The sequence below is a fragment of the Chaetodon auriga genome, chromosome 2, assembly GCF_051107435.1.
Source record: "Chaetodon auriga isolate fChaAug3 chromosome 2, fChaAug3.hap1, whole genome shotgun sequence".
NCBI lineage: Eukaryota > Metazoa > Chordata > Actinopteri > Chaetodontiformes > Chaetodontidae > Chaetodon > Chaetodon auriga.
Genome location: NC_135075.1, coordinates 27,949,269 through 28,021,357, shown reverse-complemented (window position 1 = coordinate 28,021,357; position 72,089 = coordinate 27,949,269). Strand labels below are relative to the sequence as shown.

Genomic DNA, 72,089 nt, shown 5'->3' with positions numbered 1-72,089 from the left:
TTGTAGGTTGCCTCGGATTAGGCGACAAAACTGCTTATTTAGGTTTAAGAAAAGATCATAGATTAAAATGTTATATGCACAGGACATAACTAATAAGCATGTTAAAGGTCAACAGTGACTTTCACGTGGGACATGAACAGAATGCCTCAGCTGCTTTAATGCAATCCATAGACATTTTTTGCAAAAAAAAAACCAAAACAAAACAAAAAAAAACCAAACATATTTATATCTTGTGTTTTTTTTGGTTTTGTTTTTTTTTTGTGTGTGTGTGTGTGTGTTCATAAGGTCTAATTAATGGCTTGTGTTCATCTGAAAACTACATGGTTCACATCGATATCTTCAGAAATCTTCAGATTTTCCGTCTTGTGCTCCTCACATGATTAAAGCAGCAAGACGTTCACACCTCTGATCAGCACATTGGTTTTATTTCCTTATTTGACTTCTTGTTTTTTATTTCAGCTCCCCGTTTTTGTTCTCTAATTTTGTTTACGGCCGTCTTTCTGTCTCCTGTGTGACAACACGGACATGGTCAACAGTTTAAACAGTTTGTCACTCGTTCATGTTAAGGTACTAAGTTGCTTTACGATATTAGTCGATGCAGAGTGATGGTTTACAGATTTCACTGTTTTTGTGTCGCTTTCACCAGAATGACAGCAAAAGTACAACGAGCATTATCTTTGGCTTTATATTAAGGTTATAGTATGGTTTGTAATAATAACGCCAGTGCTGCTGTAGCCTCGGCATAACCAGGTCACGATGGGAGTACCATCTTACTTTGTGATTGATTTTGACAGGAAGTTTGCTGACTAGCTTTATCAGACATGGGGGTCTATGGGGATGGACCTGCTTTTGGAGGCAGCCTCAAGTAGCCCTTCGAGGAACTGCAGTTTTTGGTACTTCCACATTGAGTTTATTTTTCAGGCCCAGAGGTTGCTGCTGACACACACACACACTCCTTTTTTGCCCCAAATTTGGTGAAAGCTTGAGCTGAAGCAACAGGCCGCATTTCCCACCATGCCGTGCTGGACTAAGTAGCTACTTTCTATTCCAAAATCCAATACTAGTATTTGTATAATAGTGTAATGTGCCTGGTAAGTTATTTTTTTACTGTCTTCTAGTTTTAACCAGCTGTATTTAACTACAGTGTTTCACGGAGAGCTGCGAATTGCCATTGGTCAGGTGTCTCCTCATATAGAACTTTATTTATATTTATATTTAATTATATTACCAAAATATTATTTGTAACGCTGTAACACAATATCAATCAGTACTGTACTGCATCACTCTTGTAATATGTTACCCCCAGCACTGGTAGTCATGGAGAAAGTGGCTTTAACTTTGAGGCGTACTGGTTGTATGTGTGCCACAGATGAAGTTCCTTGAAGTCAAGGTTGTCTCTTGCTGCATTTTTATTTATGTCCTGAGCAGCTGTGAAACACACAGAACCCACTGTGTGCTCAACAATGATGCACGCTGCATGAAAGAAATGTATAACAACGTTGACAAAGCTGTGGTATGTTCAGGGTTTATTTCACACAGAGGGTACAGAAAGGCGCACGGCGTCTTTCATAAATGAGAACCGAAAACGAGCTGAAAAAGTTACACCATTAGATTTTCACGTGTGAACAGCTCTGCTTCCACACTGAAAACAACGGTAAAACACCTCATCTGACTTTTTTGTGACTGTTTGATAAAAGTTGCTATAAAATTCCAGGTCAACATCATCCATTGTCACGAGTTAATTTCTCTGTGTGTGCAAACGTCGGCGTATCCTCAGCACACTTTCCGTGACAGCAGCAGTGAAGACAGTTTTTTCTGGCACTGCTCAGAGCAACATGCGGATGGAAAAAAATGCAACGCTGGAACTGAATCTGAGACACGGTGGCATTCTCGGCTAGATTTGTCTCTGGCACCACGCAGAGAGCATGCCAAGCATCCAGCACACAGTGACACACAGTGGGGAGTGACAGGTTGGGGCGGAGGGGGGCAGATTTATGGTCAGGGTCCAGCTTTCCCCCCTCCTAACCCCCTTCAACACTGACATGCAGCGTATCTCTGATTACACCCAGATATGATTTACAATAACACTACAGGCTCAAATGAGCTTGCAGCTTTCGTGTCTAAATCAAACATCCTTTTGATTTGTAAAACAAATATCAGACCAAATCACAGTCATGTTAATGTTATTTATTTATTTATTTATTTTATAATATTCATGTCTTCACTCAAAAAGTCTTCTCCTAATCCAGATCTACAACCCCTGATTCCAGAAAAGAAATTCTAAAAAGCTGCAACAGGATAAAATCAAAGCTCAACATAATCCATTGTCATGTTTTGGACCTTTAAATGACGATATGTGTTCAGTGCACGGCTGGTGACAGCAGCTGTGAGGGAGGCATGAAGAGAAACAAATGCACAGGCTGGAATTACACCTGCGGCAAAACAGCATTCTTAGCTAAATTCTCTCTTGAAGTTCCTTGAGGGGGTCCCTGCCCTTAGGTTAGTTACCGCTGTCCTACCTTCTCCTGCACTGCAGAATATCTCAGCGTTCAGTCACTTTTGTATTTGTGTTCTCTGTTTCTTTCTTTAAACAAGTGAAGTAACAATATTTGAGACTGTCCCCCGAAGACAAACGGCTGCATCAGCCTTTTCAGCAAATGGCCTATAATGTATGTTGATGTTCAAGTGACAGCTCAGAAAGTTCAACCTGCTTCAAGAGCTCCTGATCCAGTTCTGCTCTTCAAGCATCCACTTTGTCCTCTGTACATCAATCACTGTGTGTCTCTGGAAGTGTGAAAACGCCATGAGTCGCACTTTTGTTTTCTTCAAACGAGTCTCATCATGACTTCCAGTCTCAGCAATAAAAACACCATGTCTGCACCCTTGCCTGGAACTTTAACTCCCCATTAAACTGGTTTCCGTACAGTAATATTCACTCCTTTCTTTCAACACTTATACCCAACCACACCCGACTGATCCCGACAACACCCTCTATATTTCCCTCCTTCCTCCACTCTTTCCTTTCCTTCCCATCTCTTCCCTCCTCATCTGACTCCCTAACTCCCCCCCCCCCCCCTTCCTTCCTAACATTTTTTCCATCTCCCCTACCAACCTCTCTCAGTCCTTTATGTCCTCTACTCTCTTCTCTCCTTTCCTCTGTCTTTCCTTCACTCCTTTCCATTCTCCTGGACAGTGGAGAAGTGAGGAATACTGTGATCTTGCATCAGTTTCAGGTTCGGACTTTGGATTTCTATGACATGATGGTGGAGCCATTACGAAATACAACCCTGAAAATTTGGGATTCTGTGTAGAATGTAAATACAAACAATGCAATAATTTGGTTTTACGAAGTGCCCCTGAGCTCAGTAGTAATATCGTTTATCCAATCATGTGTTCACAAAGTGGTGAACTTCGTTCCATCCTCGCTTGTGAACGACTGAGCCTTTCCAGGATGCCCCTTTCATACCCAATCATGATACTATCACCTGTTACCAATGAACCTGTTCACCTGTGGAATGATCCAAACAGGTGTTTTTTGGAGCATTCCACATCTTTCCCAGTCTTTAGTTGCTCCTGTCTCCTTGTTTGTGCTGTTGAGAATATCAGTACAACTCAAACTTTCCTGGAAGCAAAACCCACATTCGGCTGCCATTACGCCACCGTGTCCTTCCACCATGACTCAGCAGTAAATACGTATCGTACCTACAAACACTTGTTGGAAAGTCTACACTCAAAGGCTAACTTTTAAAAAGTTCTTTATTAGTTTATTTAGACGAAGCAGCCCATTAGCTCTGCCTGTACTTTGGAATGCAAACATTAATCATTTATGTTTTAAAGACAAATATAATTCTTATAAGCCCACCGAAATATAAGCAGTTTATGAGATTTCCCATTGAGCCTCCTCTGCCACACTGTCCCTACTGTAAAGCTGAGGACACACACACACACACACACACACACACACACCCAGATTCTCCTTCTCTCTACTGTAAGGGCTCTTGTGTGCATCTGCCTCTTTCTGCTTCTCCATCTATCTATAGTTGAAGGCCATCCTCCAATCTGTGACTCAGCCTCTATTAATGGGACAGTGGGGTGGAAAGCTGAGCTGTGTCATGGCAATTTTGCAATCCCACTGACGAGAAACGAGACAGACATCTCACAGACTTCATACTCAGAGCATGGTGCACGAGACAAAGCTTATTTTGTAATTTGCACATTGGTAGGAAGCCGTTCTCTCTCGTTATGCCTTGGCTCGGTCTTCCCCCTCTGATTGAGGTTGCTTGTTTCATTTAGCAACCTGAATGCCTTCATTCTCAAGATGGAGGGCTCGTAAGCCAAAGGTTAGGACCCTCTGATGACATCCAGGTGGGCAATAAAGCTTGGAGGCAAGCGTGGAGGCAATAAGGCCAAGGTTTGTTTGATCAATGGTTACACTGTGCAGGATTCAGCCTAATCCAACATAAGGGAAACTAACATCATTATATGTGCATGATCAAATGGAATTTCCCTCACAGCTGCCTGGATGACTTAAGAGCTTACAGTTACAGTTAGATATACTGGTCATGCTGGCTGCCATCCACTGGGGCCAGAAAACCCCTGACACACACACTCACTGGGCACTCAAAGCAAACTCAAACTGAAAGAACAATCGAAACCTAGCACATCCACTCGTGAATAAACGGTCCCTGTCTGGGTTTTCCTGATTGAACTTTAAACAAAATGGTGGTTTAACTGGACTTGCGTCCTCTACTTGACGTATGCTGTTTTTACTGCTATTCATTTTCATTTATTCAGCTACTCAGAAATGTAATCATTTAACATGTGAGGTGTTTCATACATGTTCAAGGATACTTGAAATGAGAGGCCTTAACATGATAGAAAGCATAGAAAAGTATAAAAAACAGCCTAATTTCTCAAACAAAACTTACAAGGATTTGTTAAATGCACTTGATGAGATTTAGAATGAGTTGTTGGAAACACTAGCATTTAATGGAAATGTTGATCCATGATGCCCAATTCCAGATGCTTCAATCATAAAATAAAAGTCAAGACTTTATGATGAAATCATAAAGTAAATAACACACAGCAGTTAATATTACAGACCTAACTCTAAATGAATGCAAAAGGTGAAAGGTATAACTTGCTTGTGTGATTTTTTTTTTTCACAATTACTTCAAAGCGAAAAGTTGTTTTTGAATCACCTTTATGTGTTAATGAGGTCAAACAGAACAAACTTGACTGCATTGGACTGTGGAGTGTGTAAAGATGGACATGCAGACATCTTATGAGGCGCGTCCTTGAGCACAGAGGGTCCTTATTAGCATAGAGATTGAGTTCCAGTGGTAGAGCCATCAAAAACCATGATGCATGTGTATTTCCATAATGGAATGATCATAATGCAGTTTCTTGTGTACTTGTTTTGTAGCAGTGATAGCGAGCGGTGATGGTGGCAGTACAGTTGTAGTGCAGGCTGTAGCACTAAACATTAATGAATAGGTGATTCTAATGAAAGCACAACTTGGTAAGCCTGTGATTGTTTTGCTTGTATGCTATATGGAAATGAATACTGTCACGGTATTAAATAGAATAATCATTAATGTAGGTATTATTTAGATGTATTATGTGCACTGCCTACTCAGTGTGTTATTATGCAAATGCAATACCTTCAAATAGTCTAAGACTTGATATAGGGCTTCACAGGTCTCCAATATATCTGAGCAATTCTCCTATGGAGAAGTCCAAGTGACATGTGCCTCACCCAGTCACCCAACGGAGACATGGCAAGCGTTCATGGCACTGTGATTGTCAGATCTGACATGGGGAACATCAAAATCGTGTAGTCTCAGGAAGCAAGAGGAGAGGCAACAGGTTTTACAGGCATAAGATTATCAAAGACCATCTGAACTACAGAAGCATCACACATTGAGTGACTCAACTTGGGCAACAAACATCCCTTAACTCTCCAGTCACAAGCTTGCTTTACTATTACTTTGGCTACATCTTCCATAAACATCAATTAACCCAATGATGCTTTAATTTAGTCATAGTAAGTGACGTCGTTTGTCTTCACATAGTTGACTGCACACTTTGGAACGATGTGTTTTACAGAAAAGATCACAAACACAGAGCAAAACATACTAAAGACAGCAGGACATCCAGCATCAACATTGTGCTCTGTCTCTCATCCCATCTGCATGTCAGCATTATCCCGGCTGTCAGCCCAGAGACCTTATCTGTCAGGAGTAGGATGCAGAGTCTCCCTTGGCTCCAAAGATGCCTTGTTTCCATGCCAACCATCTGTTAACTCATATCCTTCAGCTCGCCCTCACATTCCTCCTTTCTGGAAAATCACATCTGATCTGAAGGAGACGTCGCTCCTGAAAAGAGTCTCTGCTGCTGTGTGACGTTACTGTTGTGAAGCTAAATTCAGTTCATGGCGTCTTTCCATAGTTTGTGTTATTGAAAATAACAGCTGACTTTTTGGCTCCAGTCAAAACGCCTTCTGGGCTCAATGAAAAAGTCATCTCATTTTAGACAAGGCAAATAACATGAAGCAATATCAGCTCTGCTTTTAAAAGAAAACAACCGTGAAACAGCAAGCATCCTGCTCGGCCGATATAGTCTTGTAGTGAGATACAAGCTTGTAATTTGGCATCTGCAGCCGGTGCAATAAGATGATACCTTTAGTCAGTAGTAAGCACTAGACAAGTAGATCTGAGAGAGCACAACACAAACCTGATAATAAATAACATCAGTCCCCAAACCCAACCAGGACCAACCAGAGTCAAGCCTGCCATCAGACTAAGCACACAGGCAGTAAATTTGGCTTCTGCCTCAAAGTACCAACCACAGGGATATAGAGCTAAAACTGAAGCGTAACCAAAAACTGTAGGCACAGCTGCAGAAGATGAAGCGATCAGGAAAACACACTCGCTGGTGCGTGAAATGAGAATTCATGGCTGAAAGAGACAAATATAACATTACAAATGTACTAGCACAAAGCAAGTCATCTTGCACAAGAATATCAATATCAGTATCTTGTCAAACATGATAACTAATAAGAATAGCATTAGCATGAATGTGTTTCAACGTGAAATGCAATCTTGGCAAAAACTCAGGAAGACAATTTTTTATATCCAAGCTCTATCCATATTAGGGACCAATCCAAACCTGATACCAGTTGTCTGACAAACTGGGTGTCTATCCAAGTGCATCTCAAATTTTAAATGAATTTTAAGAAAATCAGCAAAGAAAATGCAAATGAATGCTTGTTTCCATCCACTAGCGTTATCTCGTTGAGATAAGCAGTAGGTAGCACTAATTCTCCCGTCAGAAAACCATAATACCATCGACGAAACAATTAAAGGAGCATCAGTCAAACCTCAAACAGTGAAAAAAAAACAGTAGAAAACACGGTGGAAATATCACATCTCTGAATGTTTCGTGTATTCATGTAAGGAGAGTTAAGTCAAATCGACGTGGAGACGTTTTCTTTGTCTTCTTCAAACAGTTGATAAGAAAATCACATTGTTGCGCTTCATATCGACAGTGACTAAGAAACAGTATTTAATCCTGATCAGTCGGATCTGGCTGACAAAATTTAGCATGATGTTGATGCCAATGTATCAACTGATCGTCAACTGACCATCCTGCATGATTTCTCAGCCAACATGCTAAGTTCCTGCATCACCATCTCAATCAGCTAGTCATGTTAGCATTCCGATGTTAGCATTCTACTGTAAAAGGCTAAAATTCGGAACTTTAGGCTGAACCGTGATGTGTTTATGTTAACATGCTAATGGTTGCATGATAAGCAGCCGTGGTCATGTTAACATCAAAACTGTATTGTTTTTACTGAGAATCTCATATTTTTCTGAAAACTGACTTTATTACTTAATATTCAATAGAATGTTTATTTGTTCTCTTGGGCCATAAGTACACCATTAACATTTCAAGGTTAAGGGTTCACTTCCCAGTGGTTTTATCAAAAGAACTGAATGCACCCATGGCACATTTACGCTGCTGGATAAAAGCTTCCACCAAATGGCATCAGAGTGATATTAATGCTTCTGTGAGAGAGTGAGGAAAGCTTCCAGGAACACGGACAGAGAAAACATTACACAACATTACCAGTTAACTGTCCATCAATACCAGCCTGAACATGACGTCTCTCTCTAGTTCGATACTGCAACAACAGGAAGACAGACGGCGCACTCACGCTGTTATTCTACCTATACTGTGAGTGTGTGTGTGTGTGTGTGTGTGCGCGCACATCCCACTCTCACTGCATTAATCCTTATCACTGTCTGTCCATCTATATTAGTTCAGATGCTGTCATTCGCAAACAGACTGTGTTTACCAACAACCGTCTTACGAACTGATCCGAAGCCCATGTAGTAATATCCTTCATAAAATGGTCATCTATGGGGATTGACTGGTTTTTGGAGCTAGCCTCAAGTGGCCATTCAAGGAACTGCAGTTTTTGGCTCTTCCAGACTATCTTCATTTTTCAGCCCCAGAGGCTGCCACCTGCGCTGGACAGGAAATTCTGTCTGGTTGTGGAAACACATTTTCAGTGGGAGCAATGCAGATTCCATCCTGGTTGTGGAACAACAGATTTTTACTGCAGGAACATTTAGCCTGGATGCCAGCGTCCAGTGGTTCAGCTGAGGTGCTAATGTTACCTGCCACAAGCATAACACACCTGAACCTCCTGAAAAGGGAGCTGGAACAGAATAGAGCAGCACATACGATAATAACGCATGTACAACCGAACAAAGCCGAATATGACCGAGCAACCAGCAGAGTGGAGTACAGTAGAACCACAGAAAAGATGGTGGAGTAGCCTTCATCAGGGAAGAGAATAGCAGAACTAGTGTAAAGAAGTTTTAAGCATATAATTTTCAATGAGATATTTTCCACCGGATGTGATCTCTCTCCTCTTTAAGCCACTTAACTGCCCCTTTCTCTTTGTCTCTGTCTCAGTTTCCTCTCCAGATTGGTCCAACACAGAATGATGTCAGCATCCGGACTTCCATGACCCTCCCGCCACCCACTGACCTGCTGCCTTCGATCTAGGTGAGGACGTAGCATTCCTTCATCGCCTCTCTGTTTTCCATCTCTTAAGACCCATGGCAACGGCCTCATTAGGCTTCACTCCTGAATTCTTTGCTGCTGAACTGTCCGAGCCTATTTCTAGTGCTAATTTGCACATCTTTTTTTTCTTTAGTAAGAATGCATTCTTGTGATATTGATGGAAATAGAGACTTTTAACACTCACCTTTCATCTCTGAGTCAGACATAACCACAGTTAGGCAGTGAGCTCGATCCACTCCCTTCTCCTCACATACTTGTCAGCTCATTTTACTCCCTGTCTCAGCGTTTAGTACTCCTTGATTTCCATCTGTTGTTTGTTTTGGGTCATCAGTGGGTCATCATGAGACACAGCAAAAAAAAAAAAAAAAAAAAAAAAAAACTGACCTTGAATATCCAAGAACCAACACTTTTCTAAAATTCCTGACAGAAGTGAGTGAAGAACATTACTTTGTGGTGTTTTTGTAGAGGGTAGAGTCTCCACAAGTTCCACTTTCTGAAACCTCAGCTCAGCATGATGGATCTGTCTTTGTTTCTCTTCTGTGGTGTCCAAAAACTTATAAATATGTTTGAATATTGCTGTTTTCCCTTTGACTACAAACGCACCGTGTTCCTTGTGAAAGCAGCCTTTCGACTTCAAGGTTTCTGATCTCCTCACCGCATCCCGAAGGCTGAGCCAAGACACCCGCAAAGGAAACTAATTTCCAGTGCTCATATCCATCATGCCATTCTTTTGGTCATTCCAGAGGGGTGGTGAGGGGTGGAATCCAGAATCGTGACACCTGATTCTCATTCTGACTGATTCTCATTTGTGGCAACGAGATACAGACAAATCAGTGACGAAAGGCACAGCTTCACCTGAAAAGTGTAGAGTTAGCAGGAACACCTGCAAAGCTCTCACTCTGGGTATACAAGGAACAGATGGCTTGCTCACAAGCATATGTAGACTGGCTGAAGAAACTCCCACGAGCCCTCTCATCATCCCCCAAGAATAAAAAATTGATCTATTGTTCCACAACCAGGATGGAATCTGCATTGCTCCCATTGAAGTGTGGTTCTGTAACCAGACAGAATTTCCTGTCCAGCTCAAGCAGAAACCTCCAGGGCTGAAAAATGAAGCTAACATGGAGGTGCCAAAAACTGCAGTTCCTCGAATGGCCACTTGAGGCTGGCTCCAAACACGAACCAATCCCCATAGATGCCCATATTCAAATGCCAAACTTTGCAGCCTTCTGTAGCCAATTTCCCTTTTCATGACAACTGTCAGGTGGTTAAATTTCTATGTAACTCACTCGTTTACTGACTAACTCATTATCCTAAGGCTTAAACACTCTCTCTGGCACTGCCAAGATGGCGACGTCTGGAGCAAACGTCACTGAGCTTCACGATGGCTCGTCACAAACCTGTGGGTGACGGAGACCATGTCCATGTTTTATCCATTCTATGATCCACTTCCTGGAATGAGCTTTCACTGGCAGGCTGAGCTGTGTGTTAACATGTGTCCATGTTCAGGGTAAGAGTTAGTATGACGCAGCTCTAGATTCTAGTCAAAAAGATGTGATTTGTGTAAGTGTGCCAGCATAAATGTGGCCGTCATAGAGAGGTGGGAGTTCACATTTTCAGACAGTCTGTCCTGGAGGACATTCAGCGTTACATTTATGAGAACACTCAACACATCTGCCAGACCAAAGGCACTGACCCTGACATCCACACAACAATGAAAAAGTGTTCATCCAAGACAGCCCAGCGGGATGAACTGTCACTGTTTGGAGTGTTTTCTTATCAGTGCTGCATTAAATCTGTCTGTCTGGCTGTCTGTCACTTGTTGTGCAAAAGAATGGAAGTCAGCTTCAGCCAATAGTCTTTCAAAATATAGAGGCCTCGCAAACCTTTACTATTTAATACTGACGAGTGCTTTGTTAACCATAATGGTTCATTTCACGTTTGCTCTGATGCTCTTTTTTGTCATATTAAAAGAAATCCAAAGAGCAAAGATTATTCAGTCTTATTCAGACACAGAATGCATTTCAAAGTGACAGAGGGGGACATTAACAGGACGGTGACACAAGGGTTGTTATCTATACATAGGATCTGTAAATCTATATAGCACTTATTTAAAGTATGACCGACAAGATGAATCTTTATTGGTCAGAACATTATGATGCAACTGACTGATTTCAGTGCAGACATGCAGGTTTTATACTGTCAATCATCGACTTTCAGGGTTTATTATTTGAAATTTGATACGATTTTATTGTCAGCGAAAAAAGGTTTAACGCTGCGATGAAATGGCTGCATCTGATATTGCTTTAAGTACTTTATGGCACAAAAAATGAAAAAACAATCACCACCCAGTGAAGTTTACATGGACACCAGTCACCTCGCCAAGTTAATTACTTTGTCAACCGTGCAAAAGGTTGCACAATAACTGTTTAAATGTACACAGAAAAAGGCTATTCATCAAGGGTTTTTTGATCAGGGTAATGCTACTGTACTGAATTGTGATGACGCAAATAAGAGCCCAGTGTTATTAAGGAGTATTTATAGTGCAGTAAAAGTCCCGTGTCTAACCTGTGAACCCCTTGTTTAATGATATCTGCAGCACATGGGAGAGCCTGTAAATCACAAACTGAGGAGATGTCAAAAACCTGTTTGTGCTGTCAAACTGCTGCTGTTTGTGCTGTGTGCACAAATTCTCAAACGGATCCATCCTGTGTTAAAGACGCAACAGAAATTACAGACTTTTCTTCATCTGGGTATTTGTATTACTGCAATTGATGATCTACACGTATTTTTTTGAGTGACTGAATACAATTTGAAGGATGAGATCAAAGCAGTCTTTAAACTAAACCATGTCCACATTTTCTGTTTCACCTTTCTGCATGAAACTACATTTTCTTCTGTCAATCAACAAGATAAATTCATTTGTACAAAACCTTTAAACAACGAGGCAATTTAAAGTCAGCAAAGTAGATTTATTTATGAAGTGCTTCACAGTAGAAGACGTGTTTTATATGAATCAGAAAACATAAAAAGACAATAAGACACAATATAAATTAAACACATGGCCAGATAAAAGTCTCCATATAAATCATATTTAATAGCAATGAAATAGAATAGAAGATGAAAATTAACGGAAATAGCAAAAACATTGAATTAAAACAGTAATAAAGAATTAGCTCTGTGAGTTATGAATAAATAATCCAAATCTAATTTAATGAAAGATATTGGCAACAGAGTAATTCTCAGAGGATTTAGATCCAGTAATTGTTAAATGTTATTAGCATTATCACATGTTCACAAAACTTTCCATAAGGTTAACACTGTGGATAAAACACTGGAATAAGTCCAATTACTAAATGAAAATGCCCACAATGCACCAGTGGCTGCCATTACTTCAACTGTGAACTTTAAATAGACCCTTCAGCAAGGCACCACTGACACTGGGTTTAATTAAGAAATAAACCTTTAATTGCCTGTTTCTACCTGCTTGTGGCATAATTTCAACATGATACAAAAACAGTTGGAAAATTTAAGCGACTGGATGAAGGAGAGAAGAGGAGGAGAAAGTTAAAGTAGGAGGATGAGACAGAACAAGGGGTGATTGATTAGAGGAGGGCGGAAGTGATGGGGAGAAAGAAAGATAGTCAACAGCAAAGCAGAGAGAAGAGAGGGACATGATGGGAGTGTGGAGGGGAAGAGTGGCAAAGAAAAAACAATGAGGCAGGAAAGAAGAAGAAAAAGGAAGGAGGCGCTTGTTAAAGGAAAGAGGAAGACAATGAGGAGGTACAGTGTGAAAGCAGAGAGATGAGGAGGTGTGTAGTGTATGAGGGCACGTGGGGGACCAGAGGACACGGACACAGCTCAGTTCCCAGTGATGCACTTATAGGGTCCACTCCTCCAGCTGACCCTGACCCGTAGCATTTTGTTGTATGACCTCTGTTTGTTTTCCTCTGGCGTGAGTGAACGCAGCAGTCTCACTGCAGCGAATGAGGGAGCTGTGTCTGCAAACTGCCTTACGATCACGAAAGGGGAGAAGCCTGAGTCGCAGTAGAAGGAGGCGAGCAGTCAGGGCAAGTGACCCAACAAGGAGGAGGTGAGCCGGGATAAAAGCATTCCAGAGGGTGTTTATCCCCGAGAGACAGAAAGAGAGGTAAGACAGGGAGGAGAGACCCAGAGAGTATTGACGAAGGAAAGAAATAATATGGGCAGAAAACAAATGAGCAAATGTTTTTATTCTTCTGAGAGGTGATGGGGCGGGTGAAGATGAGGAGAGAGAGAACTTAGATCCAGCTTTAAGGAGCAGCAGAGAGATCCTGAGTGTATTTGTTTGGTGAAGTGAAGCTGTGTGTGTGTGTGTGTGTGTGTGTGTGTGTGTGTGTGCGTGTGTGTGTGTGTGTGTGTGTGTGTGTGTGTGTGTGGTTGAGAGTGAGACAGAGAGAATGTGTTTGAGAACGCATTTATCCCTCAAATCAAGTTAAGAGGAGATTTGACGTCTCTTTGTAAGGAGAAAAAAATAAGTGACTTAGAGCGTTTAATGAGCGAATAGCAGAACAGGAGCTCAGCCGACCGGATAATGCTTCGTTAAGGAGACGCTGATTGGCCTGCCGGCTAAATCCCCCCACCAGACGCTCGACAACAATGAGGTCTTTTGTTAAGCAACAAGTGAATCATATGTACACAAGATACAGAGTGGACACAGAAGTAATGAATATTGTTCTAATCACTATTCCTCCTTCTGTTTTGTTGATTTTACTGCAACCGGGAGGCCGAACAGGAAGTGTGAACTCAACCTGTCTGTGAAAGTGTCTTGATTAGCTGGATGCAACACGCTTGCAATGACAAGTGGAAGTGGGGCCTTATGCTAAGCTAAGCTAATTCAACAGATGCAAGGGTTGTATCAAACTCGCCGTAACTCTCAGCAAGACACAAAAATTCCTAATATATCAAACTTTTCGTGGTCAAAATGTTTATTCTGTCAGTGTAAGTGAGCAAAAGTCATCTTAAGTTATGAAAAAGTGACTCATTCTCAAGCCTCTGGAGTTTAAGAGAAAGTATTTCTCATTCTCATGAGAAAACTGATCAAAATGAACGTCACTCGCGACACTGAATGTGTAGCTTGTTGTGCACACAGTGCAGACATCAGCAGAACTTTGCAGCCTTTGATGCACTAAACATGTTTTCCCTCCTCTGGACGTTTGTTTGTCTCGCTGATGTGTGATTTGCTGCGCTGCTCCATGAGTTCTGCACATCATGCCTCTAAGTCATCCCACAGGAATATGAAGACGAGAATTTAACTGCATTAAACACAACATGTCACACACCCTGTGGTGTGACAGATACCTTTGGTACATGTCAAGAAAAAGAGTGTTTCATGCATGGACAGATTCATAGACCCTGGAGAACACAACTCTGTCCCATAATGCTCTGCAAAGCGCAGCCTCTGCCATGGTAACACATTGACTTTCTGTCTCATGCTCTGCAGCAATGATTATAACCATGGCAACATTATTAAAAGTTGCATGGCAACAATCATAAGCGTGCCAGTCAGATCGAAACATAATGCCTCTCCTGTCCTTCTTTCATCACTTTCCTCCTGTGCAAAGGGAACAATAATGCCTCGCTTTAACGTCACATGTTCCACTTTTTCTTTCTCATATTGCTTCTTTATTGTTATGGCAGAAGCCTGTTTAACCTCAGGCTGTTAGGAAACATCATTTAAAAGCTTGATTGAGTGCTTCATTTGCATGTGAATGTGAACAGCAGCAGAGGAAACAGAAGAAAGGGAAGAACATGCAGAGGACGTAATGAAGCCGTATTTTTACCTTTACTGTTAAATTCCAATTATATCTCCAATAAAGCGTGAAGGAAATACAACAACATTAGACCAAACGCCTCTTGTGACACGTTTGCTGCAAGTTTAAATCTACTGCAGTGTTTCATGAATGAATTTAGGTCATAAAACACAGCACAGCATCAATATCACAACAGGATATCCTGCCCCTTTTTGTTTGATCAACTGTAAAACTGTCTCAGGCACCACTGCCAACTGCACTTCTTTCCATGCTTTCAGTTTAGTCTGCAACACTGTCGTGTCCTTATTAGCAGTGCACATGGCTGTGCTTGACATTCATTCACTCATTCATTCATAACTCCAAAATCATACACAATTCACTATAACCAACACACAAGGGCCTACCTGGAACCTGCTGTCCTGGAAAAAATCAGGATTTTGGCTTTAAAACATGGATTAAGCAATATTTTTTTTACGTCAGTGTTAAATCAAACGTAATGTATGTTGGTTACTCGTACTGTGCATAAACACTTTGCAGTTTTTAGGTGGATTTAGCTCATGCGTCATGTAACATGTGCTGAATATTTATTCTCATGAGCTGGTGGAGACCAAACCAGAGACATTGGACTAACTGTACATTCATCACGTGTATGAGCAAAGGCTGTTTCCACCACTGTTTGGTGGTGAGTTCAAGATTCCAACGAGAAGAAGTAATGCATTAAAATGCATCTTAAATTTTAGGGATTCAGAAAATAAACACTGATGGATGATTACAAACCATTAGCAGGTTTCTGAAATGGCTTGTTGGATTGGAGGACGTCAGCATAAAAATGTTTCATCTGCTTTCAAAAAAAGGTTGGCATTTCTACAAATCCCACATGATTCTGAGTTAAAGAGCTAGTCCTTTAAATAATCCTGATGTCATGACCAGAGGTGGCTGTCTGACTGTTCAGTGCTGCATGAAAACACGCATGAATGGAGGCGGCGAAATAGGCTGACTAATGAGATTTTGTGCTAAGTTGTGGGGAGAGAGGTGGGTTTAGCTCCGGGGGGATAAAAGCTCCAACCTCTTAACAATGTCAAGAGGTTGTAGTAAATTAAGTCCAGCTACTGTTTCTATTAAAGAGCATAAGTCCACTGTCAGTGGTCACGCTTTGTCCCAGGACCTGATATAAATAGTGTCCATGCATGAACAGCAAATCACAGACTGGACTTTTTGTGGAGATTTGAACGTTACATCATGTCATTGTGAAATTAAAATCGTGAATTTGAATCAGTAAGCCACCCATCATCTCCGTGAGCAGCTTTAATAACGTCACTATCACGGTACGATCATGTCTCTTTATCTCTCTGTCATCTGACACGTGTGAACGTCTCCAAATAGCGCACTTCCTTCCCTAAAGAGATGGAATAAATAAAAGCATCTTCACTCGGCATTTGTCTAATTATAAACACTTTTTTCTGCTCAGAAACTAACCAACTCCCCTTTGCCTGTAATGCTGGTGTTTACTAGGAAGTGGTGCATTTATTTCAGTTAATCCCTCTCCCTGGCTGGCCGGGGCGGTCAGATGACAGGCGTTAATCTCTGGACTCTGCCTCACTGACTGCCTCCTTACTAATATGGGATTAAAACCTAGCACGCCTCCATCACGTAGCAGGCTCTCGACCCAACAAGTGGGGTGAGTGGAGATGATGACCCTGATGAACTGGAGCAAGCAGGTGACGAGCTGTGTCACCTCTTTTTCCCCTCTTAGCCCTTTCAGTACCTCTAAACCCACTTTGCCCACTTCCTCGGTTGATGTGTGCGTTCCTTTTCTTCTGGAACTGAAAAAGATAAAAAAACTTGGTGATGCGGGGCTGCAGGCAGCAACAGTCTGCCAAACACCACACCTCACCATGTTAAACGACTGAAAAATAAGTTATGTAGTTTGTTGTTGTTCGTATTTTGTTGCAGTGTCACATTAAGTCCTCTTGTTTTAATTCAAAGTTTTGTTGTGTGCGATGAGATTAGACACTGCAGCGTTCTGAGGAACTGAACAGAAAGTTAGAAGTGCACCTTCACTTCCTGTAAAGCTGAAACATTGTCGCTGTAATTCAGCTGTTTCTCACTGTGCATCAAACTCCATCCATGAACCATCACAAACCCTCCTCTCTCTGAATGATATCTTATTGGTTTATACTTTCTTAGACAAACGGTTTCACTCCCTCTTTCTCACTCGCTCACTCTGCTGTATCTTCAGTCTGTCGCAATCCATCTCTCTCTTTCCTCTGGGGATAAACACTCTTCTTATTTCTTCTTTTTCCTCCCTTTCTTCCTCGCTGTTTCTTCCTAATTTGACTTATTATAAATTACCTTTTATAACCACAGCAAGAAACAAATAATCACTGCATGTGGAAACAAAGCTAATAATAACCACAGTGTGTGTATATATATATATATATATATATATATATATATGTGTGCGTGTGTGTGTGTGTGTGTGTGTGTGTGTGTGTGTGTGTGTTTTGTCCAAAGGCAGAAACAAAAACAGCTTTTAATGATATCAAGAATTAGAAATGACAAGAAACAGACACACGAGATCGACATTCAGCACAGGCTTGTATTCACTGTCTCTGCCTCTTTCAGGAAGTTTGTCATCTAGATGTTTGTCACTTTTCCTGTCACATGACCGCCCATCCGACGACACTAACAGCCGCCGTGCAAACATAACACCATTCAGGGTGTTACAGTGTGCAGTCTGCAGGCTGCAGGGTGGTGTTTGTCAGACAGAACGAGAGACTGAAAGACAGAAAGGCAATAGATTAATAACATGATACAGTCCACAAAACAGGCAGGAAACAAAACTGAGAAACGGAGGCAAATCGAAGAACTACAAAACATAAAACAAGAACAAAGCAGGTAGTACGAGGAACCCAGGCGGGAGTACTGACAAGCAACACATGTAGACAACCTGACAACTAAAGGACGGGAAACACTGAATACACAAGAGGTTAATTAACTAATGAAACAGGTGATACAGAAAACTGGCAAGAAAAAACACAAAGACAGGAAGTAAAATACCACAAGACACATGAGGAGGGTAACCTTCAAAATAAAAGAGGAAACTGAAAACAAAACCCCAAAACCAGAACAGTTTCAAGGTGTTGTGCTGTAATTCACCTGAGCAACATCTGTACGCTCACTGCGCTCCAATTACTTATTAAATAATTAAAAATACTCCTATTTCTTACCAAAATATGATTAAATACACACTGCAGTCTGCGCCTTGCTTGCCTTTCAGTTTCATCTCTTGCCTGGGTGGTGCCTTGGATGAGATTTGATAATGAACGGGGGTCACTTTCCTCTGAAATGTGGTTGTAATATTACATTTTTTTTGCTCTCTCTCTTCTTGCCACCATGCACCCCTGTGTACCCTGGCACTGCTGCCATTTGTCTGTACAGCCCATGCCATCAGCCAGCCCCATTACCTAAGAAGTGAATTGATTGTTTCACAACATTAACCACATCTTAGAGAGGTTCTCCGGCAGGAAGGCTCTGTGCATCGCTGGGATGAGAACGTGCTGAACGGCAGGAACAGTTGCTCCGGACGTCTGATAAGCAATATAAGCAGCATCAGGGTTTGACGCTCTGGGAGTGAGAATATGTTGGGGATGTAGTATAAAGAGCAAGAGAGTCTGCACATGGAGGAAGGTGGGGTGGTTCTTCAAGCTAACTACAGCTACACACCAGTAAGCTACAAACCTTTCAGAGCCACAAGCCCACACGTGGTGAGTATTTGGTGCTTTGTGGTGGAATATTCCTTTAATACCAAACTAATAGTACAGCAGCTTGTCAAAACTTGACGTACAATAGATATTTATGACCGTCGTATTCATGTATATTTCAACTAACGCTGGTTCTGAGAGAGCGATCGAGCACGATTCTTGTCTGCTTGTCAATTTCAAAAGTAGATCACCTCGATAAAACAATCAGGTCACCTTCGCGTCAGCGCGTCATACCTCAAACAGAGGCAACACTCATTCTTTAAATCGTTGCAGTCTGTCAGTCTGCGGTGTAGTGAAGGAAAAAAAACACACTTCTTGGAGCAATTCAAGACTGTGTCACTTCTGCTTCATGTCTTTCCAGATCGGATGTTGGGGTTAGATGAGGTGTGAACATTGCTCACTGACAGAAACAACATGAGCAGTAAAAGAAAATGGGGTTAAATCTGTTTAGCTGTTCCCAAAAACACGTTAACCACCAATCAACGCGCTGGCTTCGCTCGGTGAAGTTTCTCCACAGTACAATACAATGCAATACAACAATACAATTAATGAACTGATAAAATTTGATTTGCTAATACACGTCACACGTTTCCCAAACCGTCACTGATGGGGGTTCAGAATCATGTGTTCATGCAGGTGTGGATGACAGTTTAATGTCTCTATGAATGCGCTGCACATATAATGATGGAAATCCCCTCATTTCTCCCCCTATCAGACACTGGATTCATTCTTTTCTGGGTGACACACTTCAGGCTTTCTACAGCCGTTTTGCTGCTTTAGTACCAGGCTACTTTCCACAAATGGTTACCAGTTCTGTTTTTACTCTGTTGTTTCGTTTGCGTGCTTTTATGATGCATGTTCCAATAAAATGTCATTGACTCTCTCAGGTTTGATAACATTGTCCTCATCAAGATAATTGCGTAATATGGCAACGTTCCAAAAAGCAGGTCCAACAAACTTGAATGGTGAGATGATATAATAATAAACTGAGATGATAATGTAGTAAACTGTAGTCCTCGTTATCAGTCATCGTTTCTGACTCTCATGTCAAAGCAGCTGCCTTTGGGTTTCTGAGAGCCAAATGTAGACACAGTCAAGTGAACCATGTTAGTTAAGAGCAACAATACAATCTGGAGCAAATGTATGTGTGTTGATGCTGACTACAGTTTGTATCCAGTACTTCTCAAGTGTCTCCTCTGGATCAAGATGTTGCCTGAACTTCATTGTCCATTTACATAAAGGCAAAGAGTAAACAAGGTGCAGTCTCCTCTGCACCGAAAACATTTACATCCAAGTTTGCAAGTGGACATCATCAACCATACTTTGCATGAATGCGCATATTTGAGCACGGGGTGGCTGTTCATCGGTGATTGATGACAAGTTTGTGAGAGATGGCCAATGGCTGCAGTCTGTGGTGTAGTGAAGGAAAAAAAAACATACAAGTTGGAGCGAATGCTCCTCTTAAGCTGCATCTGCGACAAGGAGCAGAGGCTTTTCAGGCAGTTTACTTTGAATGTCATTATGTAATATTAAGCTTAAGGTCCGTTTTTCTTTTTTTTTGTAAGAAGGACACAGCCAACAATTAGCGGATTTTCCATTAATCTGATAGTATTTTGGTGATGACAAAAAAAAAAAAATCTTAAAAAAAGGGCTGATAATTAAAAAAATATACCAATGTGTATGAACACATGAGCTGTCCTCAAGGTGTCTGTACTTAAATGATGTTTTTCATATGTAATACACAGATTCCATACAAGGTAGACTGCATACAGTACAGAGTATTTGCAGCAGGAAACCTACTCGTGCCACGGTAAAAACGTGAGAGCAAAGGTCACGTGACCTCACTATTGGTTTGTGGTTGTTAGCCAGAGTGACAAGACCATGACGAGGGCCTTCTTTAGTTCCCTCCTTGTGCAGTATGTACCTGCACACATATTCATTTGGAACGTTTTTACATGAGTCTAAAACTTTTCTGTGCCAACAGGATCTGCTCTGCTGTCAAAATGAGCCAATAAAAAGGTCCACTGCAAGTTTAATGTTTAAACAGTTTTCACAAGCTTGCAACAGAATCGTGGTGCTTTGGAGTTTAATTTCACTCCTACATCCCTGTGATTATCTGAAACAGATGTCAAATATTGCTGTTTGCTGGTCACTCTAATGCAAGCTAACCCCGACCCTAACCCTTCACATTAAAAGCCTTCCTGGAGGGAGGCTTTTAATGCGAAGCAGCAGTGAGAAATGTATTTGTCACAAGATTTGATGAGCTTTGTTTGCAGTCCTGTTAGTCTGCATAACATGATGCAGAAAGTGTATATTAACAGCAGTTTACTGCAGGGAGGAATTGAAAAAGATCAAATTACTCTGCGATACGGGGCTGCAGGCAACAGGCTCGACAACAGTTTGCCAAACACCACACCTTACCATGGTGAACACCCTTTACCGTTTTGTGCGTCTCCATGGAAAACAGCCACACTGTGCCAGCAAAACTGAAATGACTGCAGTAGCTCATGATTACCTTGGATCTTTGTTGTTGTACGCTACACAAATAACCTTGCTTTGAATTGACTAGGCACAGTTATGCCCACCCTTATCAAAGAACAGCATAATGTGAACATTTGTTTTGCTCAGTCACTTGTTTGCTCTCACTGCTGTGGTGTCACAATTGGTTTAACAGCGTTGTGATGATTTGTTAGAAATCTGGTTCAAATTGCATCTTTATCACGTTGCTTTCCTGTCTCATCAATGTGCAGATGCATAAAACAGAACTGCTACAGAAGGTCTTGTTTTCAGTGCCCGAGCAAAGGTCATCACATGCCAGTGCATCACAGCAGAACACTCCGATCCTTGAGTGCTACTTTATTATCCAGACCAGACCACTTCATTTGATAGGAAAGTAAGCAGGATGTTTGGTTCCTCGGAGCAGATTTCAGTGGCCAACTGAGTCATTTGGATGATGCAAAGTTGCCTTTAGGAACGAGTGTGTGCATGTTTGTCTCATTAATTTGAATGAAGCTGGTTTTTTTCAGTGTGTAAAAGGCAGTGTGGATGCATTTGTGTGGATGCGTTTCTGTGTGTGTGTGTGTGTGTGTGTGTGTGTGTGTGTGTGTGTGTTTGTATGTGTTTATGGAGCTCCTAAACAAATCAGGTCCTTCGTGCTTATATAACAGGCGGAGAAACAATGCCAAAGCACAGGAAATTATGCACTCTACATCTTATTTGCGCATGTGTTTGTGTGCATGTTGGTGTCTGTTGGTGTGTGAAATGCTCATGAATAGAATTCACTGCAAAACACTAAACAGATTATATGGCAGCATAACAAAAAAAAAATATTTCTTTGATTTGATAAGACACTTTGATGATGACATACCACCTTATAGTGACCCATTTAACAGGACCCTTTTTTATGGTGTAACAATAGTGAAGTTGGTATACATAGTATGTGTAGTGGAGGGAAGCAAGTATTTCCAATGCAGCTATCCACATGAAATTGAGACAAGACATTGGTATTAACTCAATAAAACTAGATATAAATTGTAACTTTCCAATAATTATAATATTTGGTACTTTGTGGAGAAGTCCTTTGTTTGCAATGACACCTTCAAGACACTTCCTCTGCGAGGAAACTAGTGTCTCACAGTGTTCAGGTGGGATTTTGGCTCGTTCCTCCACACAGACTGCTTTGAAGATTCTTCTTCAGTTCCTTCCACAAATGTTCTGTTGGCTTTAAGTCTGGTGGTTGACTGGGCCTTTCCAACACTTTTTTTTTTTTCCATTGACAGTCTCCTGTGCAGTACGTTTTGGGTCCTTGTCCTGCTAGAAGATCTGCCCACGTCTCATCCTGATCGTCCTGGTGGATGGTAACAGATTCTTCTCAAGAACTTCCTTGTACATAGATCCATCCATCTTACCTTCAATAATTTGGATTCGGCCCGCACAATGAGAAGAGAAACAGTCCCATACTATGAAGCTTCCACTTCCGAACATCACTGCAGGTATGGTCATCTTAGGGTCATGAGCAGAGCTGTTTCTGCTGAAAAGTTTGATTTTGGTCTTGTCTGGCCACACTGCATTGTTCCAATAATCTATAGGCTTCTCCAAATGTTGTGCAGAAAACCTCAAATGAGCTTCAACATGTCTTAACCCTAACCTTCAACATGTCTTAACCCTAACCTTCAACATGTCTTAACCCTAACCCTAACCCTAACCCTCACCCAGTAACACCCACTGACCCATCAACATCATGACTCATGTGACCTAACTACTCACATGATATTCTGGGCGGAGCTATGATCCTGCAAGAGTATAAATACCTGGGTCTTCCCACCAGTCAGTTAGAATTGAAGATGACAGGTGAAATCTCTTGTAGAACCACAAGCAGTCCAGTTGCCTTTGGAAGCACTTAGAAGATTTGTTTACTTGCATCCAAAGGTGGGTAACCATTTTTCAAAGAGTGGAAGTACTAACCAACATGCACTAACCCAGCTGATTCTAATTAGCACAGACGGGAGAACTAATTAGTGAAATCAGATTGTTTAGTTCTTTCTTCTTATGTGTTCAATACTTTCTCCTGTGTCATTCCACTCGTTTGCCCTTTTGTTTTTATTTGTTTATAGTGCAGTCAAACAAATTAATCAAATCACAATGTTTTAATAAGAAAGATTTACTCTCAGTGTCCACCAGACACATGACTAATTTGTCCAATCTGTCGGTTTTGTCTTGTACCAGCTTGCCTTCGGTGTTTGATAAATGGATGCTTCTTCTTCTACTGGAAATTGTACACGTGACGGAAACATGGCAGAACTGTGGCCCAAACAGAGCAGTGAACATCTGAGGTAGATCGACATCTGATACTGTAATACTGAATTCATGAGTGGATGTTGTCTTTTTTGATGCGCCTGCTTTTGTCCCTGCAGTGCATCCAGCACATGCATACATTATTTGTGCAGCCTGTGTGGGTGAATACGGTTTTTGAAACCTGTGTGCAAATAACACATTCCACCACATTACATATATAGAATCTCCATAAAAAGGTGGTTCATTAATGAAATGCAAAGAATATGTTGTGTTTCATATGATATTCTTAATGATTATTAAGTGTTTGTGTGTTTCAGCCTGGCTCTTGCTGATTTCAAAAGTGAAGCAATAGAAGACACAAAAAAAGACAGAAAGACAACATAGGTTCCCTGAAACTCATGACAGACCAGAACAAACACAAGAGGACAGATTATTCCTCTCTATCACGCAGACGGTTTCCTTCTCATAAATGATAGCATCAAACCGTCACAGTAAACGTGTTTCAAAACAAAGGTACTCCCACGCACTGCTTTCTGGAAGTTGAACTTCCAAGCATGGACACACAACTGGAGCCTGATTCAAAGGCATGACTGGGTGACCCTGTTTGGGGGTCTGAGGGCATGTTTTTGAAAAAGTTACAGTAGATAATAGTGCGAGATGCCGCTTAGTTGATACTGCCATTACAACTTCAGTGGTGTAAATTCACAAATTTGCAATTAATCAAATTACCAAAAACACTCGTTTGGGGTCCCTGTGGATCTATGGCTCCAGGTCAGTTGCTTGCATGGCCTGGATTGTAATTCAGCGTCGTATAGCATCCATGGCTCTCCAGTGTTTAGTCTTGATCACCAAGTGTTTTGGGGGTTTTGCTTAGTGCTCCTGGACTTTGCCTGTTTTCAGATTTTAGTGTTTTTGCCTTCTCCCAGTTGGATTTTCTTAACCTCTTTGGACTACCTTATCCCTGCAAGCCGTTGTACTTTTTACTTTTGTTTTTTTTGTGTTAAAATCGTTGAACTGCTCCGACCGTACATCAAGCATCTGGGTCACCTGCTTGTACAACCATCACACTAACACTTTAGCCTTAATCATTACACCCTAACCCATACCCCAATCTTAACCAAAAGACAAAACAAACAAAACTCTAAACAATAAAACATAATGGTTTACCTATTTTGGACCAGCTTTTGTCCCCAAATACCTGTCAAGTCCCCAGTGTGGCTGTGTGTGGAATATATTTGTTCCCGTGAGCAGTAATAAAAGTACACACAAACACACACAACTCAAATCAGATAAGACAAATCAACGTACTAAATATTTAAAATGCATAGAAATATAAAGTGCATAGGCCAGGTATAATAGTTTAAGTGCTAGTTGCAACGTACATTTGACACTCCTCATTTGTGACTTTTTATTCTCTTACTCTTGTTTTATGCATCGTTTTTTGCAAAACAGTTTGTAATGTAGGTTCTGATAGGAGCTTCATGTGTGATAGGTGTCTGTGTGAGTGTGTGCGTAATGCCAGTGTTTTAGTTGGGACAGTTAAAAGTCCAGTGTGTAGGATTTAGTGGCATCTAGCAGTGAAGCTACTGATTGCAACCAACTGAATACACCATCACCCTCCCCTTCCAAGCATGTAGGAGGTGTGCTGTGAGGAAAAGGTAAAGGGTGCTCTCCACAGCCAGTGTTTGGTTTGCCTGCTCTTGGGGACTGTAACAACATGGCCGTGCTACATGTCCATGGAGTCCATGGCAGAGGACCCTCTCCCTCTGTAGATATATAGGGCTCATTCTAAGGCTAAACTTTGCAAATCCCTAGCAGCCAACATTGGGAAGATGGGTCTGTCTAACAGTTGTTCCATAGCACAGCCTACTGAGCAAACCTGATCATGGTTGGACAGAGAATGGCAGGGGTATAGCCAACTTCAGCCGTGTTTTTGATAGATTAATGTCACTCTGCACTCATCACCATAAGCAACTGATGAGCTGGATAAACTGGCTGTGCTGACTCATGAGCATGTCAGTAATGCACATCATCTCTACTCAGGGTGTATACTGTGCAGTGTAAATGGCCTGCTTTGAGCTTACTGATGGTTGTTCTGCTGCTGGGTGAAGTGGAGCTGACAGAGAAGTGAATTATGTTTGTTTTGTCAAATGTTGTAAAGATGTACTCATTGTGAAACTGGGTATTGTGTTAGTCTCTTTACTTTGATCTGGTGATGTCTGTAGGACCTGTAGGAGGTTAAAAATGACCCTTAACCATAGCATAGTGGAGATTGGATATACTTTGCTGAGGAAACAGTGTGTGGAGCTGACAAAAGACTAAATTGCTGTTGATTTCATTGGTTAAAATTAACCACATCACATTTTTTGACTCATCTTGACCTGCAAAATAGAAAAAGATATGCTTCCAGTTGCCCAGACATATTTGAATATGCAGGAATTTCGTTCTTTTCACCCCAGTCCGACCCCACATGGTGCAGGTGCTGCAGAAATATCCATTACAGCAAAAAGCACAGAATTCCAAGCTGGCTTCCCACTTGGCCAGTTGTGTTTGCTGGAATGTGAAATGAAGCCAGAAATACTAAATACCTCTTCCTCTGCTTGTTGCCAGTGGATTTAGCTCAAGTGTGAGCTATTTGTGCCCCTTCACATCCTGTTTCTGCTTTTTAATGCCAAATTAATGTGTAATTAATGTGTGTATCTTCCCACTCCTAAATGTCCTCCTAAACGGCCTGAACGTTCTGGGCAAAGACATTCTGATTAAGACCTTTTCACAAAGCTGCTGAAAGCAACTTTTACTGAGCGACTTTCAAAGTCGTCACATTGCTGTACTGCTAACACTACACAGTTCTCTGTCTTGTATCTGTAATCTTGAAGTCATTTCAGTTTGGACACGACATAAATAGTAAATAATAATTATTCCATCGGGGGTCTGCGTTCTGTCTGTGATGCAGTTGCTGATTACTGCCATTGTAGACAATGCATGCGATTCCACTGCGTGTGATTCGGAAGTGTCCCACAAGCAGCTCTGGGCCACCGAGAATACGCACCGAGTCTGTTTTTGATGGATGATGCCTTAAGCTGCACAGAGCAGATCGAGCCTGATGGGCCTGACAGGTTCCAGACACAGAAACGGTGAAGAGGATCCGGGAAGTCTTGGAAATAAAACACCCTGTGCAGACCCCCTGATCACATAAGAACAATAATCACAATTAAAACAAACAAAAAAGAAACCTTTTATCTACAGAGCCTTCTTACCCATGGTAGAAGCACAAATATCAAAGAAAAGTGACCAGCTCACAAAATCATGCAGGCAAATTTTGACCTTAACATTACCTTTGCTACGAACACACACACATCGGAAATGATGCGATCCATGGGACTGTATGTTCTTCTTCCAAAAACGATGTTGCCAAGAAACAAGCAGTTCAAGTTTATGCAGTGAAAAAACAATGAAGAAAAAGAAATGGTTGTTTGGATATGGTTTCTGTCAACCATCAACCCTTTCTGTCACCAACCCTGTAGGTAAACTTAGCATAAAATACGAAGGGTTGACCCTGTTGCTGTGGATGACGTCATGTTTCTGAATAAATGTACGTACTTGATCACTCACAGTGATTAGCAGGTGACCAATCTTTGTCAGTAAATGTGAAATAAAATATTCATCAATATGAAGCAGAGAAATGGGGATGGGAAGAGGGGGGAGATACCTGCCTGGGTGAAGCAGAGAGCTGGAGGGTGAGGAGGAATGTCGGGGCCAGTTGGGCCGGGTGGATGAAGGCGGCGTGAGCAGGTAAACAAACAGGAAGATGAGTGGAGATCCTGGAGCACACGGAAAAGAAACTACAGCTCACTTGTAGCAACAACAGCAGAAAGCTAAAGATGTCTCAAGATTAAACCAGTGGCTGAGACGATAATGGGGGGGGGACTCAGCAATAACTGTGACGCCATCATTTTCAAGAGTTTCTCATAACTCAAACAATTAAGAGCTTCTTTCAGCCTTTGGATGTTTTGTGAAGTGAGCTCCTTCTCAGACGCGTGCCATCCATGTAAAGTTGATTTAGCAGCGTGTCATGTGCTGCACTGACTTTACAAAACACTGCGCGGTACATCTGGACATTTCAGTTTTGCTGAAAATGACATAACAGTCAGGCAAGTCAGCGAAATTCCACATCACTCAAACTCTGTTTATTCTGTGGTAAAGACAGTTATTTGCCTTTGAGGTACAGAATTTCAAGTTTTTCAGGTCTGTAAACGTCAAACTGTTTGTGGAAGGTGAACGTTTCCTCAGGTGGTGAGAATCAGAATGAGATTTATCACCAAGTAGCTTCCAACATTCTCACATATGGGTTCATAACAATGAGCACATTACTAGAAAACCCCACAAATGATCCTTATTTTAACCCTAACCAGGAAGTCTTGGTGCCCACACGTAACCAAAGTGCACCAGCCTTCACGACATTCACCACATGTTTATCATTGTCCTCAGAAAGCTCTGTTTTCAGTGCTCTCAGGGCGTCATGTTTTGAAGCTTGTGGCTGGTGACAAAGCCTCCGTATGAGACGAGCTGCCACTGAGAAGGTTTTGAATATGCAAAGAAGCAGTGAGTCAGGAAAAACACAGTTTTCACTCACGGTTCTGTGAGTGTGCTCACAGAAGGTGACTAGGCTCATGATCATTATCAAGTGGTGGAAATTAACTGGCCCCGCCCACTGAGTCGTCCAATGACGGAGCTCGCTGCAGGAAGGTGCAGAATACCCAGAATTCAGCACGGAGGACTTTCTCAGACTTCAGTTGGTTTTGCTTCTTGAGGATTTCTACATGTTCTGAGATGTTGGCATGTTGTCACAAAGTAGTAAAAGAGAAACCATCCTTATCTTCAGCCCTCTGCTTTGGCCGAGAGCATCGTTGTGCCAGTTTCTTAGTTAACTTTACCAACACATGGAGAATCCCCATTTGCTCTGAATAGATAAAGCTCGTTTTGGGTGCATGTGGATGTCCTGGTGGTGGATGTGGTGCCCAGGAGAATTAACTGATAGTGATAATAAACATCAACAGACAGTTCAGGAATGCTGTCTTTCTTTCTTTGTTTCTGAGGTAATTCTGAATTCGATCAAACTGATTGATGGTTTCATCTGAACGAACTGTCTTCAATTGTCAATAAGTCTAATTTGACAACATGTTTTATGACACAATGAGTTGGAAAAATGATCACAAATGAGATAACTGTGCTATGGTCTACTTTACCTGTACATCACATACTGCGTCAGTGTTTGGCATGCCACTTTTTCAACCAACCGTACCAAGATCCTTTGGTAGATTTAGCTCAAGTGTGAGCTATTTGTGCACCTTCACATCACGTTTCTGCTTTTTAATGCCAAATGAATGTGTAATCAAACAGGCTGAAGAACAGCATCAAACTTTAACAGGTCAGATCGACCCTCCTGTTTCTCTAAATCAGTGGTCGTATCTTCACACCCCTAAATGTCCTCCTAAATGGCCTGAACATTCTGGGCAAAGACATTCTGATTAAGACCTTTTCACAAAGCTGCTGAAAGCAACTTTTACTGAGCGACTTTCAAAGTCATCACATCGCTGTTCTGTTCACACTACGCAATTCTCTGTCTAGTATCTGTAATCTTGAAGTCATTTCAGTTTGGACATGACATAAATAACAAATATAATAATGCCATCAGGCGTCTGCGTTCTGTCTGCGATGCAGTTGGCTGAGCTGATTACTGCCATGGTAGACAATGCAAAAAATTGTTAACAAATTTGTGTATTTGCTGGATTTGGCTGGACCAGCAGACACAGCAGGACGTAGGATCTGTGCCGACTGTTACTGTCCTCTTTTAAAAAAACAGGGCTTACTTTTCCAGCATGAGAGAAAATGTTGTTATGTGCACTTTACTGATGTGATGCTGATGTGTAATGTCCCGTTTGTTTTTACAGCCATGACATCATGTGGGCTGCATCATGAGGTTTTACAGTGGCCTTTTGTCTGAGATCACTGGTTATGTGTACCAGACCATTTATGTGATCTTCATCCCTTTAGTAACAACCCAAGTGCATCCTCTGTAATCTCTGTCATTAACCATCCTGCTATGTATGGCTGCTTATGTTGTTACACATCAGTTACGTCATTCTCTCTTAATACACATGCTCCAATGAAAAGTAAAAAAAACTCAGCTTTACATACTATGTTATCTCATTCCTTTCACCTCGTAGAAGCTGTGTAATATACTGACTAATTCGTAAACTCCACCATTTATTATTACTCTCACCCCTTTTCCACCAGCATGGAACAGCTTTTGTTCTGGTTTGTGCATCTACTTTTGAACTGTTCAGAGCATTTGGACCAGAAATAAACTGGTTCCCAGCTTGTTTTCCATGGCCTGAACTGTGACGATATCATGTTCTAGACGGTGGGAGAACGGAGAAGGCCATTCGTCTTGCACGTATACATCTACTTATCAGTAAGAGGTGGTCCATGTTTCTTTTTTAGATAAGAACAAACACCTGTAAAAACAGAGCAAATGATCGCAGATAATCAGAGCAATCCACCTTCTTGCCACTGCGTTTACTTCCATTGTGCATTGTTCGACGCCCTCTGTTGATGACACATCCCTGATTGCGATGGTTCTGCACAAAACTGCTGGGAACATGGGTTTGTTAGCAAGATAGCGTCAAGATTTCAAGAATCCTGTTTGGTCAGTTTGGTTGGAAAGGGCCATTATACATTCTGTCAAATCAAACATCTTAAGCTATGAAGAAAGTTTTTTGACTCAAACTTAGCTTAACCATGTCATGTGATGTGCATTACCCTTAAAGAACAAATATTCCTGGGACCACTACAGAGAACTGTAGATGGATTCTATTTAGTATCTCTTAACCTGAGAGCTGTATAGTGTATTTCTGCTTTTATTCAAGTATTTATACGTATATACATCCAGGTTTGCTTCTACTCTTAATACAACTGGTCAGATTATTTTAATTTACACCTTTAAATCTATCATTCTTACATTTGCATTAACCTCATGTCATCATTTGTGCCTCTCAAAACCACAACACACGTCTGTGAGGGCGCTGTTACACAAAGCCAATGTAAACAAAGTAGTAAGATAATGTCTGAAAAACAATGAAGGGGTGACATTCACTGCCAGGCAAGGGCTCAAGATAAGACATGAATATAAAGAGTTTTCAGGACAGAGGTTAACACAAGCTGTCAACACTTTGTCCCGAGAGTTATAAATGGAATGAACTGGTCAAGGATTTTGGCCACTAGAACAAGAAATTTTCCATCACAGCCGCCTCTCGAACCTGCCTAAAAGTGACACGGCAAAGGAATTCAGTAAAAGCCGAGAGGCAGAAGGGTGGCGCTGAATGATCACTGAAACACGGTCGAATTAGAGCAAAGGTGAACATAACCAAAATGTCCACATGACAGAAGTCAGTCAGCTTAGCCAGAGTCCACCTCTGCAACACAATGGAGCAGCCGGCAGTTTGCTCAATAATTTGTGCGTGCCTCCCCTCGTATTTGAATATAGTATCATAGAGATACATAGACAAGCCTCTGCTTTAGTGCTTGCTGGCTTCCTCGTCAGACATTGTGCCGACCTCAGTATTACCATGTCCGTCCAATTATTCAAATGGTTCATCTGCTCCTTTCTGCCAGTTAGTTCCTTGATAACGCTGAAGATGCTCAGCCACAGAAAGCAAAAGATGCAGCAGGGAACAGATGAACGCTTTCAGCTAAAAGTCTGTTGTTAAGTTGACCTTCGACACTCAGCTGAGTGCTCTCTGATGCACCAAATGCAAAGCTGACTTAAAGGGAAGTGTTCATTAAGTCTTTTTTTTTTTTTATCACAAAGTAGCCTCAACTTTTGGATTACCAGCCACTGTGGCTATTATTATGATGTTACCAACGACTTTGAATTCCCACTGGCCTAAAATGTTTCCTTGAAGTAAATAAGATTAAGAGTCACCGCATCCATTTCAGCGCATTTGTTGTTGAGCATTAGTGTGCTCAGTAAATTTAATGGCACGCTGCCCGGCCTCTCTGTGGCGCTAGTAAATCAGCGAACACTGGATTCCTTCTCTGAGGATCATTATTATTCTCATCTTATTCAATTATTATCCAACCGTTAGTTTTGAAGATGATGTGGAGAAAAGGTTAGTCGAAGAGAAAATACGACCTTGTGAAGAAAAGGATCAGTTAAATCATCCAACCTGTCCTGTATCTGCTCCTGACCTGGAACAGTGGACACTAGTGGAATATTCTGGAAATACTACGAATTCTAATGTATTTTTTTCATAGTGTTTATTGTTGTGTTACTTCACTGGAGGCCTATACAGACACTATAAATGAGTTAAAGTCACTGAAGACTGAGTATTCATACTACAGTTGACTATAAACCATCTGCGGGACACTGGATGAAACTTCCAGCGATGCCTGAGGCGGAAAAATACAAACAAAACAAGATATTTTATCAAATAATAAAATACAAGCTGATTTTTCTCCGGGAGAATCAGGCTGCTGCTGTTCCTCTGCACACAGAATCAGCTGCACGGACTCTTCACACTGTGTTCCTTTATTTCCACCGCCGCGTGCACGTCGGCGCCTGCTCACGAGCACACGCAGGTTGGGGGAGGGGTTGAGGGGGGCAATCGGGAGCGCGCCTGATGATCTATGCGTGTGCTCGTGAGAGCCGGTAACGATACCAACCAACCAACCAACCAACTCGTGAAATGGGTGGAGGAACTGCCACTTTAAAGCTCCTTAATGGTGCGTTCAAGTGCTGCTCGTAAATTTGTATTTCTTGGTTTAAAAAAAGAAAACATTTCTGTATCACTTGGCGGAGCCTTTAAGTGCTTATAGTTGGCATTTGATGATAAAATGGAAAAAAGCTACTTTGTGGTCGAACGATGAGGAGAAAAGCTTCATCAGGCGTGTTTATAATTCAAAGTTTATCCTGGCATGTGTTGATGTGGGACATTTCACACTAAGAGACTTAAACACACACAAAAAATTAGTCCTCCTCACGCAATCTTTATATTCTTTGTTACTGTTGTATACGTTTTTTCCACCAACGGATTTTAGAGTTCATCCACTGAATTTGGAAAGATGCACCGATCGCCAGCCTGCACTTCTTTCTGCCCCTTCGCTCGGCGCACTTGAAAGAATTCCGAGGCTGTGTGCGGGCCGTGAAGGCGTCAGACACACAGCTCTCCTGTTGCTCTGAGAGGAGGCAGGCCGGTGATTTTCCACTGCCGCTGATGTCTCTGGTCCCCCCGTTTTAAGAGACAAAGGTCAGAAAGAGAGGCTTATAAGCAGGCTAAAATATAGGCAAGCGACGCGTCCAGCTCTCAGTCGCTCTCACGGACACAAGAGGACACGGACAAGAGCGGAGAAGGGACCGCACTCAGAGGACATTAGGAGGACAAAATAATACACAAAACCACATCAACAGAACAGGTAACGGAAAAAACCGACATCCTCGTTGCACACCTTTATAGCAAGGCAGGGAGGATGACTGTGCTGCTCTCATCGTCCTTATGATTTTTACCAGAAATATAATTTAAATGTGTTTATTTGTATCTGGATTGCGTTTGAATGAGATTAGTTCTCTCTTTTTGGGGGGAAAACAAGAGATGCAATTAAGAAGAGTTTAATGGTGGAAGAAGCAGTTCTCATTTTTTGGTGAATTTCTGGTTTTATTTGTATGCATGGATGTGTTTCCTGGTGAGGAAGCTGTGATGTAGATTTGGATAAAGGCTCTACTCTCTCTCTCTCTCGTGCGCTCGCTCAGGAAGGCTCGCGGGTGAATTTGCTGTTTCTTCACAGCTTTAAATGCAGAACGATCATGATCCGTGAAAATGTGCTTAATTTTTCCTCCATGTGTTTTTCACGTGTCGCGTCCGGACAGTTTGACATGCGTGCGTCAAACGCGTTCAGGGGAGCCTTTATTTAGATTTTCACTTCTCTTTTTCTTTCTTTCTTTCTTTCTTTTTCTTTCTTTCTTTTTTTTTTGTTTTTTGTTTTTTGTTTTTCAGTGTTGTTTAGGATGTCGTGCGGTCCATTTGCTAGACTTCAGGTCTGTAGGTTATTTTCTTTAATGTGTCCATGCAGCCATACAGTTTTCGTCTTTTTTAAAATCTGTGTAGATTTAAAGGTTATTCAAACGAAAGGAAGACCTTTAATTAATTTCGCTTCGATTTACCGACTTAATTTCATTTAATTCCGTTATTTCAATAAGCCGTGAAAGGGGAAGTGAGGCGCTCAGCGCGGCGAGAAGGCGGAGATGCTCGTCAGGCGCGCGTTGCGCACCGCGCGTCGCTTCCCCTCACCGCGAGCCTCCTCTTTGCCGCGCGCGCCCTGTCGCTCTCGCTCTCTCTCTCTCTCGCCCTCGCTCTCTCTACCTTTGTCTCGCTTCCTCTCTTCCTCTCTCGCGCTCTGCCTCTTTCTGCCTCTGTCGGGTCTGATTGGGTGTTTCTGGCCTCCGTGTTTAACCTGCTGTGACAATGAAGAAGAGATTTTGGAGTCTTTAGTTTTGTTTCAATGTGCAGACAAAGCGCGGTAATTTACATTTTGGATAATTCTGCAGAACCCGCCGTGTTACTGACACTGGACGGGAAGTTCAGGCAGTCCACCTCAAATGTCAAATGCACAGAAAGCCCTCTCTGCGTTTCGACTGGTGTTTGTAATTATGGATGCTGCATGTTCATTCTGGGGTCTGTTAGTGAGGAGTTCACGTGTGGCTCGTACGTCTTGTAATGGCTGAAAAAGAAAAAGGTGTAAGTAGAGCTGCACCGTTTCTTCAGGAGGGTTGGGTTGTGATAGCTGGTTCCATTTTGGATCAGTTTCAGCACTGGAAAATTACCCCGAGCTGTCAACACTCAGAGTCTTAACGAACCTCTGATGGAATTACTTTTCAATTAGCAAAGAGCACCGTGCAAAACGTTCAGAAAGATGTGTGTGAGGAGGGAAGAAAATGTAATCTACATGGCAAAACTTTCATTTTAGTCCTCATATATGAAGTTTAGATTAAAAACTGGTTTAAGTTAAGCCTGAATAGATTTGACAAGCTGTTTCAAAAGTGGATTCAGACTCAGCACATTGCTATCTGACTCCAGCTCTATCGAGGATGACCATGTTTGGTGTTGCTCTATGTGCTGCAAGGTTGGACTGATAAGGTGTGATACTCTTACTCTTTATTTCCAGCTGTCTGTTGCAGGTAATTCGTGCTCGACATTGCAAGGACTCAATGTTCTGCTCAGAATTGTGCTTTTGTCACGATGAGAAATCCCCTCAAACAGCCTTTCGACCATCATGGGACAATAAAACTCCCCCTGAAACTCAGAATAAAGAACTTCTTGATGGCTCTTTAGGATATGATAACACACTTAGTTCACCTTTTGGGGAAGTGTAGAAGGTGGCCGAAAAAAAAAAGAAAAGAAATCAGTGGAACCTTCAATGCTCCATTGTTTTCCAGCTAGATGATTCTGACTGATAAACTGGTCTAGAGGTCCTGCCTTGGTTACTACTCTGCAGACACAAAGCTGTGTGTGTGTGTGTGTGTGTGTGTGTGTGTGTGTGTGTGTGCGTGTGTGAGAGAGAGAGAGAGAGAGAGAGAGAGAGAGAGAGAGAGAGAGAGAGCTGCTGGCCCTGATGTTAATCTAATCTTGGCTGCCGTTGGAGTCCTCGTTGAGCTGATGTGTGACACTCTTCTGAGTCGGCCACTGTGAGCTCAGGACGGCATCAGAGCTATCGCATCCAGGGACACACCTCAGGGTTGACTATAATGCTCTCTTTGTGCCCTGCTTGTGTGTGTGTGTGTGTGTGTGTGTGTACGAGTGTGTGTCTTGTGGTAAGTCAGCATCTGCCACATGTAAGTTCCTGGTATATCTGCGCTCAAGCTTGAGCTTGAATGTGTGTTTGACACATCATGAATCAACGCATGAATCAGTCAATTTTCATAATTCTTCTAATGCGTGAGCACCTTGAAACACTGATGCATTTTAAGCTTGCATGAATTAAGATTTAAGGTAGTAATCCTCAAGATCCTTTGATTTCTTTTTGGATGGAGTTCCACTTTCTCTTGCTGCTCAGCCAGTCGCTGCTCGCGCCAAGTTCCCACTTCTTCATCTAATTATGAAGAAAGCATCACTTGAACACATGAAATGCATCACTTCCTGTGTGCCGCAGGGTATTTCAAGGGAAATGTATCCAGTTGCATGTTTGCAGAAGCAACTTTAACAGATTTCACAGGCTGGGTGTATGTGACAGCTGTAGTACACCAAATGGAGATTTAGTTCAGTGAAAATGTGCTGCAATTCAGTCGTTTTTGAGAAATGACTGTTTGTCGGCATGTCACTCAGTCAAAGCAGCACTGAAAGCTGCTGTATTGACTGTAGGTTGCTGATAAATCATTTATTAAGTCAGTAACCTGAGGTTAGCGGAGTGTGTGTGTGTATGTGTGTGTGTGTGTGTGTGTGTGTGTGTGTGTGTGTGTGTGTGTGACACAGCAGCCTTTCCAGACTAGTTTCTACAAATGAAAACTGAGAGAGAGCCTACGGTGAATTAAATCATCCCCCAGTGAAGCTGCAGGAGCTGCTGTCAAGCGTTTCTGACCGAGTGTCCTTCACTTCAGCTCTGACTGGACCTTCGCTGTTACTGTGCATATTAACCAGCAAACTACTGACCCAGATCCACTCACACGCTCGGTCAGTACACAACACCTTCAGTGCCATTAGAGCTGCCCCATTAATCGTGTGTGATTTTGTTTAATTGTGTTGTGGCGGCGTGTGATAATCGTGGTCAGCAGCTTCGAAAGGTTTCGTTTGCAGCTGAAGGTGAAAGCAGTAAAGACGCTGATTTACAGCCAGCCCCTATGGGAGGGCTTTATGTGAAGAGGAATGTCAGTTATTTTTGTGGCCAGGTGGCAAGTGTAAATCTTCACACCTTATCAGAATGATGGAAACACGTCCGTCTGTTGGAAGGTGAATGTAACAGACCAGCGCCCCCTCTTGGCCACCATGCAAAAAATAAAGGAGATTGTGGAGGGAGGGATTGAACACGCTCCAATAAAACACAAGAGAGACGTTTACACTGTGTAACAGTTATTTAAAAAAACTGCTGACTTTAACTCTGATCTTAAAGTGACCATGTGGAGGATTTCTGTGCGATTGTGGCATTTTTGAAATCATTGTGATAGCATGTATTTAAACAAACAACAGCAAACAAGGAAAAGGCAGTCGCAGCATGTGTTGCGTTCAGAAACACCTGATGCTGTTTGCTACAGTGTCATTCTCCGTGCTGCCACTAGATGTCTCCAAAGCAAGGATGCAGATTTGACAAATAAGCTTAACAAATTCAAAGAAGTGACGATTATTTTCATTACTTTTTGATTATTTTATGTATTATCGTTTTGTCTAGAAAATGTCAGAATATTGTCAAAATGTTTATTTCAGTCTGGTAAAGCTCAAAGTCACATCTTCAAATTTCTTGCAGTAGCTTCCAGTGTGAAAGGGAAAGAATTTTCGTGCATCTTAAACAAAGTTCCCCAACTCAACAACGATTTATAGCATCTCTCAAGCCTGCAGCCTTTCTAGTTCATTTTTCAGCCATAACATGTAGCTGTTTTCAGTGAATAAGCTCTAAAAACCCACTGCGCACAACCTGTCCAGCAGCAGATGGCAGACAGATGAAGTTATTGACCAGCTGCTGAGCCTAGTGAATCATTTAGCAGCTGAAGAGTCAGTTATTTCCCTTTGGAGTTCCTGGAAATCAAAACCGAGCTGAAAAGAAAGTGGTAGTTGGACTTTGAGTCATCCAGTAGACAAAAAGCTCCAAACGAAAGATAACGTTGCTCAATATCTACTGGATGTTCAGCAATCTGCTGGTGCGGCTTTAAAAACAAGGAGTCATGCATTGTTGGAGGATGAGCTCTTAAAATCTTGTCCTCGTGCAGGATATCACGCACTTCCATGGTAATGCTGTATGTTGCGGTTCTAAACTGCCACATTGATTTAGTGATGACTGAGATGCTCTTCAAGGCTCGATGTACAAGTCGATCTGAAAGGGTAAACGCATAGTTTCAGAGAAGGTGTGTGAATGAATAGGAGCTGATGTCTGTGGCTGTTACAGTGGACTTTCTCAGTATCATATGACTCAAGACAAAACAGAATGTTTCATGATCTGACTCCGCAGTTTTCATGTGGAGTCTGCAAGTTGAGTTTGTACTCCTGACACATCTGATAAGACATGAATGCGAGGTTAAATTGATAAAAGATGACGTCGTCTCGCAGAAAGCACGCAATTCACGATAAGCCCCCGCTTAGTGTTAAACCTCACTCCAGATAAAAGCAGGGACATATGTCAGGACACGCCTCCTCCGAGCAACCAAAACAACCCTCACTTTTTTGGAAAATGTGGAGTGATACTGATACTGCGCATACTGATCTGATGGGTGCTGATAATTTCATGAACCCTCATATTCCCGGAGTGTTGTGTTACGAGGCGGATGTTGGCGGAGTGCGGATACAGGACTGACGAGAATGAAAAAAACAAAAACTTCCCAGAATCAATAGTGACTGTTGACTCTAAGTTAAAGAAAAGCAGATAGGCGAGTACCTTTTCAGTCACATGGGACTTTTTATACTTCTCCGTGTGACTCTTGATGTTTCTGCTGTCTCTAATTTCGCTCAGTCACATCTATTTTTGTCGCGTGTGACTCGCTTTTATTCGTCGCTCTCACATTCGGTGAATTTGTGCCGTTTAATTTTTAGTAACCACTCTCAGTGTCCGAGTACCTTTTTCTTTTCCGACTCACCTTTATGTCACTTTCTCAGTTTTTAAAAATATTTTTTGGGCCTCTTTAGTGGACAGAGACAGGAAGTGGGGAGAGAGGGGAAAGGGTCTTAGGGGTGAGGACACAGCTTTGGTATGTGAGGCAGGTGAGCTACCAGAGTGCTCAGTTAGCTTTTAACAGCACTTCCCTTTCTGCCTCCCTCCTCTCTTCATTTCCCGTCACACAATTATACAGAAAAAATATCTGCCCTCTGTAAAATGAAGGTAAGAGGGAGAAGGAGGGAAAGGAAGATGCAAAGGGAGGCAGGAGGAAGTAAAAGAAATGAAATTAGAGGAGAAAATGTGCAAAATTAGTATGAAGAGGGAGGAAGGACAAAGGATCAGATGGGTGGGTGGGGGGGGGGGACGAGGAGACAATGAGGAGGAGCTGATTAGAAAATAAGTGACCCAGGAGGAAAATGTTGAGTAAGCAGAGGAGGAGAGGAAGCAGAGAGAGGAAACGGTGGAGGTTAGAAACACAACGAGGGAAAAATGAAGGAGGAAACTTAAGGAGAGCTGGAGGAGATAAAAGAGGAGAAATAAGCTGAGGAGAAAATGGGAGGTGCAAAGATTGAGAGGGAGTTTGAGGAGTAAAGAGGAAAAAGGAACTGGGGGAGGAGGAGATTGGAAAAAAAAAGAGGAGAGGGAGTGGAAGAAATGTGGAGTGGAGAAGGAGGAGGAGGAGGAGGAGCAGGAAGGAGGAGAGGAGGGGATTTAATAGTCGGTCAGCCCAGTGGAAATGTACATGGTCTTAAAATAGGAGAGTGTGTTATGTAAGTGGTTAGTGAGTGTGTGTGTTTGAGTTCTGAAGTCACTATATGAGTCTGGGTCCAGCGATCACACACACACACACACACACACACACACACACACACACACACACACATGCACACAGCAGACAATGAGTCTCTATGCTTTACAGTGAGCTCTTGGCCTGAGCTTTAAACCGTCCCACAGTTCATTGCGGTTCCCACAGCCAGTATCGCTCTCTGGAGGTCGTTCTGTAGGCAACAGCATTTCCTGCTCACCGCTGAGAATTTACACAGTAACTCTGAAGATTTTCCCGCCATCATAACCTCCGGAAGACAACTGTCTTCATGAGTCTACATGAAAAGCGAGTCTCCAAATTACTCGTCCGATAATCGAACTGTATGGTGACATCAAAGCGCAATGCAAAGAGGATGCAGGAACAAAATGTAGCAAAACAAACATCTATCTGTATTAACACAGAATCATTTGTTAATAATTTATATCAATGTGCATCACTATTGATTGTAGATCTCATTAACTCTCGTCATCCTCCTTCTCTGTAGCTCCCATTTCTTCTTCCTGTTGTTCAGCAACATGGATATTGTTATGTGTTGTGATGGCTGAATATGCCAGCTCAATGTAAAAATAAGGCTCACGTCTTGAAGATCAACCTGTTCAAAAACAAACATTTGTTTAAAACAGCAGCCCCGTACACTTTATCTAAAATGCCTACCAAAGGCATATCCAAAGTAAATCCAGAGCTGCTCTTGACCCATTTGGAGTACAGTCGTAGTTTTGGACCCACTCATGAATTGACAGATAAATTGAAGTAGAAGGTTTTTATTTCCACCTGCAGACGACTGTGTCTGGGCCTTATTAGCTGGAAAACACAGTGAGACCACAGCATGAAGCTGCATCATTGGTTGTAATTGGTTCGATCTTTACACAAAAGAAGAGGGCGGGCACGTTGGCTATTGTTGGCTTTAACCATCACTAGGGGAATCCTCACTGGTCAGATGAGGTGTCAATCAAAAGGTGCAGCAGCCATTTTGAAACCAACATGACGTCTATGTGTGCATGTTTACTGGAGTTATGATGGAAAAAACAGGGGTCGTCATCCACATGGACTGAGATGTATTTTGCTTGTCATGACTCTTACTTTTGTTTGTTAATTTCTTTGCCGATGACACCCAACTCTACAGTGATGTCCGTCCTATTTATTTGTTATTAGTAGCAGATTGATGGAGATTGTTTGGGTTTGTAGCTGTTCCACAATGAACCACAGTCACACTAAAGTGCATCCATAAACATGAACTCAGCAAGAACTGAACTCAGATTACCTTTTCCCTAAATGAGTGAAGCACATTTTGTTCCTAAAATTTCTGTTTTTCTACAAACATAATTCAATTTGATCCTGGAACATTGTGTTATAGATCCTAACCTTTTTTCATCAATCAGTTAAGTCTGTCTGTAAACACAGCCTCCATGATTTCACTTAGTCGAAGAGCGTCAGCCACAGTGTTGCAGGATTTCCTCTAAGCTCTCAAACACTGAAGCCGGTTTTGTTAGTCACTTTAACCTGTCGGTCCACTTCCACACTGGAAGTAATATAACTTTCACTCATGAACATTACTATGTGCTGCTGTGAACGTTTTGTCACAGACAGACATAATGGAGTCCACTGTCTCCAAACAGGAAATGCTTCGACGCACACATGCAAAGAAAGTACTTTGAGTTTCCTCTTAGTGTTATTAATTAACTGTCAAGGAAGTTAGTCATGAAGGGAAATGTACGCTTGTTATTGTGAAATCAGCAGAAGATATCAGATCAGCATATGTACTGTACAGAAAACAAAAAAGTCTTTGTCTTTCTCCTTTTCTGACTCTCTCCTTTTATCTTTGATCTATACACAAGAATAGATTTTACAGGAAATATTTTCTCACTGAAAGAAGCATCAGTCCCAATGATGTGTTTCATCTCTTTTTCCTCTCATTGTCTTTTTGTCGTGTTCGGTGAAAGCAGCTTCTGTGTCAAGAACATGTTTTATTTTGGAAACAACACACGGTAAACAAAATATGCCTGTTTGTAGGCAGCAACAGAAAAACGCAAATGGCATTTATCTAAAATGTAGTCTTGCTCTCGACCCCATCCTGTGTAAATATCTTGCAGAGAGTCAGACAGGGAACAAATGAGACAATGAGAGAAATTGAAAGCACAGCAGACCGACAGATGGAAAGAGATAAAGACATGACATTTTCCACAGAGACAGACATCTGCTGACTACAAAGTATGTCTGCCTCTCCCTCTAACTCGCTCTCTCATGGCCATTGTCAGGTGGAAAGTTACAGCTTTGGTTAGACGTCCGACCAATCACAGAGTCGCATTTAATAGTTTTAATGAACAAAGGAGGGAGGAGGAACAGAAGGGACAGAGCTTAGTTTTTCCTGTTAGAATCTCTGACACACACACAGAGTGAACATCCCTGATTTAAACCCTTAAATGGACATTTTAAGGTTTGAATAGCTGCAGCTCTTTTTCAGAGCAGGTACATTAAAAAGTAAGTTTAGCTCACCTTTACACCTCTTCAGCTCTCCACTTCAGTGTTGTAGGCCTTGATTTTGAAGAAGTAATCAGAACATTTGTTTGTGCAGCACTTTCCATGGCGGTGGTTTACATGATGGCATAAAATCAAGGGTTTATGCACAGTACAATTTGGCATGTTTTGCACTTTGCTAATAAAAAAAGCCTGTGATAAGAGGTTGTTTTTTCTTTTTAAAAATCCAACTCTGACTTGCATCCAAAATCCACCCAGCTATTGGAGCCTGACTCTAGTCTGGTGCACTGTTTCGACTGGTATTCAGTATCACTGCTGTGCGTCCCTTCTCCAGTTTAGTTCATTTGACCAGATCACATTGACACCGTTTGATCTGAGCAGGCATAAAAAAACAGACTGAGCAGTGCAAACAGAAATGAGCCAAAAACAAAAATTCAACTAAGTGAGCTCTTCTAATGCGGCGTGAAGAAAAACCACTTTAGGTGTAATTACATCCCTAGAGAGTCACCAATTGAGGATAAACTGCTATTTATGGTTTTGTAGGTAAGGTTTTACAGCCAGTGTTGGCCCTGAGAATGGCAATATAACCAGATTTCTAATATAATGCAGTCAAACTGTTAATGAATAGAAATACAGACATCCACTTGTTGTGGCAAGAAGAAGCATCTCACCAGTAAAGCCAAGAGCCTAGCCTTGTGGTTAGTTAATGATATTGTGATGGCTTGCACAAACAGTTTACATAACTGAGGGAAGCCTGTTGCCACTTGTACACTCAAACCTCGCTAGTATGAATCACTTTGTAATGGATGGCTCACAGTAAAGAGCAGCTTAGAAAAAGTCAAACAAGACGTTGTTCAGGCGACAGAGGAAGGTGTTAATGATCAATTTAAACATCCCCATTGCTTCAGACGTAGCACAGCTGGATTGATTTCAGCCCTTCTTCACCGGACTGTTTCTGTGTCTCCTGTTTCTGCAGAATGGCTCAAAAAGAGAAACTCCAGTGCCTGAAGGATTTCCATAAGGACACTCTGAAGCCATCTCCTGGTAAGAGCCCTGGCACCCGGCCTGAAGACGAGGCAGAGGGCAAACACCCCCAGCGGGAGAAGTGGGCCAGCAAGCTGGACTTTGTTCTGTCTGTGGCCGGCGGCTTTGTTGGTTTAGGGAACGTCTGGCGTTTCCCGTACCTCTGCTATAAGAATGGTGGAGGTAAGGCGTGGAAATATCACACCTTTTTATTTACATAAGTAGAAGATTTGCTTTTCAAACATCTGTTTTTTTGGCATTTTTCTGCTTTGACTTCATGCTGATTATGTTTTCATTCCTCTTTTACCTGCTTCCCCCCATTCTTGATTTTCCCTCTGTTGCTCCATCCTTCCTTCCCTCCACCCAGGTGCTTTTCTCATCCCCTACTTCATCTTCCTGTTCGGAGGAGGTCTGCCAGTCTTCTTCCTGGAGGTCGCCCTGGGTCAGTTCACCTCCGAGGGTGGCATCACCTGCTGGGAGAAGCTTTGCCCCATCTTTACTGGTACGTAGCCCCTCACCAAAGCCTCGGTGCTAAATTATTGGCCTGATTGGGTCATAACACGGATGGTTGTATAGAGCAGGAAAAGGGTTGATGTGGAGGTGGGTGGTGGAAAGTGTATTCATCCTCATCAGCAGTGTCCCAGGTGAGTCTCGTCTCATGGGGGTTCTAAGACTCTGCTTCCCTCACTTACACTATGGAGACAGTCTAATTTTAGGACTGTGATCTACATTCACAAGAAAACAGAACCACGTCAACACAATAAGATTTAACTGGAAATGACTGAATTTCAAACTCAAAAGAACAAACCATGGTCCACAAACTGAATCTAGATTCTGCAGTTATTTCAAAATATTCAAAAATCTTACAGATTTATGGAAATTTAAGGAACTGAATACATAAAAGATGCAATGCTCAGGTATAAGCGTCATTTTTAAAATAACAGTGAATCAAATGTGGTAACGTGAAAACAGTGCAGCGGTTAGAAAGACATCGCTCATAATGAAGCGACAGAGAATTATCATCTGAATGTGGAGCTGCCCTCAGCTTTATGGAGCTTTAAAGAGTTTCAGCTCGTCGTTTAGCTGTCGGGCTGTTGTGGTCCACTCTCACCGCTCTCAGCATTGTTGTTTGTGGCTGCAACACTGACTCTACCTGTTCATGGAGACAGACAGAGTTAGCATGTAGCTGATGAACACAATGGAGACATCTGAAGAGAGGAGACCAAGATCAGGAGCTGGTTGAGACCAAAAACAGAGCTACAAAAGGCAGGAAGCCTTGGTGAAGTCCTGTCACACGATGCTTTATGATGCTTTATTCTTTAGTGTGCACCTCACTGCAAACACAGCGAACACAGCTGATAACTCCGCCCGGCCTCGTCCCCCTGACGTGACTGACGAGCACATAACAGTGTCAGCAGCCTTTTCCTGTTCAGCGACTGGGTTTAAATTTTTCCAGACCTCTGTTGCTTTTCACAGTGGAATGGCTGTGCAGCATAAGGCTGAGTCACGCCACTCTCCTCCAATCAGACGGCTGAGACTTTACCCCGCAACCGTTACCAGGCAACCAGGCCTGTGCTGGTACACCGACACACTGAGGCCTCTATTCTGCCTTAACCGTCTCCAGCGCTCACCTCCTCTCCCGTGAAAACCTCCTCTCTTCCAAGAAAGCACGTTACGAGTTCTTGGACGTCTTCCCTGATTTCACTTTTGGTTTTAGACGGAGACGTTTTTGGGTTTGTTTTTTTTTTTTTGCTGATCCTTACTCATCTTTCCTCAGCTCATCTCCTCCTTTCCTTCATCATATTTCCTTTCCTCACCTCCTAAGCCTCTCCACTTCTCTTTCTCCATTTCCCACCTCCCCCTCTCCTCCTGTTCGACACCAGCTGAATAAGGTTAATGTATTCATCGCTTTTTATTCTGCTCCGAGTGGTATTTTTTTCTCTTTTCTCCTCTGGATATTCATACTGACGATTCGTCTCGCGCAAACACGTGAACCTCTCTGATTCCACCTCCCCTTCATAAATTCAGCTGAGTAATTGTATCGTTAACCGTTTGCCATCTTCATTTAATTATTTACTTGTGCTGCTATTCTCACTTTCACATGAACATATTCCTTCTTTGTTTTAGACACATTATACCCCCCACCCCCGTCGTCTCACACGCACGCACGCACACACACACACACACACACACACACACACACACACACACACACACACACACACACATCCAGACGGTGTACAGAGTGTCCCAAATCACATGTTGCTACGGCAACAGCAACACATCAGAGAGACCGAGGGAGGGAGAGACAAGAAGCAGAGCAGCAAGATCTGAGGAGCTGAGAGATGGATTGATAAAAAAAAATGAGAGAAAAGGCGGCGAGAGAGAAGGTGAAAGGAAAAGAGGAGACAGCGAGGAGTAGAAGAGGGAGAGGAAAGGGGGGGAGAAAGGAAAGGAGGCAAAGATGGCGATAGAAGCGAGGGAAGGCAACACAGAGGGAGAAGAGAGGGAGGGGCAGGATGGAGGAAATGAGAAGGAAAGAATGAAAAATGGATTGAAAAAGGTGGATAAAGGAAGCAGAAAAAAGAGCTCCGGCTGTACCTTATTGACGCTGTTAAAACCTTTGAGTAAACATGGTTTGGAAATGTAAATATGTGCTTTGTCGTGCTAACGTAGCACAATGGATCTGAGCAGAAATGAGAGAGCATGTGATTGGTCTGTTCACATGCATCTGAATCGCTGCCCACATCTCTGATTGAGACCGAGTCGGTCACATCTGTGTCCGTCTGTTCCAGTCGACCTCGAGAAATGAAAACATTTCTTTGACTGGCGTGAAAAATGCAAAGCTCACTGCTCCCATCAGCTGCCTGAAAATGATATAAACAGGATGGATCGTGTCCATCCGTCACTGCTGATTGCTTCGGGTGAAATAACTCCTAACCCAAACTGAGAGCGGCAAACGCAGCTTAAACCAGCACGAACACAATGAAAACAAAAGTCTAATCATCAGCCAACATGTGATTTATGATCTCCTAAAGCTTGGAACAAACTTTAAGATTATTGAAGCCTACAAACACTCGACACCAAAATTCTCCACTGCTTCCCAAAATATAGGAATAAGTCAACTATTATTGGAGCCATGTTGCTCTGCAGTTGCCAAACTCAACTCAACAACAGAAACAGACTTCGTCAAAAACTGTTTGCCGCTCGACTTCTGACTGCAGTCCACACAGAAGAGTGGGGAAGAAATGGTGCATGGAGAGCAGCAGCTCTCTGTTAAAACCAGATGAAGTGGATTATAGAATAATTGCTACTCTCGGTTTACCATTTGCTTGCAGTTTTTGCAAGTTTTTATAATTATTTCCCCCATTAGCACAAATGACGTGAGCAGCCCCGAGTCCAGACTGAAACGTCAATTCAAAAAGAACATCTGCCGCTGTGAAGAGTCGAGCCCTGAATCAGAACACAGCCCACGCTTTTTAAAACAATCTCTAGAGCAAAGTTTGTCTTATATTCAGACAAGTTCAGTCATTTTAATACCACACGCTGTGTGAATTTACCGAAGCAGACTCCAGCTTGACAGCATCAGTCGTCAACGCCCAAAGCACATTTAGAATCAGCTCAACGGTCGTAGTGTGTGTCTTCGCTTAATCATGTTTGTTAGATGTGATCAAGCAAATATTTCAGAGGTGAATGACTGATTAGCAGACATGAAATGTCATTTAAAAGGCTAATAGCAGCGAGCCGTATCACCTTGACGCTAAACAGACAGTTCCTTCTTTATCCTCAATCCTCCAGAGAGACTTTATTTCTGCACATGATTTCTTGAGGATTTGCCACGTTTGCCATGAAAAATACATTTTTACTGTAGCTGTGTGCTTAAAGCATCAGCTGTTAATGTAAACAGACAGAGCGAGGTCAGCCGAGGTCAGCGGACGAGCACAAGAAACATGACATCATGGAGGAGGACGCATCTGTTTGTTTGATCAGCACTGTCCCATGTGATCGGTGCAAGTGTGTGTGTGTGTGTGTGTGTGTGTGTGTGTGTGTTTAGAGATGTGAAGATGTGCGGTAGCTGCTAATTAGCAGAGTGATTAAAAGGACATGATGCGGTGGTGAAATGTTCCCACATTCGTACACACACACACACACACGAAGGCACACTCTCCAATTCACTGTTCACAAGACCAACACACACACTCTTACACACAAACACACACACACAGATGGCCAATGACGTTGAAGGACATTAATTTGGATGAGTGGCCTCTGTTGGCTGTGTGTGCTAACTCATAGTACACACACAAGTCGTACTAATATACTTGTGAGGTCCTTGAGCGACCACAAACCTAATCCACGTCCAAGTCCTGACCCAAATCCCAACTCCTACACCTGTTCCCATTTTGGGGGATTTTCTTATCTTTGTATCCTTGTGTAGTAGAAACACAAGTCCACAAACACACAGTCGTGTTTCCATCAGTTCAGAGGACATTACATTGACTCATCCTCACCATAACCCTAAACTGATCCAAACTTAATCCTTACCCTCGCCTTTACCCAAGTCTTCCCCTTAAAATGTAATGGTTTATGTTATGGGAACTTGTGTTTTGTCCCCTAGGAAAGGCGAGTCCCCACAATGTGAATGTGTAAACAGATTTATGTCCCCACAACACACACAGACAGCCACAGTTTACCGCCCGCTCTGTCTCCAGATCAGTATCAACACAACTATAGCCGACTCATCAGTCTCCTTAACATGTCAAACAAAGTTTAAGTGCAGGGCGACACCGCTGAAGGTTAGACGAACTAAAACATGATTAATGTTAAATATCAACACGGGCACTGCTCACTCCTCTGAAGGCCAACTGCTGTGACTGAAGAAGCAGGAATTTGTATTCACAGCTTGGTTACGTTGAATACTTTGAATCAAGCACAGTTTTTTTTTTCAGTGCAAACAATGAACACAGTGTTTCCTCAACATAAAAGAAAATCGAGACATCCCCAAAACAGGAAATAGTATCTTCAAGACTGCAAGACAGCTGTGCAGAGTCAGGATGTGGTCGGCTGGATTTATCTCTTACTGAGGTTCAGTTCTCAATCGAAGGAGAGACTTTTTAATTTATTGAGAGTTTTCTGTCTCCATTTCTTAAACCTCTCTGTATGTCTCCACCATTGCATCAGATGAAAGTATTCTGAGTGTGTTTTACATCATTTCATACACCTCTCCTTGTAATTTAGCCTGCAGTATTTATCTTTAGAAACTTTTCCAGAATATTAAATAAAGTTCTGTGGGTTTGAACAAACGTGGCTCTGAGTCGAACCCCAAGGCTAAAATCTAACCCTTATCCTATTAATTTCACATGGAATTCATGGTGAACAGAGACAATCGGCACATAACGTTCATCCACCAGACATTATCTGTGTCTGTTCTCATTTTGTGAAATGTCACATGAATGTTTCATCATGAACCAACTGCTTTTACATCCTGTTTTCTGGCCAATCAAAATCCAGCACCAGAAACCCTCCTCTTGCACGAAATGTGGACACACTGCATGGACTAATATGGTGAAAAGTGTGGGTGTTTTGGAGGAAGTTAACAGTGTTTTTCAGTCACATGGGAAAAAGGGAAGTGCCAGTGTCTGCTCTTAGGCCCTATTTTCCAACCCGAACATGATGTTTTCCTTTTAGATAAAAACGGTATCTATTATTTTAAAGACTTTAGGCTATTTTACTTTCCTCTGCTGCTGCCAGAAAGTGAGCTGTCACCGGAGACTTTGATCACACTGTGACCGTCAGTCGCCCCTGGCTGTCTCCTTGGACTGCTGATGTCTTTGTGTATCATCACCTTGACCTGTCTCCTCTCTCCAGGTATTGGTTACGCCTCCATTGTGATCGTGTCCCTGCTGAATATCTACTACATCGTCATCCTTGCCTGGGGCGTCTACTACCTGTTCCAGGTAGGTTTGGAAAAAAGAAACCCTAATGGCAATAAAAAAGGATATTCTCTTTTATTTCTTTGTCTCTCCCTTCATAAAAGACTTGCATTGCAGAGGTACTTCAGGATTTTATCAGAGCAGGGTAACTTCTGATTCTTCCTACCAGGAATGTCAGTGTTGTAGAAATTCAAGGTTGCCCTGTAAAATGGAGTATCAGGGTCAGCCAAGTGAATAGATAATAGAAAGTAAGTCGTAATTTCCCACCAGTACATAATCACAATGTGAGCCAAAGTTCGTTCAAAAAGGAATCATTAAGACTTTGCTAAGACAGCATGATTATTCCTGCACTTTTAAGGAACATATTGCTCTTGTGCAAGCTCTCCTCAATCAAAAACATTAGCTTCACATTTTGCCTGTTGTTGCAGTTAATACAATCTATGATGATTTAGATGATAGCATGACCTCAAAACCCCCAAACCATCAACATGACTCTGTCACTGAATGACCCGTTTCTCCTCGGATTCATGTGGAATCAGTATCAGGTTACGAAGCAACTGCAGTGCCTTTACAGTTTAGAAAATAAAAGCACAAACCAGCCTGGTGAGGAGCTTAGTTGTAAGAAGCATTCATTAACATCCCATACTAACAAAAGTAATTGTCTGTCATCTGTCGCACAGCCTCATTGATGTCTTTGAACACTGGATTAAGGGTGATCCAGTACCCTTCAAATCCCTTTGATGGTGCCTTTTAACCACTAGCGGGGGCTTTTTGAGCTTTGACAGGCTAACATTTATGGAAAAACAGTGTAGAAGGTGTGGAATTCCCAAGGGAGACTAAACCACCCAGCTCAGTGTAGACAGAGTACGATGTATGATTTGGGGGTGCAGAGTTTCAGATGTGTTATTTTCTTTATCAGGACACCTTTCAGTGTATCAGAAACTCATGCCATGACCGCCCAGCATGGACAAAAAGAGAAGCTGTGTTTAAATTCTCAATTCTCATTATTGAATGACACCTGTCAGCCAATCAGAAGCAAGCATGTTCCAATACAAATATGTAACTCTTGCTCTTTTTTTTTTTTTTTTGCATTGTAGTGTTTTCAGACAGATCTGCCCTGGGCCAAATGCAATCAGCCCTGGAACACCGATCGCTGCATCGAGGACACCTACCGCAAGAACAAATCCCTTTGGCTGACCGCCAACGCCTCCACCCTCAACTTCACCTCCCCCGTCACCGAGTTTTGGGAGTGAGTTACATAAGAACACACATACCTGCTCACTTGTATAACCACACAATTTTCATGTGAAAGTTCAGGCATTACACATTTGGTAAATGTGTAATTCAGATGGTAACTGATCACTTTGTAGAGAAATACAGAGGCTTTGTTTCACTTTGATTTGACTGGCTGGCAGTAAGAGAGACTGTAAAGAGACCTGGATTCATGTGGAAACCGGCAAATAGCAAAAGCTGCACTCATAAGCTTTAATATTCTTAAATATTGAACATTTGGTGCGGTTGGTGACCCCCGCCAAAGACAGCCTGGTCAGGACACGCAAATAACAGTGACTGGCTTGATGTCAATGAAATCATCTGTGGCTTTTTGTCACCTTGTCATGAGGCGCTGTGACAGATGAACACACACACTTACAGAGCTTTCCTTTGATGTTGCAGACATAATGTGCTGGGCATCAGCAATGGAATAGAAGACATTGGTCCTGTTAAATGGGACCTGGCTCTGTGTTTGCTGCTCGTCTGGGTCATCTGCTTCTTCTGCATCTGGAAGGGAGTCAAGTCTACTGGCAAGGTGAATATGTTTCTGTCATCCAAAGCTGTCCTGTGTTTATTGCTGTGTATTAACAGTTGTGTTTTGCACTGTTGAACTTGCTGAACTGAAAAAAAAAAAAAATGCATTAACTAACTTGACCACTTTTATCATTGCTTTGTCATCGTGACTGCCAGAAACCCCGACAGGGTGACGGTCATATGATTTTTTTCGTTGCGGTCTGACTAAGAGAACAATAGAGGCTATGTTCAAACTGAGTGCAGGAAAAGTTTTCCTGAAGGCCTGGATGGGCTGAGGAAGAGGCAAATGCATGTGTTTGCAATTTTGTGGGTTTAAATCTCTGATGTTTAACAAAACACAAGTGGGATAATCACCTTTCAGCCCATACATGAAAATAAGTGAAAGACAAACACAAAAAAAATCTGCACAATTTCACAACCTCGATTCCAAAAAACATTGGGATGCAGAGTAAAACACAAATAAAAACAGATGGCAATCATTCGCAAGAGAATTGAGTTTACAGACAACAGTTGTACAAAGTGTTCCTGAGTCCATGTAGTAATATCTTTTATGTAATCATGTGTTCACAAAGTGGTGAACCTCGTTCCATCCTGGCTTGTGAACGACTGAGCCTTTCCAGGATGCCCCTTTCATACCCAATCATGATACTATCACCTGTTACCAATGAACCTGTTTACCTGTGGAATGTTCCAAACAAGTGTTTTTGGATCATTCCACACCTTTCCCAGTCTTAAGTTGCTCCTGTCCCAACATGTTTCAAACATGTTGCTTGGCACATCTTAATTTCTGTAATGTTAGCAGTATTTTTGATAAACTGGTTGGCTAATGGGAAGACTGGGATCACAAAGAGGAAATTTGTGAATAAAAATAAAAATGTACATTGCTCCTTTCACCATTACGGCTAAAATTCATGTTATTTGAATATTAGAAGGCTAACTAGCTAGCAGGTTAATTAGCTAACCAACATGGCTGATGCCACATCTGAAGCTGGAAAGTAAGCTAGGCTAACTAGCTTGGCTGAGCTATTAGCAGGTGTTCCATTAAGTAGAGCCCTACTATAATGTGTGGCTAATAAGGATACATTATGTTTTAGAGTTTAAAGAAAATACTTGATGAGATTGTTTTAGTTTTATGTGATGGCTTTATCTGTGATAAATTGGTATTGGATAACTCACACATCTAAACACAATTAAATTTGAAAGAAATGATTTGATGATGTGATTACAACTCTGAATTACAGTATGCATATGTGTCTGTTTAAAAGCTTAACATTCAAGAAAATAAGCTATGAAGGGGGATTTCTGCGCTGCTAACTTTTTGTACGGTATTGCCAGATGGATTTAGCCTTGGATGAATGCAGAAAGGCAAACATTTCCGACCATGTTCAATTTGCTGCTGCAGCAACAACAACAACAACAACGACAACAACAACAACTTGCCCCGAGACCAGAGACAGCTCAATCAATCCCAGACTGCTCTTTTTATAGCCTCAACACTCTTTATTGATTGGTCTGGCCTGATTTATGCTCTCTGGTTGCTCAGAGTTGTTACTCTGGCAATAAAGTCACTCCTACAAGGCCAAGTGTGATCACCGCTTTCCAAATAACAGATACTGATACACTGCTGTTGATTTAAGGGACATCCTGTGGTCTGTTCTTGTCATAATCCCAAAAATGATTTCCAGAGGTCACACATTTATCAAACATATTTCCCAGTGATGACACCAAAGATATTAGCCAGCAGCCCAGAAAGCAAGTTAACATCCATGTCATTGCCAAGGCAGACCATTTCTGAAACTCAAGCTTCAGCAGCTAATTAAACTGCAGTGTTTCTGTGTGTGACCTTGCTTTTCTGTGGTCTGATCTTCCTCAGGTTGTCTACATCACAGCCACGTTCCCATTCATCATGCTCATTGTGCTGTTGATTCGTGGTGTTACACTGCCAGGTGCTAGCCAGGGCATCAAGTTCTACCTGTACCCTGACCTCACTCGCCTGAAGGACCCAGAGGTAGGTCCCTGTGCTGTCTGAGTGGGAAAACCCATCGTCAGGCTCTTGTTATCATCACTCTCTAGCATCCATGCATGCTATCCTGTTGAATGAACATCTGTCTGGCTGCATCAAAAGCATCTGAAATTAAAAACAGTGGCATCTTTGCAGCATATAATCCAAGAATACAACAAATCAGGCTAGTTTGAGAGGCCACTGAGTGTGATTGGGTGGTAACTGCTTAATTGTACAATGCAGCGCACCTGTGTGGAGTGGAAAACATCTATGTTGCTACAGCTAGCATTTGTACAATTGGCACATCAGGATCAAGATAATCTATCCATGGTGGTTTCCAAGCCACACTTTCACAAGCATATCTCTGCTATCATCCGCTAGACTTATGCAGACCCTGACTCACCGAGTGTGTAATAGTGTTAGTCACAGCTTTAATTCCTGCCCTAGCTTCTCTACACATTGCTCCCCGTCCTTCATCAGCAAGCCTCAGCCTTTCTGTCCCCGTACTTGGCAGGTATGGATTGACGCCGGCACCCAGATCTTCTTCTCCTATGCCATCTGTTTGGGCGCCATGACGTCCTTGGGGAGCTACAACAAGTACAAATACAACTGCTACAGGTGAGGCCTCAGTTTTCAGAGAGGGGTTAGCTGTAGGGGAGAGAGGGGGTGAAGGGATCCTTGTGTGTTCATTAACAAATCCTCCTCATGACATATGTGTGACATAGGGACTGTTTGCTGCTGGGAGCCCTCAACAGTGGTACCAGTTTTGTGTCTGGCTTCGCAATATTTTCCGTCCTGGGCTTCATGGCACAAGAGCAAGGGGTGGACATTGCTGATGTGGCAGAGTCAGGTACGAGGGTCCTGTAAAGGCGGCAGTGATGGTGGGCGCTGCTTCCTGGTTAACAAATTAAACAACAGTGATTACAAAGAAAAACAGCAACGAAACCCAAAAGAGAATTAGCCAATACGTTCCATTTAGAATTGAACTTTATGAAATGGATTGATTACACATGACGGCATCGGAATATGGAAGTTTCCGCAATCAAACACTCCTTGACAAAAGCAGAATGTGAGAAAATGTGAGCATATTGGGGCATTTGAATAAAGCAAGTTGGATGGATAAGCATTACGAGAGGGATGTTTTTGAGTTAGAGATATTAAGAGTCGAAAAAATAAGGCAGAAGTAGCTGTGTGTTACACAAAACATCTTGTGCCAGCTGTCCTAGCTCGTTGGGGTTCCTATATATCTGAGTGATATATTGGCATTCACGATTTTTGTTGTTTCTACAAAAGCTGATTTTTTTCAATTCTAGCATCTAAAACTGCCAGTTTTACGTTTGTGTGATTTATTTTTTAAAGCCTTAAGCTCGACAAAGTAAGGGTGGACTGTATCTCAGTTTTAAAACATGTACTCAGGATCACATGTGATCACGTGATTTGGAAAAGCTTCATGAAGCTGTGAATGCCGACATCTTGTCCATGGACTTACAGTATATCTCTTACAGTGTCTTACCTTATGATAGTTCAAATTATTCTACCAGGCTGCAAAAGCAACTTTGCTTAAGTGAAGAGGCAAAGTTAGCCCAGTTCAAGGTGGAAGTCACGCCTGTTTTCCAATCTCACAAAGATTTTATTTATGCTTGTTTTTCAAATCTCAAAGTTGCCTGTTGACTCATTCTTTAAAGGTTACACTCAAAGAAAGGTGTTAACACACCAGGAGAGATCTGAAGGCTTTTAGGGCTTGTTTGGAAAGTTTGAATCTCCGCTTTTCTGGATTTTACACGCTTCTGTGACATGTTTAAGACATAATGCATCTTCTTTGACATCAAATGAGGCACAAACCTGAAACTTGTCATTTTGGTTATAACAGAACAGTGAAATTGTTAACTTCAAGTGTTTTTTGTGAAACCCAGGCTTCATATATTGTCCCAAGATCCTCCAGTTTGCTGAAAGCAAATTTAGCTTAGCATTGTCGGCTAACTTCAAATGTTGTCCATGCTGCCAGCCCAGTCGATACAAATATTGTACAATTCTGTAGCCTCCGATTTACATCCAGTGCCGAATAAATGTTTGCAGAATTGTGCAATATGAACTTTGTGTTTGGCGAATGGGTTGATGCTCCACAGGTTACCAAAGCATAGAAGTGTATAGAGGACAGAGCAGTAGGGCATGACTACCATGGAGCATGCTGTGAACCTAAGAATAGAGCAGGTCAGCTAGGCAGCAGAATACAGTAGGTTTTGATACTCCTGCTAGGGAGTTATCAAAAGTTCAGGAACATCACAAGTAAGTTTGCTTTAACTGCGACTGCTTGATTCTGATGTACACGACAGTTAGTATTCGAGATTATGTTGACTGAATGCACCTAGAATGCAGTGTGGAATAAGAACATGTGCTTTGGCTTTTGTTGCTCAAGTGAAATGTGTCCTGTACTAAAAGATGGAAACTTAGGTTTTTTTTAAAATGTAGTATTTTATGTTTTGGACAGTCATGTAATGGCTTTTCACACTGTTTGATGTGGCGCCTATTTGATGAATTAATATCCTCCTGGTTTGATCAACGTTCTGCTCGTGTTTTCCCCCTCTGGGGATGGAAGATGGCACTATTTTTTGAGTCAACGCGGTGTTTGGTTGGATGCCTTGTCATAATTTGCAACAAAAACTGAACATATTTATGTACCTCGATACCAGCTGCAATGCTGTTTTGCTGTTACGACTGCTTCTTTCTCTCTTGACTTCTGTTTTACAGCAATGAAGCATCAATGTCAAATTAGACCTCAGGAAGAAAAAAAACATTGCTTTTTATTTGACATCCCAGTTTGCATCTGCTGCTGTTTTGCAATGGCCATTTTGCATTCCTCATAGAAAAGATCATGCTTAGTTCTGTCGGGGATGCAGAATAGCTTGAGTGACGTAGCTGCTGACATACTTAACATACTTATTCAAGAAACCATTTGATTTACCTTTTCTAGCAGTTGATGGCCTCCTTGTTAAAGGCTTTCAGCTGCCTGGAAAGGTGAATGAAGCATATCTTAAGCAAGTTAAATATTTTGCTTAATTGCTGCAATGTTGAGAGTGGCCTATAGTCTTTTTAAGTGCACACTACACATATACTAGTTATGATCCACTACACACTGTGCACACTTCCATATATAGCATGCTTCACAGTTTCTCTGATGATGCACTTCCACAGAGATGCTACAATAACTGACATTACATATTACACTGTACTTGTTCTTAATTATTGCTCTGTTTTCCTTGGAATGTCATTCGAAATGGTATGAAAATGTGTCATAAAGTGCATACAGCTAATAATGTTGTCATAAGTGATGAAGGAAGTAACGGGTAAGTAAAAATGTGTGTTAGACATACACAATACCTTTATACAAACACATAACATGCACACACACACACACACACACACACACACACACACACACACACACACATGCAAGCGCCTATTCGCAGTATTATAGCCTAAGTTTTATCACCCATTCATATCTGGTTCTGCATCTACATTGCTTGGGGTCTTGTCTTCCCACAGGGATGCAGATCAGATGAGCTCATCACGATACTAATGTTGCCTCCCCCCACTCCCCTCTGTTTGCTCTCACCCCTGAACCCCCTCCTCTGCAGGTCCAGGCCTGGCATTCATTGCCTACCCCAAGGCTGTAACCATGATGCCTTTTCCTACAGTTTGGGCAGTTCTTTTCTTCATTATGCTGCTGCTGCTTGGCCTCGACAGTCAGGTGAGCACAAACTTGAATGCATTTAGTGTTAGAGCTGCAGGAGGACGTGAACAGCTGTTATTGACGTGCCCGTGAGCAAATCCTCCTCAAATCCTATAGCAGCATAACTCAGGGCTGGTCCAAGGCAAGCCTGAGCCAGCCCTAACTATAAGATTTATCAAAAAAGAAAGTTTCAAGGATCTTAAATGTAGAGATGGTGTCTGGAAGATGGTCCACGGGAGTGGAGCTTGATCGCTCCCATTCTGCTTTTGGAGACTTTAGATACATTTTCATGTAGGACTTGAAAACATTTCAGGACATGAGGTTAGCTAAGACGTTTTATTAACTAACAATAAACAAATATTACTTGTAAAGAAGGTGAAATAAAATAAACCACTCTTCTTGTTGAGCCTACTGAGATGATATTCAGTGAAAAGGTGTTTACATCCAGTCATGGTGTTTGGAAGTGTTAGAAACTTCCTGCTCTGTGTCACAGAAGAAAACAGCACAGGAAAAAGAATTCATGGCATCCTCGAGTGCACCCATAATCCTCTGCTACAGGCTACATGTGCGGTCATTAACACAGCCATGTGCCCGTGTGTTAGTAATGGATTGTGAATAAATGGAGTGAAGTAAGCTGGTTCCAAACAACAGCAACAGAAGTTAGACTTCAGTACCTAGAAATCCTGTAAAATAACATGAGAAATGATTCTTAGCAAAGTAAACTAACAGGATGAGGATCAGATGACAGACAGCTGAGATTTATTTAAGTATAAAACATCAGGGGGGGGATGTTGTGAGTGGATCTGGATCAGTGTTTTTTTTTTTTTTTTTTGATAACACCTCTGTGTCCTGCAGTTTGTGGAGGTGGAAGGGCAGATCACATCACTGGTGGATCTGTATCCGTCCTTCCTAAGGAAGGGTTACCGCAGAGAGATCTTCATCGCTGTCCTCTGCTGCATCAGCTACCTGCTTGGACTCACCATGGTTACCAAGGTAACACCTAAACAGGACCAACACCAGAAATCCTGACCAGTGCTAACATCAGAAAACGAACTATTATCAGCTTCAAAAATCAGTGCTAGTACTTTTCCATGGTTGAAAAGGATCACAGTAGTTATCCAGTTTAAATATCACATAGCACTTATTGATAGTTGTACTCATAGACTGTGGCTGCTGGCCTTGTTTCAGGTTGTAGCCCACTGCTCAATACACCAGGAACAACAGCGTTCAGACAGCTATTAGTGTCAGTCCCCGGGGAGGTGACAGGGGGCTATTTATACTGTCAAGTCATGAGAACTTCCCCTCCCTCCCCCGGTATTAATAGATACAGTAGGCCTGACTTAGCTTTTCCAAATCTTTCCCATTCGCCTCCTTCTCTCCTATTTCTGTCTCCCGTCTGTTTCTTACTCCTTTCATTCATGTGGTCTCATTCACTTCCTCCTCTCTTCTTCCTCTTTGATTCTTAGGCCTGATCTGTTACGTTTCCTCCCTTCTTCTCTTTCCTGAACTCATTTTGTTTTGTTTGCATCACTTATGTTGATTCTATGTTTTTACCTTTTTTTAACTTGAAAAGTTGACATTTCCTCCCCGTCGTATCGTCCTCCAAACACTTGCAGACTCTTATACAGGTGTAAAGCAGCGTCTGCGACGAAGCCCACAATGCTTGTCAAAATTGGACCAGTAGCATCAGCAGTGTTGATTTCATAGTCTGTCTTCCATGAGGCACAGACCACAAACGCTTATTGCCTCTGATTGGCCACTTTGGACACCTTTTTGTTTTTTCTGGCCCTTCCTAATGTCGTTTAAGAGCCTTATGGTCCATTACATGCTTTGGCCTGAAATTGGACTGCGTGGTTAGAATAAGTCCCTTTTTCTAAATATTTTTGGTACTTTGCTCATTGCTGTGACTGCCAGGGCTCTTGCCAACCAAGTTCCTCTATTTATGTCAAACAAATCGAAATGTAAAATACCTCATTTCCCCTGAGTGAAGGGCTTTTTTCTCACAACAGGAAATAAGAAATGAAATCTGTTATGATACAAAAACCAAACGAGCCCCCCCCCCCCCCCCCCCATCTTCAGGATGATCATCACTCTGCTCGTCCCTCCTCTTCCTCTCCTTCCTCTCACACCACCACCCTCTCTCTGTTCTCACACAGCATCCAACCTTCTCACTGTCATTCTATTTTCTGCCCCACCCGCCCGCCTCCCTCGCTCTCTCCCTCGCGCTGTCGTTCCCATGACAACATCTTTTTATGGCTGCCGTGGCCTGGTTCAACTTTAGGATTCCCATGATTGTTAAAACAGTTTTCACGGTGGACACACACACGTGAGCGCGGACAGGCGTGGACGCAGCAGCGCTCTCACGTGTGGACACGTCTGCTTCTCACATTTAGTCATTTTCAGTGTCTCTGTCTCCTCGCTCCGTCTTTTCATGATTGTAATGATTAATTCACGATCTTTCAAGAATTACATGTATAATTTACAGTCTTTGGTAGATAATATTGCCTCGCATGTACGTGGGAAAAAGCTGATGTTTTTGTTTTTCCGTCTCTCTGCAGGGTGGCATGTATGTTTTCCAGCTGTTTGATTACTATGCAGCTAGCGGTGTGTGCCTTCTGTGGGTGGCATTCTTTGAATGTATAGCTGTTGCCTGGGTTTATGGTGAGTACCATGTTTCAGAAATAACAAAACACTGTGAACCAGTTGGATGTAGAAAATGAATGCTTTTAACGAGTTGTCTTGTAATGTCTTCATGCGCTGAATGTAATTATACTTTGGAATAGATGGCATCAAAGCAAAGCTTGTCAGAACAAATACTGTTTATGCAAATGTGCATCTGAAATCATAAACATTTTTCCATTATAGTAGTTTTCATGAAACTTGGAATGCTGGTTAATGTGAACCTGCAAAAGAAAGTAACTTTCATAACAAAGTCTTACGTCTTTTGTTGAGGCGAATACAGTCCAGAGCCATTGCTGAGACTTTATGCACTGAATCTGCTGAAGACTTGACTTTAAGTTGTAGCAGCTGAAAATCATCACTTGTATTTAGGGCTTTGTAAGTGCACTAAAACTGTCCTGTCTCTTACTTTTTGTGTGTTTTTTCACATGTAAAGCACTTTGAATTTCCCCTATGTCTGGGACACACACACACACACACACACACACACACACACACACACACACTGTTGCGTTGCCTATTAATTGCCTTTAAATCATTAGTCTTTGTTCATTCTCTTACTTTTCACTTGCAAAAATAATCAGAAGGTGTTTGAATGTCTTCACAGGCGTTGATAATTTCTATGATGCGCTTGAGGACATGATGGGCTACAGACCAAATCCTTGGATGAAATGGAGCTGGACTGTTATCACTCCTTTACTGTGCATGGTAAGAGCCTGCTTTTCTTTCTAATGAACAGTAAACCATGATCAGTTAACTTCATTCTGCACATGCTGACCTGAGGGCGAGGTCTTCAAACATCTGTTCCTCTTCCTCTCCAGGGCTGCTTTATCTTCTCCTTGGTCAAATACAAGCCATTGACGTACAACAAGGTCTACGAGTATCCTGACTGGGCCATCGGAATAGGTTGGACTCTGGCCTTGGCCTCCATGATCTGCATCCCCATGGTTGTTGTCATCAAGATCATCCGATCTGATGGGCCGCTCATTGAGGTGGGTGGAGCAGCTGTTATGAAGCTACGAAGCCGTCAGATAGCTTAGTTTTGCTTGTAGACATTAAACCAAATGTTTGAAGCGTTCTCTTTCTCTCACACTTCTCTAATCACCCTTCCTTCCTTCCTTCCTTCCTCCCTTCCTTCCTTATTTCAGAGGATTAAGGCGGTGGCCGCCCCGGTTCGCGGTGGGGCCAGCTCCCGTCCCGCAGACCACCGTGGCCTCAAGGAACTCTCCTACCCGCTGGACCCCAATGGGAACAAGGGCCTGCTGATGAAGGCTCCCACCCACACCATCGTAGAAACCATGATGTAAAGGAATGAGGTGGAGGCTCTCCATGAGATCGCTCTCCTCCCCTCTCCTGTCCTCTAAAATGCTTCTGAAGCTAGCTAGCGTTCTGTCTATCTGTCTATCTGTCTGTCTGGTGGACTGATAAGGGTTTTAAGGAAGAAAAATGTTCCCGTTTCAAATCTTTTAAGAATACTTTGGAAGTAGTTTTTGCTTGGTGGTTTTCTTAAGAGGGTAGCAGTCACATTTCAAATCTATTTCTGAATGACTCACGAGTTGTTTTCTCCTATTTGTAATATTCATGTGACTACACGTCCCACTATTGTCTCGTTTAACAGCAGAGTGGCTCAACAGCACCAGCCTCTGATCAGACGCTGGTCGAGTTCTGTTCCACCAGCTGCTTTGGCACAACACCAGCCATTGTTCTAAAAAAAAAAAAAAAAGAAGAAAGTGGTGATTGAGTCTTGGAATCAAACAGCGTTTTGTAGCCACAGTATGACAAAGGTTTCCTCCATTGATCACAGATCACCAAAAGCTATTTTTTTTGGCTGTTCTCGATGATATTACAGCTCTTTGCTTGTGATATAGTGAATTAATGCACTAATCTGAAGGCATGTGCCATAGAGTTTGACTTATTCTGTTCCTCTGTGCTCTATGGAGGCCCAGCTGAGGTAGACGATGGAGGCACTACAGCTGCAGGATTATTAACTAAAAAATAAGTTTGAGATAAGAGATCGACAGATTTAAATGAATGTCCCCCTTCAGTAGTCAGAAATTCTGAAAAGGCATTTTGACGTTTTTTTCAGCTGCACTAGGCAACATTGCTAATGAGGAAATGACCAACCCCATTTTTAAAATGTGTCCCACACATTTAAGATCCCGTAGATTAACGTCTTTCTGTCCAAGTCTAACAAAACTAACTCGCAAAGATCCAAAACTGCAGCCAGATTGGACATCACAAGCATGCTGAAAAATCAGATAAATGTGTAACTGACACAGCTATGACAGCTGATGACCCTTATCCAACCAGCTTCCTGGTTCTTTAAATGCACCTTAGCACACATGTCCCCATCTCCCATAGTCATAAACTATGGGTCAAAGAGAAAACTAGCACTGAGACTGTGTTGGGGAAACCTGGTCCTGCACAAAGAGAGAGGTATCTGAAAGGATTTGAAGTGTGGAGGTTGAACCCTTGAGTGTATTGTCTGTGGCGTACTGTACAGTAGTAGCTAATCAGTCTATCTATATCTATCTCTATCTATCTTTCTCTGTCCTAGACCAGTTTACAGTACATTAGTGACTGCACTAGGCACTCTTGGCTTACAATTTTGGATTGGATTCATTTTATTTCTACAGAGGAAGTCACATTATTATTAGTTTTCCTCTGTTAATGTAGTTTTTTTTTTTATTAAGACTATAATGTTATTGGTATTCACTATTGATGGTAATTGCTGTAGTTTTACATAGAAGAAGGAACACTTCTTTCATCTGGTGAAAATACTAAGCTATTATACAAATCACACATTTACAGTGGCAGCCATTGTAGTAAGAGTCCTCATCATGCACTTCTTCAGCGTTGGTCCTGCCAACAAGTCCGTCTTTATCGTCGCACAACAAACAATGCAACTGACTTTTCCCAAATATTTCTCTTTTGGGGGGGTGTGGGTCAAACATGTACAGTGAAAATGGGAATTCTACAATGGCTCCATCTGTAAGTTTGTAGGTGTTTGGGGTTTATAGCTTTTCCTCTTCTGTAAATACCAGGGGACAGTATTTAATTTGGAAGAATTCGTCAAGACGGGGCTCTGTAACCAGTGGTTAAACAACACTGTCACCAACTCAGTGACTCATGGCAGCCATTAGTTTGGTGACACTCACAGCCAATCAGCCAGCGTCAGACTGTCGACTCGTCTGAGTGTCAAACTGCTTTCCAGACACTGTGAAATGCGGCAGCTGGCTGCAGGCAACTCCGAGCCAGCGGACGACAGAGTTTGGGCACCTTTTTTTTTTCCATGGTCACCATGTTGCTGCACCTTACTTGAAATGAGAGCTGAAGACCTTTGTTTCAAACAAGGAAGCCAAAGTAAAAGGCTGTTACACATATCAGTGTACATTTTTAATTATAATAATAATGATAATTCTAAAAAAAACCCCAACTTCAAATCATCTTTGTAAGGCCATAAATGCTGCCTGCAATTCAAATTAACCCGAACCAAAAATAACAGTAAACTTCACTTTGAACAAACTGTATTTGATAAAAGCTGTAAAAACGGAGCTACAGGAAATCTGACACCCCTAAAACCTGCACTTAAAACCTACATGAATGGATTTAGAGCCTTAACTTGAGCTCATTTAAAATGTCTGACATGGTCTTTTCATGACCTGCAGATGAACCCAAACTCCCATTCCTCTTAGATGAATATGTACTGTATTGATCCGAGCTCTTACATTTGTTGCTGCAGACACTAAAAAGTGCATGTGATCATGTTGAGAGGTTGAAACCAACAATGTCCAAACTCTGTTATTCATTGGCATGGTGAGAAAACCGTGCCCTGTGATACATTACCAATCTGTTTATCTTTAACTCTGGCTTTTTTTTTTTTTTTTTTTTTTTTTTTAATGAAATACAAGTAAAACTGCATTACATTCTTCATGATAATAGAGGGCCATAATACTGACAATGTGAACCATTAACAACTGAAAGCATCTGAGGAGTATGACAGTTACAGCTGTTCCATTCATTTTAATATGTCTGTGCAACAAGGGGTTTCCCATGTGTATGCGTCACCAGCGACCATCCACTCAGGACCTTCTCTGTAGTGCTTTTATCTACTGTATAGCTGCATTAACCCAGCGTCCAAAAAATTAGACTTGTAACTGTGGGCGACAAAGAGCGAACATTTAACGGTAGCAATCAAAATTGATGTATTCGTGCAGCTTGAAAGGCACTCGATCAGTTCTTTGCCACACAGAATGGAAAGTCACACACCTTAACTGCCTATTTTAACCACAATCAAAGACAAAAATACAGTGCGAGTGAGTCAATGTGAGTTTTTATTGCACCTTATTTGTATAATTTGGATGAGGCCATACAAACACTGCCATCTTTTTCTTCAGGGTCCTCATTGGCCTCAACAGGAAACTAAAAAAATCTGAATATCATCAAAACACTTAAGGTTTTAGCTTTAAGTGCTTCTCGTCTCCCAAAAGCAGACATATTAAAATAGATCAAAACATTAATAGACAACTCATTCACATCAGACATACAGTTATACAGCACCGACGCATTGCAGGAATCTGACCAACAACACCACATCAGAAGTGATCAGAGACCACGGCCTCATTTCATGTTTCATCGAAGCTTCGATCATGTTTTTTGTCAGTTAACCTTTCAAATAAATAGTTCATATCATTAAAAGGGATTTGTGAAGCCAAATCCACAGCAGACATCTATTTTCATATGGTAACAAACTTTTCCTATATAAGTCGTCTTTGTACAGTTAAGCTCCCATCGCAGACCTCCCATTTTAATACAGATACAGAGCTTCATTTTAATCTTAAACTTTTGTACAGATCTGGTTCCGGATTCCCCTGAAGGATCTTTGCACTAAGGTAAAAACAAAAACAAAAACAAAAACCAAAAAAAAATAAAAAAATCTGTCAGCACCTTCCAATAAGAACAACAGCACAAAATAATTTATGGACGATGTTTTACCTTTAGTTTTGTCTACTCAGGTTTTCAGCTTGCATCTATGGAATTTGAAAAAGAGGCACAGAATAAAAAAAAATGTTCAATATTATGTCAAGAAGTTGCTGTTGGAAATTAAACATCTGTAGCAAAGAGTAAAAACACAGACCCAAAAACAGGTTCAGGCCATGTAAATATATCCGCTCAGCTGAATTTTCCTGGTGCAAAGATCCGTCTTTAGGAGGGGAAACGCGGTCCAGAGATAATATCTAATGCAGTCATTTATTGGTTTATTCTGCCTCTCTGTGTATAGTTACAGTATGTACCAGTCCCTCTCCCTTCTTACACTCCCCGTCAGTTAGCCTACGTATGTAAACCTTCCGATAACCTAAGCTAACCAATTTTTCTCAGAGATAATGAATTTGCAAGAGAATCGAAGCATTAGCGATGCACAAGTTTTTACCGCCGAATGTTGAAATGTGAAAGTCACCTGTGGGTGAATGTAAAAGTTTCTGAAGATTTATTTTTTAGGGTGAAAAAAAAGAGAATTAATTTCTTTTGATTTTCGTTGATCTTGTTTTATTGAGTTTAGCCGTTTCTTGTCTTATTTTGTTTTTGATTGTATGTCTGTCACATTTGCCTTTTGTATTCCAAATATAGTGTATTTGAACCTCTGTCATTGGAGTAACATGTACAACTATCAATCAAAAAGAAACAAAAAAAAAAGCTACAATTTGTTACGTGCAATACTTTGTAGAATACTTTTATTTTTCATGCTGTTTTTCCAGTAGGTGGTACTAACCTTTGAAGTAAAGACGATAGCCTGTGAATTCTTGAGGAAGAAAATTTGAACCTTCAGGGTCCAGTTAAATTAAAACCTGCCACAAAATGCTCTGCAGTGTGGAACTAGACCAAACGAAACCACTATTCCATCAAAGATCTTGTGGTTTGAAATGCACTGAGAATAAAAAGAATACTGAACTTCATCACATCAAACGGAATTTCTTTGCGAAACACAATTTTTTTATTTTTGTGACAGACGTGAGGGAGCTTTTGAGAGGTATGAAACACAGTAACACTGCCACTAAGCCCACCATCTTTCTACCTGCCTGTGTTTATCTCAGCACTGTTTTGCTGCTGAAAATCAGGCAGCCTTCCCAACGCCAGCCGCCACCAAAGTTCATCATTTTAAATTTGCAAAACATCATATCTGCAAAATCTAACCAGTACCTTAAAACACATCTGAGCCTAATTTGCTTGTAATGGAACAAATACCCTGAAGTCATTTCAGCTGCAGTTGGGAAGGCTGCCCCTCAGCAACAAAAGCAGTAAATCCAATAAAAACCAGATTACACCATATCAAATGTGGGCTTTTCTTTAAAACCTTGTATGCATTTTCTACATTCTGCTGATCCACTCATTTCTATTTAAATTCCGCTCCAGTCCACCAAACCCTGCAACCTTAGTGCTTTATCAAAGAAACTGAGAAACCAAACTACATCTACACAGAAACAGACAGCCGGATTTGAAATTCCATGTCGCCTCCATCGTGTTCGTGATGAAATCACCACCATATCTGCAGGATTCACAATCTGATTGCCTGTTTCTGTGATAAAGATGCAACATTAGACCATACAGATGTGATCTTCAGGCTTTGTAGAGATGACACAAAATTTTATCACTGAAATCTGTGACTCTGCGTTGCTGTGAAGGAAGATGAACGGGGCTCCATTTCCCAGCAGCGTCCTTAACGCGAAGATCGTCATCGTTCTTCGGCTTCAAGTTTGAAAAAGATGATTTAGCTTTGAAGTCTCGAGTTGTGAGGACAAGATTCAAACAGTGAAACAAAAGGCCGTGAAATCATCTTTCTTCCTTTCACTTGCTTAAACGATGGCAATCTGAGTGCTAAGGCCTCTGGGAAATGGAGTCCTGCTCATCGTCCCCATCCTCTCTGTCATCAGACTCATTCTGATCATGGTCTCCAATGACAACGCCTCTGTCTCTCCTGCATTATACTGTATACCAGCCCTTCCTTTTTGAGAATGTACATGGGAAAATGTTTTTTTTAATTCTTGGTGAAGAAAGAAAAAACATTTTTAAAAGAATTTGAAAGCTTTTATTTTTTATTTCTATGGCCAACCTGTAAGCTAGAAAAAAAAGAAAAAAATATGTGTTTGAACAGGTTTTACAAAGATGTAAAACTTTTTTTATTTCTTAATAAAAAATTTGTCTTCAGAAAAATTAGGTGTGAGTTTCTGTGTCCTGAGTGATTATTGTGCGTTTTCAGGTGATGTAAATGTATAAAGTACACAAACACCAACTGGTGAGACAGCATTTACACAACTACACACACACACACACACACACACACACAGATGATTCTGCTCAAGTTCAATTTCCCAACTCAGGGGACTTATGTACCTAAATCCCCTTGACAACATAATAAACTCTAATCCTACAAAGCTTGTAATACAAGATTAAGGTATTCAAGCCAACGCAGCAGGCTGCATTCCAGCACACTCACTGCAGCCAGTTTCCTTTAAGTGAAAATGGGTTGAAAACTGCTCTAAGACAGTACAAGAACAGTTGCCTGCCTGTATTTAAGATACATGTCCTCTGAAACATGATTATACTGCTGTTGCTTTGCATTATCAAGATGCAAACCCTGTCGGACGTCTCGGAGTTCAGACTAAAATTTAGTTCATAACTGTTCCCAGTAAGCACCAAGTTGGTGAGTTTCAGGTCAAAGATGTCTGAAACCAGCCTAAATTTGGTTAAAATCAGCGTTTTCGATGTGACACAGAGCCATTGTTTCGTTCCATGTTGCTCATAACCACATGTTGACACAGTGTTTGACAGCTGTTGAAACAGCAGTTACAGGTACATAACTTAAACATAACCGAATGTAACCTTCTCATGGAGCCTTCAGAGTCTGAAAATATAGTTTCTATCTTGTGCAAACACAAGTGAATAGGAGAAGAAAAACAATGTGAACAATGCAGATCGACATGTCTTTTGACCTACAAATAAAAAAGTCAGTGCTGTGCAGGATTTTAGCCTTTTAGACTTTTAAACAGACATATAATACAGACAATAATCAAATTTTTCAACCATCCTTGAGACAATGTGTAATCTTACATCTCTCTCTGTAGAGCACACAGTGTCATCGATTTGTCCTGGAACTGAATAAATTAAATGAGTTTAAGTGAAAGCTCAACAAGCTGCTTCCCCTCCACTAAACCACAGTCAGGTTACTGTTAGTGACACTTTCATTGTCTTCTTCTTGAATGTGAAATAAAAGTCATAGATCTGATGAATCTTACCACTCCAGTGTGTATTGACGGACTTGTGTGCTGTGTGTGTGTGTGTTGTGGACTCTCTTCCCTGCTGTGTGTCAGGTGAGGTGCAGGTGTGTGGCTGTGATTGGTTGGTTTGAATGATTTCCCAGGTGGTTTCTGGTAGGTGATTGGTTCCTTCCTAGTAGCCATTGAGTATATATAAGGCCGGCTGCCACTGAGGCCGTTTTCAGTAAATAATCTGGTGTGAAATCTTTTCAGGTCTGAGATTTTCTCGGGTTGAGTAACTTTTTTTCCACCTCTTGAGTTGGGTTGTATTTTTCCAAGGAGCTTGTGTTAGCTTCATGGTGGCACTACAACCCACAGAAAGTGAGCTAAATCAATCCAACCTATGATTACCTAACCAAACAAAAATGAACCAAAACAGAAATCACTTACCTAAGCTCCTAACTACTGAAAACAGGACAGTATAAACACCCCCACTCCTCCCAAATAAAGCTGAAATAATGGCAGTTAGCTGCCCCAGCTCCAGTTTATGGAATATTTTGACCCAAACATCCGTTTCACAACAGGGACATAAAGGCTCAGACATGCCGGTGATTAATAGAAGCTGGGTACTGAGCACAGCTAATTTTCCCAGACTGTAATTTTCCCTCTATAGCTGCGGTTACATGAGTCATCTTTTCAAAACTTTTTAAATCAAATCAACTGACTCCCATGAAAGTATTTACATGAATGCTACACAAAATACCAATTTATGGCCTGTTTATGCCTCAAGGTCGGTAAAATCAGTAAAGACAGAACGTTCTTTCAGACACAGTACAAATCCAGTCATGAGTCTTGTTACTTGTTTTGATTTGATTTAGGATTTTTCCCCAAAAAAGTGCCACCACAGTCATGATTATTGCTCCCATGTGACCCATCGAAACCCCCTCTGTTCAGCAGGAGCACAGAGGTGCCTTGAACCTAATAAGAATACTGAGAAATAATAAATAATATGTATAAAAGAATATTATTAAAGAATGGTCATTTAGCTGTTGTGCCACCACAGTCTGAGCTTTACATAACTTCCACTCCAGAGGAAGAAATGCAACGCTGACATTTCCATTCTCTGCCTGCCAGCTCCAAGAATAGACTTTGCTGCTGAGAATTCCTTCTTCCATTTCATCTTTGTGACAGTTTTTTGGCCTTCACACAGAGCAAACAGCAAAAACAAATTCTTCATGTTTTTAAGATTAGTGTTTCTTGGTACTTTTGCCCTTTGTTCTGCAGTTAAAAATAGAAATGGACAGGAAATGGAAGGGCAAAGCCAGTGAGCAGTGATGTGAAAATCAAATGTGACCAGTTTTGATTGCAGGATGTTGTGGTTACTTGGTACAAGCCATAGGGACACTATATATGCACTTTTTTCCATTTGTTTTTGCAGATTTTTCCCCTGTTTACTCCCATTTGGCACATCCAGTTCCCTCCACACTACAGACCACTTACTGCTAACTACTGTTTTCCTGTGGAGTGCTGCATAAAGACAGGTGGCTCCTCTTTTACACCACAATTTACTTTTTTTTTTCTAAAAAAAAAAACAAAAAAAAACCAACCAAACAAAACGTGCCAGCAGTGAGCTTCACCTGGGCATAATGCATGGGAGGTTTGTGCTATGCCCCTTAGCTCCACCCCCCCACTATACAGGCACCAACCAACCAGCAGGATCCAGTGGTGCGGTGCGGTTACCACCTCAGTACATGGTTCCAGCTCACAGGAACTTCTCTGTGACCTTGTCATCACACCATGAAAAATGATGGAAGAGCCCACAATTCTGCATATCTGAATATCCTAAATTATGACACTGTAAGATCTGTGAATTCAGAAAAATATTAAAAGTTATTAAATGTAACTTAGATTCACAAAATTTTATTTATCAAAGGGAAATTGCCTTGTACTACTACTACTACTTGAAAAGGTAAAACACCACAAAGTTACTACAACTATAAAGATAAACATTAGCAATACTACTACTACTACTACTACTACTACTAATAATAATAATAATAATAATGTACAAATGTGGATGTGCCAAAGGTAATGCAAATGGTAAATAAAATAACCATAATTTAAGAGTAAAGAGTTTTTAACAAGCACAATATAATAAAAATAATGCTGATAATACAAAGTAAAAGTTCTGTTACAGCAGTGAAGGGGATAGTTAATGGTTCTGGGCTCATAGGTGGTACCATATGGTACAGGCCGCCAGTTGACTGGAACCTGATCCGCTATAGGGCCTTGTGAATTTGTTTCCTTTGTCTTAATATATAAAACATTTTTCTTTTCTTGTCACTTCAATCGAATGATAATCCATAGTATAAAAAAATCTGTCTATATGTTGATGTGGGCATTTGAAATTAAATATATATTTGACAATATTTATTTTAACCCACAATTCACATTTAATGGACTCTTCCACCTTGACCTTCGACCTTTGCACGATGCGTTTGTGCCAAGTCACTATGACGCAGCAAGTAGAGTTAGCTTCAGACCGGCAGACGTTACAACTAAGATGCGTTGTCACGTTGTGAGAAGCGAAAGGGAAAGAAGGAAGATGTCTGGTTTAAGGAAAGTTTACCTTTACTGACTTTTTTTTAAAAAACAAACAGCCAGCGACTCTACGGAAGAGCTACAAGTCGGCTAGTTGAAGAAGCTGAGCTAGCTAAAGTTAGCAACCCGGCTGCTAGGTGCTAGCTGAATTTAGCTAAATGCTAATATACTCCGGGGATCCTCCAGCGGTGACTCCTGCTTTATTTACACTGTACAACGTCCTCCTTCAGTGTAGTGTGTGAGACCCCACTGCTGTTTTGGACTATTTCAATCAAAGTTGGGACCGCAGAGCCTTTTTGAACTCAAAATGTTTGAAAACCTAGAGCTGCGCAGAAGGACAGTGGTGGACCGGTCCTCTTGGGACGGACAGGCTAAGTGGACTGGTTTTATTCTGGACTGAGAATGGTCAAGCAGAGAAGATGGACCAAGAGCATTGTTGAGGACTTCATGGTGCACAAGGCTTACCGAATGACGTCAGACAGGTGAGTAGTAAAACTACTACTAAGAGGGCCATCAACTATCGCCGGTTGCCTTGCTAACTCGTTAGCATCATGTGTGCGTGCTGTGCGGTCTGTATATACTGTGCAAGTCTCTTTGTTTTAATATACGTTGTGGCTGCAGCTATTGAGGAGTTTATGTTGTTTATACATCTGTGTTGTCTGCTTTATTCTGCTCGGACAGTGTCGTTTATTACATTTCTGTTACCTAATGTTGATTATCAGTTTCAAACTGTGAGTTGAGCTATTTGTACCTCATCAGAGTAATTTCGCAGCGGGAATCAATAAAGTTTTTTGAATCTGAACCTGAATCTCAGTTTGCACCCGCCGCGGTGTCCACATCTTTGTTTTATTTATTGTTGGCCATTTGTGTTTGTCTGAGCTTTGACTCTCTTCTAGCTAATTCTGTTGAAGTAATACAGAGAATATATTTTTTAATTGATAATCAGGTGTAAACACAAACAGCAAAATCTGCTACATTGCTACATTTGGACTTATTGTAAATGCTTGGTGGTGTGACTTATTGTAAATGCTCGGTGGTGTGATGTTTTTCTAGCGTGCTGGGTTGACATTGAAGGCAGTTGTAGCCTAAAGGTGTTTAATAAGTGAACAGTAGCCTCATGTCTTCAGATGAGATGGTGAACACCTGACGACACACGGATGTACGATACTGTTGCTAGTTAGCTTACTGATGATTCCTGTGTCTGTGCTAGTAAAAGTAGAAGATTGCTTGATTGGCGAATATCATGATGTTATCGGTTGAAACTGGTTGGTTCAAGCTTATGTAAGCACATGTCATGTTTGGTTTTACGGGAAGAAAACTTAATTGGATTTTGATATAGGAATACAAAGATGTATTTTTTGTATTGTTTTTGATTATACTGTTACATGTTAGACATATATATAACAATATAATCAGGGATGTGATATAAAGGGGTTATAATGGCATTTTTCAGTTGAACTCGACTTTAAAGTGTTTTTACACATCATGATTGTTTATGAAAATGATTTGGGAGCATCACATCTCAGAACAACTGATTTATTTTTTGTCAAAGTGTTTGATGGATGTCTGTTTCGGTTTTGGTATAGAAATACACATTAACTGATGTTGGCCTGTTGCCCACTGATGCAGCTCTTAACCGACCACCCAGTATGTTGTCTCTGTGTAAGATAAGATAAAACTTTATTAATCCCACGCTGTGGAAATTATATACTCCTTTTTGGCAGCCAAGACAGGGAAGATCTGCACTTGATAATGAAAATCAATCATCAGGTGTGGCTTGTCCAGTCTTTGTAGGTTTCAGTTGGTCCTCAGGTGTGTCCCTAGCTTTACTTTCCACTACTGCTGGTGGAGGAACTAGAGTAGTGTGTTTTTGTCGACACAAAAGGAATTATTAATATGTCATATTTCTTAAAGGGAGTCTGGTTTAGTTTTCCCCGCAGAGCGCAGGGAGCTTCCATTTATTTCAAATAGTGTATGAAATCTTTTTAACCACCACAGAAAGGTAACTGCTTAAGTTTTGATACGCTTGCCAGACATCCATTGACTGCGGTTAGTTATTGGCTTGATTAATAACTTACAGTCTAATAATTGTATTGATCACTGACGGTGGCTGATCAGGCTAATCATCAGCTTCTTGTACTCGGTTTCTTATGGCAGTGTATCTACTTTCTTAACATGATGTGCTTTATGTTGATATCAATGACTCCTGATGGAACTTGAGAGCTCAGCATTCTCATTGCCATTTCTTAGCTTCGCTTTTATAAGTAACGTTAATATTTATTGACCCTGAAACAGCTAATATGTCTCTGTATAATATGACCTCGTCTTTCTGTCAGCTGTTGCGTCTGCAGTGTATCTACTGCTGAGAAGAGACTAGTAGTTTTGTCTTGGGAAGTTTCTCATCAGTGTGTTTAATGTTTAACATGTAAAAAAAGAGATTTAAGTCATTTTTGTGACTTCATGTAT

At 41.6% G+C, this 72,089-nt stretch overlaps 1 protein-coding gene across 1 annotated transcript; it reads left to right on the top strand.

Annotated features, from left to right (window-relative positions):
* Positions 1–32,644: 32,644 nt before the first annotated feature.
* Positions 32,645–61,654, top strand: LOC143329348 (sodium- and chloride-dependent taurine transporter-like). The gene is made up of 15 exons (XM_076745194.1): positions 32,645–32,920; positions 42,574–42,803; positions 42,988–43,122; positions 48,489–48,577; positions 49,651–49,802; positions 50,228–50,360; positions 52,233–52,367; positions 52,876–52,979; positions 53,087–53,211; positions 55,997–56,109; positions 56,947–57,084; positions 58,650–58,752; positions 59,378–59,478; positions 59,592–59,762; positions 59,919–61,654. The coding sequence occupies exons 2-15, from the start codon at positions 42,575–42,577 to the stop codon at positions 60,075–60,077; spliced, it is 1,887 nt and encodes a 628-aa protein (XP_076601309.1). The 5' UTR covers positions 32,645–32,920; position 42,574; the 3' UTR covers positions 60,078–61,654.
* Positions 61,655–72,089: the final 10,435 nt, after the last annotated feature.

Coding starts and splice junctions, on each gene's coding strand:
- LOC143329348 (XM_076745194.1), top strand. CDS start 42,575: ATGGCTCAAAAAGAGAAACTCCAGTGCCTGAAGGATTTCCATAAGGAC. Junction 52,980..53,086: donor TACAAATACAACTGCTACAG/GTGAGGCCTCAG, acceptor TGTGTGACATAG/GGACTGTTTGCTGCTGGGAG. Junction 59,479..59,591: donor TCACTCCTTTACTGTGCATG/GTAAGAGCCTGC, acceptor CTTCCTCTCCAG/GGCTGCTTTATCTTCTCCTT.